We start from the raw sequence: 70,594 nt of genomic DNA on the forward strand, positions 1-70,594 counted from the left end.
GTGCCCAGTTCCCCAGGGCTACCCCCTCTGCCCTCCCTGGTGGCGTTCTACCAGGTGGCAAAAGCCACCCGCACCGCACCCGCTTCCTCTCGGCTCCATAGCCCACCGCTTCTCAGCAGGTCTAGGTATCGCTCACCCTCTTCCACGCCCCATACTGAGTTCACTGCTAAAATATTCTCACACCCTTTTCTCATCCTCAAGACCCCCATGCCAGGACCTTTCTCACACCGACCCTTCTTTTCCCAGCTCCTTACTCCCCTCCTGTCCTAGCTTTTCTCCCGAACCCGGGTCGCCCTTTGTGTGCACCCTCACTTCCTGACCTCCCTCGATTTCCCAAACCCGGTGCCCCCAGGGAACTGTCCCTTAGATACAAGAGATCCCTGGGAATCGCACAACTCTCTCCACCTCCCCCTTCCCCATCTTTGGATCCTTCTCTTGATAACCTTTCTTCCTTTGTCTGGAGAATCCTTACAGAAACACTGCTGTTTTTCTTGGCAGCACAGCCCTCTGCAAATAATCTACCCCCTTTCCAGCCTCTTTTTCTTTCATTTCCAGATGTTATTTCTCACCCTCCTGAAGGAAAACTCTTCTAGGCTTGAGAAAAGTTCTTTGGGATATGAACCCTAGGGAAAAATGTAACTTCCATTTGGGGATGATGCAGGAAGGGAGCTAACAGTTTACTAAGCACTGGTATGTGCCAGGCACTTAAATAAGTTATTTATTGTATACACCAATGCCACCATTATATTTTCATTTTACAATATAGCCCTTATTTTGAACCAAACACTACTTTAAGAGCTTTAGAAATATTAACTCATTTAATCTTTAAAGCAACCCCATGAGATGAATATTATTATCTTCACTTTACTTATGAGGGAACTGAGGTACAAAGAAACTCAGTTAATCACCCACAGTCGCCCTTCTAGTAAGTGGTAGAGGTGGGATTTAGATCCAGAACCATCGGCCTTTGTTAGTTATGCACTGCGTTTTGTGGAGAAAAAGGCTGGGCATGAGCCTGCCCTGAAAATTGCATCTTCCAGTCTTGCAGAATTCCTCAGTTTCTAGCAGAATAAAAGGTAGCATCTGAGTCAGCAAGATTCTTATTGTTCCCAGGGAATGTGGCCAGTCTTTCTCAGCACTTACTGGCAAAGTCCTTGAGTACTTGAGTGCCTCCTCCCCTCCCTTGTTAGTCCATGTTTTGCTAAGGATCCCTTCAGGCCCTGTGCTGAAATTCAAAGGGTGGCTAGAATGAAAAGCCAAAGACCATAGAAGGCATCTTATTTTATCCTGCCTGCTTCAAAGCTCAACGCACTTTTCTGGATATGAAGCTTTTATCTTCCTGGTGATTCTGTAATGATGGAGAAGACAGGGAATGAGGGAGGAGATAAGTACTGGCTTCTTATGACATACTATGTCAAAGAGGCAAAGCTGAAAGCAAGATCCAGAGGTCCTACCTCCACATCTTTTTTTTTTCCCTATCTACTTCGACCTTTTCCAAGGGCTAGCCACTGAAAGCCTTCAGAGGATGCTTCTAGGAGGGGAATGAGGACCAAAAGATGAAAAGGGGAGGGGAGTGCAGGAAAGCCTATTATTTGGGAGAAGAGAAGGAAAGTCACAGGCAGACACAGTAGGAAAACTCTTCAGTGCCGTATGAATTCCTACAGACTGAAAGAAAAGTCTAGGCTGTGAAGGTCAGGGTAAAAAAACTTGGCTAAAACTTGAAACACAACTACCAAATGATTCTTTCCTCCCATTTACAGGACACCCATATTCATTCAGCCTTGCAAAGGAAAGCACTAAACGTTTCCCACCCTTCTGCAATACCTTTAGAGCCAAGAAGAGTAGTCAACATGAATAGTCCTTCAGAAGTGGAAACGAGTCCCTCCAAGTAACCTGCAAAGTGTTTGTTTGCATGGAGCCATCCCAGTGCTCATCCCCTCCCCCTGGTGGCCAATGAAGGTCATTTTCATGCTGCCTAACCCGGCTTTGGTTGGCAGCCTATGCCTTGGAAGATCCCAAGATCAAATCCTGTACCAAAATGGAAGGAAAATCAGAGTTTTTTCACTGTCTTAACTCTCCTACTTGGGAAGGTGAATTGAATGTGTCTCGTGTCATGAAGAAAAATTGAAGATGGTATTTTCTATGTTTGCTACATATATTTGTACAACATAGTGTTCTTTTTTTAACTCCCCAAATCCCTTGGTCCACATTGCCTGCCCACCTACCTGGCATAATGGAAAGCTATGTAGAAGGGCAGGAAGCTGGGGCTTTGATCCTGGCTCTGCAGACTTCTCTCCGGCTTTGTGCATGTCCCCTCCAGTAGCTGGGAGGGGAGATTTCAAAACCTCTAAAAAGCAAACAGATTGAACTAGATACTCTCCAAGGTCCGTCCCAGCCATAATATTCAGGACTTCCACTAGAAAATGTTCTAATTACACTCCAAATAAGAGCCCTGGTACAGCATGGACACAGGTGAAAAGAAGGGAAAGAAACAGAGTGAAAATAAATACGAAGTAGAAACAATAGGGCTGGTCCCAGATTATGTCAAACCTGAGGCGACCTAGGCCCCTTGTTGGAAGTGGGAATTTAGAAGCACTTGGCTTTAAGGAAAACAATGTGGGACCAGCTGATTCTTAAGGGACTAAAGTCACCAAAACTGCTTCTGGGAGCTAAGAAGTCAGTTGCTTCTCTTTATGGTCACAATCATTTATAGGTGATCAACAGAGAGGAAAAGGCAGTGCGTGGAGTATAGAGGAGAGACAGGTGGTGGAGTCAGACAGACATGGCTTCTAATCCCAGCTCTGCCTCTTAACCTCTCCATGTTTCAGCCTTCTCATCTGTAATAGAGGGAAGATAGTACCTGTGATATGATATTATGAGGATGAGATGAGACAGTATGTATATAAAGTGCTTTAGTATAGTTAATACCTGTTACTTGGTAAGTAGGTTGTAAATTGTATTTACTATTATAAGTGAATGAAACTAAGTGTTTTAAGTGCCTGCTATATGAAAGGATGCAAGGTCGATGCTTTAGAAAGTGTTTTTTAATTTTTTTTTTTTAATGGTCACAGCAACATTTCTATTATATAAATGGGGACAAAGAACCTTAGTCAGGTGAAACTAGTTCATGCATTTATTCATCCTTCCAGCCCATTCATTCAAGAAGCATAGAAACCTCTGCTATGCGCCAGACACTGTGGTAGGAGCTGAGAATTTAGACATAGCCTCTTCCATCAGGGAGTTCACAGTCCAGGGCCACACAGCTGAGAATGATAGGTAGCAATTAGTGAGCACCTACTATGTGCCAAGCACTGTTCTAAGCACATTGTATTAACTCAAATGAATTACCTCATTTAATTCCCATGGCTGGGGCAGGCCATTTTACAGATGAGGAACTCAGGCAGAGTGCTGTTATGATAAGTAAATTGCCTGAGGTCACACAACTAGGAAGTGGCAGAGCAGGGATTTAAGTCCAGGCAGATAGATTCCAGAATCTTGAGTTCTTAGCCACTTCACTACAGCTGCCTCTTAGCAAGTGATTTAAAGCCACATCCCTGACTGCAGAGGCCCTTAAACTGGGATATAGATATAGTATCTCAGGATGCCAGCAGCAGCCTCCTTCCCTCTTTTGTATTCTCCTTAGCCTTGTCCTTTGAATCTGTGGCCCCACCTCTTTTGATTCCTCAAGGCTGCAAGACTGCTTTTGAACAAATTTTAAGGCAGGAGAGGAACCCCCCAGGTTAGCAGGGAGTAGTTGCTGGGACTGGGAAAGAGAAGTAGAGATGCGCAGGTGGAGGATGGGTAAATTCAGATGTCTGGGGTCAGGCGTGTAGCCTAAATGAGAGAGAAGTGATCTGAGACATATGAAAATGTTCCCTCTCTCTTAATGCTACTATATGGAAGGTAATAGCACAGGGGCAGCTGTCACTTGGCTCCTGAATCAGGGAGACAATAGGGAAAGATAGGGAATGGGACAGGCTGGAAAATGGCTAAAGAGGGAGCCATTGCTCGGCTCTAGTTGATTGCTGGCATGAAGGAATGGGGACCTGCTTTTCCAAAAAGGAATGGAGATCTAGATTTTTATGAGAAATATACATTTCCTAGTTATTGGCAGCTGTTTTTATGAGAAATCTACATTTCCTAGTTATTGGCAGCTGTTTTATGAGAAATCTACATTTCCTAGTTATTGGCAGCTGTTTTTATGAGAAATCTACATTTCCTAGTTATTGGCAGCTACTTCTATTTTACAGCTATAACAACTACCACCACCACCACCGTGGCCCAGTAAACATTTCTGTAGGCTAGATTCAGGACGCAAGCCCTGGTAGGCAACTTTTGAGTGAGCCGTTCTCTTTCAGGGGTTGGAGAGAAGCCAGAAGGATTTAGCCTTGGGGATGAAACAGGAAGGAGAGGGCTGGGAGAAGAGAAAGCCCCCAAAGAGAAAGCAAAAATAGTTACACGTGGCACTGACTGTTGTCTGCCGTCTTGCACCTGTCTTGGGTGCCTTCCAAGAGGCTCTCGTATCGTAGCTAGCCTAGTTTACAGGGGAAGGTGGGCAAGACTGCCATAATGAACCAGCTCCTGCAGAAGTATCAATACATGGGCTCCATCCCTTCCTTGCTTATGTGCCTGAGGCCCTCTCGTGCGAGAGTAAACAGAATTTGACTGTTTCTTTGTTCTTCTCTTTGAGGCAGACAAATATAAGCAGCCACGACTTGTTTTTACCACCTGGGCAAGGATTCGAAAAAGGGCAAAGACAACTCACAACTCCAGAGGCCGAATTCAGGGTCAGTTTTCTCTCCTCAAGTTAACATTAACCTTTAGGTAAACGGAGCCACTCCTCCTCGAGGGCTTGGTAAACAGGAGCTGTTGTGGAGGCCACGGGAGGGGAGCTGGCCGTTTACCTGGCAGGAAGGGAGCAGCCCAAGGTCAAGATTTCATGTACTGTAGTCCTCTTGAACTTTGCCAGGAATGTGCCTGTTCACTAAGAAAAACTGACTCACAAGGCCCAGGTTTCATCGTTAATTGTGCTGAGCACAACCCTTTCTCCCCCTGTTCCGGTGTCACCACAAAGGGCTTGGGTGTTAAGGGACAGCCCTCTTCAGCAAGAGAGAGAAACAAGTGGCAATCCCTGGCCATTTAATAACTCTGTTCTCCCTCTGAGAAGGGGCTACAAGCATTCAGTGAGATGGTATATGTGACAGTTCTTTGGAAAGCCTAAAGAATGATGCCCATGTAAGGGCTTATTATGAAATTATTCATAGGTAGCCTCTGAGTTAGAACCCCCTCCCCCATTTTGGTTTGAGAAAGAAGCAGAGAGAGGTGGCAGGGTGTATTAATGTTAAAAAAAACCTGGCTGTAAGGTATAAAAGTTGTCTGGAATTAGCATGGTTGGGTACAGAGGGGAGGTGATTCCCAAGAGGTCGTGTGACTCTGGTGAGCCTGCTATAATTGCACGTGCTGGTGGTAGTCGAAATTGTTGGAATCCCTCTGGGAAATAACATGGTGATATAAATAAATAAATAAAAATATCAGAGGCTACATAATTTTCATATTCATTAACTTAGTAATTCTAGTTCTGGATAAATATCTTAAGAATATAATGCTAAAGAAATACAAGCTCTTCTGTACATGAAAGTGTGCATTTTAGAGCTATTTATATAATAGCAAGGTTGAAAGCAACTTACATTGCCAATAATAGGGCAATGGTTGGTTAAATTCAGACACATTCCTTCAATGGGATATTATTACACAACCATTAAAAATTAAAACTATGTAAACTTTGCCACAACCAAAAGGACGGTTATGTTATGATAGTAAGTGGGCAAAAAGCAGATACAAAATTGTTTATCTATTATGGTTACAATTATATAAGAATAATCATGCTTAGAAATTTAGAATAAAAAAGAATACACAAAAAAAAAAAAAAAAAAAGAATACACAAAAGGGCCAAAGTTGCTATGTTAGCTATGGGTGATTTCCCACACTGCCCTTTTCTGAGTTTCCTTTAATGTTACAGTATTTCAATGATAATAATACATTAGAATAAATTATAATAAAGATATTATTAATATCTTTTCTAAAAGCTGAAGAGTTTGTGAGGAAAGAACAGGGTAAGTAGCAAGAGGAGAGAGGGACTGAAATAGTGAGGCAGTTGGCGGGCTTTGGGGAGGTGAGGAGAGGAGGGGAAAGCACCAGAAATTTGGCTTTATGGTCATAGAAGCCTCAGATGTGAAGAGGATATGAATCAGTTAATTGGGCCTGGGCAGTTCCGGGTACCCAAAGGCAGACTAAGCACATTCCTAAGGATTAGTGAAGCAGGGGCATTAAAAACCATGTCAAAAAATTTGATATTTGAAATTTCAAGCAAACATCACAGAAGTCATCATGGGGGCGGCAGGGGTGGGGGTGGAATGGGACCTTTGCCGGACTTCCTTGTAGGTATTTTACAATTTGGTCTTGCTTTTATTTTGAATTGGATGGTGAGGGAGACACTGTAGCCTCTTCTGTGGTTGAGGTCTCCGAAGGGCTGCATCTGGCCCCGGGCTTGAATCTTGTTCAACCAGCTACGAGTCAGTCCTGCACTCATGAGCGCCAGTTGTGTTCACTCTCAGGCCAGCGGATTGTGGGAGGGAGGTTTGGTGTGGAGCCCAAATAGTTAACAGACCTCCTCAGAGCACCTCATCTGCACCCACGGGGACTAACTCCCTCAGCTAGGGAGACTAAGGGCTTGGTTCTGAGGCTGTCTCCAGACACTCCCTCACTTTAATAATAAGATTGTTTATGGTGTGGTGCCATGCATAGCATCTCAGCTTACTTCTGAAAACCCCAGGAGGGAAAAACCAAGGCCAGTGTTGGCTGAATGAGTCCCCAAGGTCATAGTCATGGCAAAAGGTGGAATCAGCTCCCTGCTGGAGCACCAACTGTGGAGGTGGGGCGGCATTTTATAAACTGCCACCTGTTGTCTGGTCTCTGAGCGCTGGTCCACCGCCCACAAGAGCAAGGGAGGGGGTCCCCCTGCAGGTGGATCCGAGTAACTGCCACTCCATTTGCCCTCTCTCCAGGGGAGGACCAGTGTTTCCCCAGAGCTTCCTCCAGGCAGGGGAGATGCTCCAGTGCCTGCTTTTGGAAGGAGAGGAAGGGACAGACTCAGAAGAGAGAGAGGACAGTTCCATAGAAGATTCAAAGGAAATCGTCACCCTGGCTTTTGTGAGAGAGAACACTGGGACTCAAAATGGGCTTCAGAATGCCCAGCAGCAAGGCAAGAAGAAGAGGAAGAAAAAGAGGTTAGGACTGAAAGATGAGGAATGGGGATCCATGTTGGTAAGAGCAGGAGGGACCTGGAGGGGGGCGGGCCTCGGCTGCTAAGGAGTGGGTAAAGGAGAAACTGTGCGGAGTAAAAATCACACCACTTTTGGTTCGTATAAAAAGAACCCACTTTTGATCATCTGTTTTATAGAATCAAATAATGGTGTGTAATATAAAACCACTCCTGTCCTAATCTTCATTCTGTTTGTGTTTAGAATCCCTTTAAAAAATTGTGTGGGGAGAGACGATTGATTTCCTTGTTTTAAGAAAGTACTTATAGTCCTGGGGATTTAAATGTAACAGAATCAAGCTGACTTCTTAGGATCTGACTGCAGCTTCTGCATTCTAGTTCATATTTAATATTTTGCCATACCTTGCTCCATTCTGGAGGGGAATGAATTACTCCTCAGACTGATTGATGTCTGAAAGCTTGTCTGCTTTCTAACTCACAGCTTCCCTTAATGGGGGGGGCAAGAGGAGGGAGACCATGAAGTATTTTGGCCAAAAAGATGTTCACTTCCTGTGCCACTGGAGTAAAAGGATTGAGGAAGCGATGATGTTAATATGAAGCTTCAAGCAAAATCAGCTATAATCACAGTACAGAATTTCTAGCTCGTGGGCAGAGTAACAGTACTCTGAACCCATGTTTTCTGTCACTCTGCAACCCTCGGGATTTGTGTCCTCAGTAACAGGGATGGTCAAACCGGGCTTAGTGTGGCCACTTAGGTATCAGGCAGCTCCATGTGGGACACGATGTTTCTACGTGCAGTCACTTGTTCTGGCATGTGTGCTTGTCTCTGTCTTGGTGCTTTCCCCTTTCTCTTTTCCAGATGATTGGTGATCAATCTATCCAGCTGCCGATATGAGAGTGGTGAGCATCTGCATTCAAGACACCCACCACGGGGACCCACTGGATTCCCCCAAAGAGTTGGGAAGGCTCACTCATATATTCTTTTTTTTTTTTTTAGAAGTGTGATTTTTTAAAAAAAATTATTTATTTTATTTTTATGATTTATTTTTTGACTGTGTTGGGTCTTTGTTGCTGCCCAGGCTTTCTCTAGTTGCGGCGAGCGGGGGCTACTCTTTGTTGCAGTGCGCGGGCTTCTCACTGCGGTGGCTTCTCTTGTTGTGGAGCACGGCCTCTACGCTCATGGGTTCTAGAGCGCAGGCTCAGTAGTTGTGGTGCACGGGCTTAGTTGCTCCGCAGCATGTGGGATCTTCCCGGACCAGGGCTTGAACCCATGTCCCCTGCATTGGTAGGCTGATTCCTAACCACTGCACCACCAGGGAAGTCCACTATTTTCATTTCGAATTTGGGTGCTTTAGTTTGGTCCTGACTCTCCTGGTCACTGCAGGCACTTCTTCCTTTCCAGGCTCTTGAAGGCATTTGAGTTTGTGTTGGAGTCAGCTCCCAGTTATTAAGATTAATAGGGACCGGGGAAGAAGGACGTGATAGCATATATATGGTTTTGAAATACACTGCATAGTTTTTTCTGTCAATTTACCTTGCTAATTAAGCTTGGCTCTGGCCGACATTAAGGATTAGTTTATATCCCCTGAACATTCAGTGCTAGTGCTTGGAGGAAAGCCAGAGGCCTACTTCCTGGCAAGAGTGGGTGAAACATTCAACCCAGAAAACCTTCTGTGGAGATCACTGGGCACAAGCTGTGTTCTGCAGGAGCTTTCCACTCTCCGTGTTCCTTTCTCGGCAACGGTGTGTCCAGATGGGGCAAGATGGCTTCCAGTCCCAAGGAGTCCAGTTGTCTGGCTTCAGTGTACGGTCTGGGAGCACCTAGAAACATAACCTCCCCACCACGTGCTCCTCCCCCACTTCCTGGCTGACGGGCCTTTCTTTCTCCACCTGCCATGGCAGTGCGTAGGGCTGCCCAACAGTATGGCCTTCGAGAGGGAGGGGAAAACGACGACTGGACTCTCTACTGGACTGACTACTCGGTGTCACTGGAGCGGGTGATGGAAATCAAAAGTTACCAGGTATCTGGGTCAGAGCTGGTCCTCTGTGTAAGCGTGGCATCTACCCCGTGGTGCCCCAGTCTTATGACTGTCCCCAAGGGGAGCTCATGGGTACTCCCATGGGCCCCCTTGTTCACGACTTCCGGCTTCCTTTGCAGAAAATCAATCACTTCCCAGGGATGACTGAAATCTGCCGCAAGGACTTGCTGGCCAGGAATATGAGCCGCATGTTAAAGATATTCCCAAAAGATTTCCACTTTTTCCCTAGGACCTGGTGTCTTCCTGCTGAGTGAGTGCCCACCTGCGCCCCTTTCTCCACTCCCCACCCCCAGTTTACATTTTCCTCTTGCCCCCGATTCCCTGGTTGCTACTTTCCCTTCCCATAGGGTCTCCCATCTCTCTCTCCTCTTCAGGAAGAGAAGGAATAAAGGGTGTGTCCAAGGTTGAGAAAACACAAGGCTCTGCCTATAAAATCAGATGACATTTAGGGGCTGGGTGCCTTGGAGCCTGTGCCTGCAGTTGGGATGAGAATTTGTTCTGACCTTGAAAGCTGTTGATTTTGAACTTGTTCCAGCCTTTTCACTGTGCAGTTTCTGAATTTTTAAGGCCCTCGAGCATTTCTGGAGGGAGTGAGGTAATGGTTAGCACCCAGGTTAGGAGCAGGGAGGGACGCCTGACCTCTGACCCATGGCAGTGCCGTGGATGGCAGTCAGCCTTTTCCCATCTCTGGTCTCACTATATCCATCTGGAAAATGGACATCCATTCCTGGTACATAAAATACTCTGGACCACACCACGAGAAGCAGGAGGAATGTGAGATGACGTGAGCATGACCTGGGTACAGTCTGGTGTTTGGGATGAGGTGGGGGAGTAGAGAAGCATTGCCATCAGAATTATATTTACTCACAAAGGCCCCCCAGGAATCTCACTCTCCCATCTCCGCCCCCCCCCCTCGGTGCTTTCCCAAACCAAGAGCCCCAGGGTTCCCAGCCTTTCCTAGCTTGTCTAGAACAATTTGCAGAGCTCAGCAGCAACTTCAAAGAAAATGTGTTTGCCATCGGGTTGACAGGCGCCTCCAGATTTCATGGCCACTAAGGGACATTGCAGTCATGTGACTTCTCCAGTGGTAACAATGCTCCTTTGAGTTAAAATGCAAAACAAGAAGTATAGAAAGACGGAGATTTATGATCCTTTAAGTTGGTTTCTTTCTTCTGAATATACTTTCTTCAAACTACGTTCAAGATAGTATTTGCCCTCTCACACTCTAGCTGGAGTGGAGGTGTTACAGAGGAAAAGCTGAAGCCCAGAGCAGGGGAAGAGACTGATGGATCCAAGGTCACATCATTTGTCAGGGCCTGAGTCAGATTGAGCGCTTCACACCTCTTATCTGCAAACTCAGAAAGCCGAACTGCTTGGATCACGGTTACCTTTGTCGGGTGTGCGGCATGGACCAGCCCCTTGCCTGCATCATGTCATGTGTGAGATAGCTGTCATTGTCCTCATTGTGTAGATGACGGAATTGAGGCTTAGAGAGGTCAAGTCCTGGTAAAGGGCTACACCGCTGGTGAGTGCTGTTGCCGGGGTTTAAATCCAGGTCTGAATTCCCTCCAGAGCCCATCCTCTCTCTGCTGTGTGTGCTCGACTGTCTCTCCTGTAACCAGATCTCTGGGCATCTGTCTGTCAACTCCAGGGCTTTTGTCACTTTTTTCTTTTTTTTAAATAAAGAGCTAGCCTTCATTTTCACTGATCCCCCTGCTAAAGGTGTATCTCATTCTCTTCCTGCTCTGGTAGCTGGGGAGATTTGCAGAACTACAGCAGGTCAAGAAAAAATAAGACGTACATCTGTAAGCCGGATTCGGGCTGCCAGGGGAGAGGTATATTCATCACCCGGAGAGTGAAAGAAATCAAACCAGGGGAGGATATGATCTGTCAACTCTATATCTCAAAGGTACTTCCTCATCGTGATTATTTATGTATCGTCCATGGCAACCTCAGGCTGTAGCTCCACTGGACCGGTTGTGAAAAGAGGGAAGGGAGGGTGGGGTGGGGGTGGAGCCAAGTCCTGCCTTGGACTTGGTGGGACCAAGCCTTTTGAGCAGAGACGTGACATGTGCCTGGGCCAGAGCGCCCTTGCCCTTGCACTCTTGTCAATTGGTCTGGCGCTGCCAGGCTGGCCCCTTGCCTCTAACAGACGGCAGCTGGGAGAGCCCCTTGGGTCTGTGGAGGCCCCACTTCCTTTGGGAGAGGGGAGTAGCCCTGGAGAGATCATGGTAACCAGCTGTCCATGACTGGAGGTATAGCCCTTTACAGGGAGGGAGCCTTCTAGAAGGTGCATAGGAGACCTAGCTGGCATTGCAGTCAATACTGCAACTGCAGGGAGAACTCTGGCAGAAGTGCGACAGTAGCAAGCCCTGAGTGGTGACAACATGTCCTTCATCACAGGACTTTTTCATGTTATTTTGTCTTGTTGCCAGGAAAGCTCTTGGAGGTGGTTACTCATGCCATTTGACAGATGAGGAAACTGAGGCCTGGTGTGGTTAGTGACTTCCACAAGGTCACATGGCCTAAATCCCCTTGTCCCCCTCCCCAACCCTAGCCCAGCCTGGCCTCTGTAACGCAGGTTACACTGGAGCTGAAGCCACGAAAACAAGACAGGGTGCTAATGGGCTTCAAGTCTGGGTTCCTCCTCTGACGCCGTGTGGCTTCTGTTCTCTCCTCCCAGCCCTTTATCATCGACGGGTTCAAGTTTGACCTGCGGATTTACGTGCTCATGACATCCTGTGACCCTCTCAGGATTTTTGTGTACGACGAAGGACTGGCGCGCTTTGCCACCACCTCCTACTCCCACCCCTGCCCAGACAACCTGGTGAGTTCGGGGACACGCTGCCTCCCCCTCCTCTCTTAGCTGGTAAAAAATCCTAGTTACACCTACCTTCTCAAGGCATGGTGGACGTGGCTGTCACTTGCTGAACTGTGGTTTACTATGTGCCAGGCTGTATCTCTTCTTTCGTTTAACCCTCCCAAGAGCCCTCAGAGATAGGGATTATCATCTCCAGTTTACAGATAAGGAAATTAAAATCCAGTTATAAGGGACTTGTCCAAGGTCACAGAACTAGGAAGAGGTGAGGTGGGGACTCGTGGCCTGACTGCAAAGCCACAATTCCGTGGTGCTCAAGGAAAGAAGGATGTGGGCAAGCCCCAGCCCTCCCCCAACATCCCCAGGCCCTCAGGGCTCCTGAAGTCCCCCCTCAGCAGAGCGCCACCCAACCTCAGGAGGAGTGGGAGTTTCTTATGCTCCAGGCTGTAGGATACCCCTTCTTACTTCCTCTGTTTTGCCAGTGTAAGTAAGCCCTAAGACGCCCCCTTTCTCTTCCATCTCTTTAAGCCCCAGGGGCCATGGAAGGGCACAGAGAAAAAGTGGAAGGCTGCCCTTCCTCCTGACCCCACAGACTTGTGTCTCTTTCCCCAGGACGATATCTGCATGCACCTGACTAATTATTCCATTAATAAGCACAGTTCCAATTTCCTTCGAGATGCTCACTCTGGCAGCAAGAGGTAAGGAAGCGGCTTCCCTTCTCTTTTCTTTCCCTACTGGGCTCCGAGCTGCTCTCTGAGATTCTATCCAAACCCTGTCAGTCGCCATCAGTGTTTCCATCTTGGGTCACATGGTGTCAGAAGAGACTCCTTAGTCTCTGCCCTCTGGCTGTTAATCATTAAAAGAAGGCCACATCATAAACCCTAGGAGGTTGGGAGGAGGAGAGATAAACACGAACTGTTTCCTCAGCAGGATACACACACACACACCAAAACATACTCTTATTACAGTTGGCCCTTCTGACATTTCTAGACCAACAGATATCTCTCGACTGCTGGTCTGACACCGTAGAAGGACCCGCCAGGCCTGTGGTTCCTGGGGTGTTGCTCCAACAGAGGTTCTCAAGTGATGTGTCACGATGCCCCTGCTCTTTCTCTTGCATCAGACTTAAAGGACTGATAAACAGGCAGTCTGTTTGGCTTCAGAGCATCAGAGAAGCACAGGAAATGTCATGACTCCCTTGGTAGCAGAGTTCCAAAAAGCAAATGGAAAATCACTAGGTTAAGCCTGCTGGAAGGGGACGTGTTGGGCTGGCAGGAGGCGATCTCCCCCTTGTCGGAGGGCGCTGGCCACCCGACTTTGCCCACGGCTCCCCCACTTCCTCTTCGCCCACCTGGTCTGTGGGCACCCTCTGGCCTCCTGCACGGTTGCGTGTTGAACATCGGGGCTCGGTGAGGCCCGGCTTCCAGCCCCGCTCTGACCCTCGCCAGCTGAGTCAACTGGAGCAAGTCCCTTCACCTCTCTGAGCTTCCATTTCTTGGTCTGTAGGATAGGGCAATGAGACGCCCTGCCCTGCCCACCTCGTAGGGTCACTCTGAGACTCAAGTGACCCGTGACAGAGCACAGATATTGCTCGTAGTTACTGTGATTTCGCCTTCGTCTAAAGGCATGTCATCAAAGGGCCCTCAGCAGTCCAAGCTTCCCCCTCTCTCACTTCTAACCCGCAGGACTGGAGAGTTTGGTGTCATCTTAGATGTTTCCTTTTCCAGCACATCATTGAATTCTGAAGTTTCCTCCTTCAAAGGTCCCTCCGTCCCTTCCTTCCCACCAGACTTAGCTTCAGCCTCATCCTCGACAGCTGCGTGGCCTCCTCACTCTTCTTAGCTCCAGCCACCTCTGCTTAACCTTTCTGTACCTCCGATTTCTCCTCTCTAAAATGACGCAATGAGGAATTCCCTGGCGGTCCAGTGGTTAGGACTCTGCACTTCCACTGCAGGGGGCCCGGGTTTGATCCCTGGTCGGGGGAACTAAGATCCCGCAAGCCGCACGGCGCAGCCCAAAAATAAATAAATAAATAAAATGACGCAATAAACGTGAATCCCGGCTGGCCAGCCTCACAAATATGCCATAAGGACCTATTGAGATGATGTGTATGAATAGGCCTCAAAAACAATACCCCCTATGCAAGTGGGTGCTGTTATTATTACACATTCCGTATACTCATTACTTCTGCTCTCAGGTAACCAGTGTGGCTCCCAGGTGCCTAGAGCAATCCAATTCAAACTCCTCTGCTTGCTGTATGCTTTGACCAGACCCCATTTCCCACTATTATTATTACTACATTAATAGTTGCCATTTTATTTGTTGAGCGCTTCCTGTCTGCCAGGCACTGCTCTAAGAAATTTACATTCCTCAACCTATTTAATCCTCACAACAACACTATAAAGTTGGCGTGATTATTATCACCCCGATTTTGCATATTGGGGAACAGGCGTAAAAAGGTTAAGAAACTTGCCCAAGTTCCCACAACTAGGAAGTGGCGGAGCTGGAATTAACTCTGGAGTCTGTGCCCTTAACCACTAGCAGTGCTGCCAGTGCCATCCTCTCCACGGTGTTCTCCCAGGATACTCTTTTGCTCATTTTTGATACACAGGCCTTGCTCATTCCCACCTCTCTGCCTTTGCTCAGCTCCAACTGAAAACATGGGAGAACATCCTTGAAGGCCCTTTGGTCAAACTAAGCTTCCATGTTGCCTTCTCTGACCTGGTTCTAGGTGCTGGTTCAGCCATATAACCACTGCAGTGTGGGTGAAACCCATCTTCTCTGTGGGCCTCTGATTCCTCACCTGTCAGATGAGAGGACTGGCTTCCATCTCTAAGGATAAGCCTATGGAATCCGCGTCTAACCACCCCCAGTAACCTCTCTATCTCTGGACTCCCACCACCCTCACGGTCAGCATCAGCTGTAGCCCGTAACTTCTCTGTGCTTGGGGCACATGTTTTCCTTGTGTCCCCAATGGTACTTAAGTTCCTTGATGGTTAGAATGGTGCCCTGGCCTTCTAGGTGCCTCCCATGTTGCGGGGCAGAGTCCTTTCCTTTTCTCCCTCCTGTTTGCTTTCACCTTTCCTCATCTTCCTCTTCCCCACCTTTTGAGACAATCTGCTTCTCCTACGAGTCCCTCCCCTACCCCAAATTCCCCCCTCCCTAGCCTGAGGCCAGCTGTACCGGCAGTAAATCCCCGCCAGGCTGCAGACTCAGTAGGAGCAATGAAGAAGAAGAAAAACTGGAAACCTGGCAGGCGTCTGGGGCAGAGACCGGGTCCTCTTCATCTTTCAGGGTGCCTGGCACATAGCTGGTGTGTTAAATTGAATGGACTAGCCACTGGACATTATGAAATTGCACAATTATGTGTATTCATTGTGATGTGCCTGAGTCATCAAGAAGAGGTTATGTTATGATTCATAACATCTGTTATAAGAAGGTAGAGGAGTGTATAATCTACTTTGGGAAAATGTATTTCCCAGTTAGGCAAATTAAACAGTTTTGTGTTTTTTTTTGCACTTGAAAAGGTTGGTTTCAAGCGATCTGGAAAATTCATGTACACACAACACTCCATCCTTCACAATGGCAGGTAGAAAATGTGTGCCTCTGTATTGAGTGGCCTCTGTTTATCTGTCGTGATATAAATGCATCTTTGGTTGTCTCGTGTGTGCTGACTCCTCAAATGGTCCTTAGGCTTCCCACAAGAGAGGTGCTGGTTTCTTGGGATCCCCTCATTGCATGAGTTTTGCACACCCAGCAGGCCCTTAGCAAATGTGCATTGGCTCCATTGACGGGAGTCCATCTAGCTCTTTGGATGGCCTGGGTGAGCCGTGTTTCCTGTCTTCTCATTCTTCTCTTTGTTCTTCATTCCCCTGCATCGCCTGTATTTCCTCCTCCAATATTTCCACTTCCCACTTTGGCTCTCTGTGCACACATGTGTGCATGTGAGGGGGTGAGTGTCTGTCCCCGCCATTGCCTTTTGGACCGGTCAGATTCGCCCTGTCTCTGTACTGCCCAGCTCGGAGCTGACTGGAGCATTTCCTCAGATGTTTCCTCACAAACCTCTCCGCATGGGGTAGATATCCTCTGATTTCTGTGATAGGGTGACCAGCCATCTAGGTTTGCCTGTGACTGAGGGGTTTCCTGGGATGTGGGACTTTCAGCTCTAAAATCAGACTGTCTGGTTTGCCCTGGGACAGTTGGTAACCCTATCTGTGGAGATGCCCTGGGGTTTCCTTTTCCCTCTGGTCAGCCCTTTAGGGGGTTAACAATGAACAAAATTAACAAAATTTCTGTCTTTAGTGTCCTCAGAATATCCCCTCAGATAGCTGAGGTGGAACCCAGGTATGGGTGGCCTTTAAAGGCTCCTTAAGTGCTTCTAATGAACACCACAGGCTGAGAAACCATTACCACCAAAGCAAAGCCATGATGTAGGGTGTTTTTTAAAAAAATTTTTTATTCATCCATTCCGCTTTCCACCTGGGATACTGAATCCCTGCCCCAGCCCACAGGTGCTTCCTATGTTACAGTGAAAGTGCCCAGGCCAGGGCTTACATGTCAGTATACCTTTGCCCACTCCAGGACTGTGGAGGCTTGAGGAGTATGGCCCTGTGGCTCCTGCAAGGTCCTCCTGAGCCGACACAGCCCTGGTATCACCCTGGCTCCTGGGTGTCCCACCCCACTGGCTTTGGGGCCTTATCTTCTCCAGACGTTTCTGGTTTCCAGCGTGCCATGGCCTTAGATGACCAGAGGTGGGCTGCCCTGCCTCATGGCCCGTGGTTCCCTTCCAGGAAGCTCTCCACCTTCAACGTGTACATGGAGAGCCACGGCTACAACGTGGGGCAGATCTGGAGAGATATCGAGGACATCATCATCAAGACGCTCATCTCGGCTCACCCCATCATCAAGCATAACTACCACACCTGCTTCCCCAATCACACACTCAACAGCGCCTGCTTTGAAATCCTGGGCTTCGACATTTTGCTGGATCACAAACTCAAGCCCTGGCTGCTGGAGGTGCGGGCTTGGGGCGAGGGGTGAAACTGGCGCCTGTTACCAGGGTCAGCCAGCCGGACCCATCCTTCCACCCTCCTGCTCAGCCAGGAGGTTGTAATCCACTTCCCAAGCCACTGTCCCCTGAGGCGCTTGCTGCCTGGGGCTTCTCCCTTTGCTGAAAAGTGGCCACCAGAGGGAGGTAGACGGCCGGGAATTAGAGAATTCCTTGTGCCTTCTTGAGGTCCACCCAGACTTAGAAGCTCTGATCTCAGGCCCAGAGTGATTCTAAAGACAGCTCTACCTTTCATAACAGAGTCATCTCCCAGAAAGGGGTGGTTCTTCGCCAAAGCTGGGTGGAGGATGTTGAAGATCAGACAGGAGCCGCCAGGCTTGGTTCTCAGGGGCCTGGACCACTCAGTTCCAAGCACCAACGGAGAGCGGCCCGGTGTCTGTGGGCACGGGAATGGGTGGGGAGCCACTCAGTGAGTTTCTTGCCTCCCTCAGACCCATGGGGTGGTGGGAAGAGGAGGAAGAGAAGCTCCTGGGTGGCCTCTTCTCTTCCCGATTGGACCTGTGCAAGCAGCCCTCTCCCATGGCCATTCAGGGTGCACGCCGTGAGTGGGGGTGGGAGTGGGGCTGCGGTACAAGTCAGAGGTGATGGTGACAGCTGCCAGTGACACAGAGTCAGCCCTCAGAGCGCAAGACCCAGATTTACAGATCAGATTCCTGGGGCCTTACCTTTCCTCCATTCCCAGCCCTTATTCCCAAGTGTGGATGGGAAGGAGAATATGGCCGTTTGGAGCTCTCACCCGAAGAGCAGAATAAGCCACCAGGAGCAGGCCTTCAGAAACTGCTGGAAACCTTCAAATGTCACACAGTGCCTCTGAATAACATAGACTCTTCTGTGGGCAGAAATGAGTCCTCTCCGTCCTCCCACCAGTCTCCCCGTCAACCCCGGTCGGGATCCCGAATGCATCACTCCTTTCCCCTCCCCACCTCCCAGCCTGGCCCTTTGGACTGTCCCCTTCCATCGGCTCTCTGGGATGCACAGTGCACGGGACAGGGCACACGCACACCCGGTGGAGGGGAAACCAAAGGCAGCCCCCCCGCCCCCTGCCGTGCTTCTCAGGAAGACAGGACTAAAATGAAAGCTAGTTAAACTGGAGGGGGTTCTGCTTCCTCCTTTCTTCACTGTGGCTCCAGTCTAGACCCTCTCTCCCTCTCCTTTCCACTCATCTTGGTAGCCAGGGCCCCGACCCAGGTGGGCTCGGGTGGTTCCCTGGAGGGGCCGTTTCGCCTCACGCCCTGCTTGCACCCTGCCCAGCCTCCCCAGCTGCTGTCTTGCCCTCACAGGTCAACCACTCTCCGAGCTTCTCCACTGACTCCTGGTTGGATAAAGAGGTAAAGGACAGTCTGCTGTATGACACTTTGGTCCTGATCAACCTGAGAAGCTGTGACAAAAAGAAAGTCTTGGAGGAGGAGAGACAACGGGCGCGGTTCCTGCAGCAGTGTCGTTCTCGGGAGACCAGGTACAGTAATGGGTCAATTCTAACAAATGATAATCCTATTTGGAAAATTAATATATATTGGCAGGATGTGGCAGTTTGAACAGTTTTACTGTGGCTATTCCTTTGTTCCTAAAAATAGGAGATTAAATTATAGACATAAATACATGTGATGGATATGAGTTTATTAATATCATATGAACATCCAGGGATTACCAATTCAAAAGTAAAACCATTTATCTATACAAAAAAGAAGATTTGTCCATCCTCCCCTTGCCACTGTGTTGGCGGGAGCCTGTGTCGCCCTGCTCCCTGCTGGGTAACATTTGCCTTTTAACAGAGGCCTTCCTCTGTAGAGAGAGAAGGAAGACCCGGAGCCTGGTCAAGGAGATGGCTTTGTTGCTTTTCAGATCCCACGGTGGCCCGCTGTCCTCCTCATGAGCAGAGCCAGCCTGATCCTTCGGGACTGAGCTTCTGGAACCGGGGCATGGCATCTCTGTTTGGATGGCACTGTGTTTCTCAGAGCGTGTTCATGTGCACTGTCTTCCCTGGAAGGGGGATGGGTAGGTGGTAGCGTGGGGTGTTGTATGGTCCTGTTTTTGGAGCTAAGAAGACCAAGACTCTGGAAGGGGAACTGCCTTGTACAGGTCACCTCGCTGGTAAGTGGCAGGTCTGGACACAGAGCCTGGTGGGTGGGCTGCCTGGTATTCCAGGCTGCCTTCCATTAAACTCCTGGAGAAGGAGGCAGCGTCAGCTAAGGGGCGGCCAGGGCCCTCCTCTGGATCAGTCTCCTCGTCATGACTTGGCCCTGGGTGGCTCAGGGGCTCCTGGTTTCCCTGCTGTAAAAGGGGCTTATCGTTCCTCACTCCCTGACCTCCACCTCCCCGGGGGGCTGTGAGGAAGAATGAGATCATCACAGCTCATAAAAGCTCATCAAGCTCATCCATGAAGCCCTCAAATTTAGCAAAACACAAGCTGCCAGTTCGCCAGAGAAGGGTAGCAGGGGCTGTGATTGGGAAGATGGCGACAGTCTGCCTCGTCAGAACAAAGCCAAGAGGGAAATAGGCTCTACTTGTAATGGGAGAGAATTTGGTGAGCTGTCAGGAAGACCGTTCCAACCAGCTCTCAGTGCATTATGACACTTGCTGTCCCGGGAGGGCTAGAATCTCCTTTCAGGGAAACGTTCATGCGTTCATTTATTTAGGAAATGCTGACTGGCCGCTGTTGGCGTGCGAGGCCTCCGTCTGGCCCTAGATGACATCCATGTCCTTGGAAAGGCCATGTCCTCTCCAAGCTTGGTCCCAGGAAACCCCAACTGCAGCCCTGTGTTCTGCTTCCCAACAGGAAGGAGGAAGTCAAGGGCTTTCAGGCCATGCTTCTAGAGAAAACTGACAAGTATGAAAAGGAAAACTGTGGAGGTTTCCGCCTGATTTATCCCAGTGTGAATTCGGAGAAGTATGAGAAGTTTTTCCAGGACAACAACTCCCTCTTCCAGAATACAGTTGCCTCCAGGGCTCGGGAGGTGTATGCCCGGTAGGAAGGCTCCTGGGCCTAGGGGAGCAGGGTGTTGGGGGAAGAGGGGTTTGCTTGACCTGCGGGGTAACCTTGGAGCAGCCTTGAAGTTGCTTTGGTCTCCCAAGGACCAGGAATCGTAAGATTCTTTGGTGTGGGATGTTGTTAAGTGGATATGAGGCTGTTTCTAGAAACTCACCCGTGAGACAGGCACCCCCACCCCACTCCAGAATGCCCAGCCCCTCAGGGCTGCCTCCTGGATTCATGCAGGTGTCAAATCTAAGGACCGGAAGGGGCTCATCCCATCCGGTCCATTCCCCGCCCTCCACCTCATTTCATGGAGCAGAAAAAGGATCGTACAGCAGATAACCACAGAAGAGGCTCTAGAACCCCTGTCTCCTGAGTCATGTGACTGAGTTATTTCTGTCACATCATTGGCCAGAGAGGCCCAGCATATGAAGGGGTCCAAAGTTAGGAGCCCCTAACTTTAGCCTCCTACCCAGACCTTCTTCCCAGCACCTGCCAGTTGTGGGATCTGGCCTACTAGGAAGTGAGGAGAGAGGTGGGGTGTGGTGAGTGGGGTGCAGCCCGCCACTCCACCCTATGAGGTGGGCAGGGCAGGGCGTCGCATTGCCCTCAAGGAGAGTGTCCACATTCCCAGCCCATCCCTAACCTACATGACTGTTCCTCACTGGGCAGGCAGCTGATCCAGGAGCTGAGGCTGAAACAGGAGAAAATATCCTTCCAAACGAAAGATAAGAGGGTAGAAATGCAGGGGGAATCAGCAGGCGAGCGAGCGAGAGGCAAGAGCATGCAGAGCTGGCGACAGAAACAAAGGCAGAAGTGCAAGACCGCCACCAACCCGGCCTCCAAACAAGTAAACCTGGACGGGAGGGGAGCGCGCATGCCCAGCACCCTTCCCTGGCTGGGGCCAGTCCAGGGGGGGATGCTGAGGAGACCACTCCTGAGAGCTCAGGCACACTGAAGGAATGGGGCCGCATGGAGGGCTGGGCCCCGGGAGGGGAGCCCGGAAGTCACAAGGAGCCCGGAGGCCTTCAGAGGATCCCTCCATCCAGGCAGAGAGGACTCTTGCTGGTCTGCCCTTCTTCCTTCAGTTGGAGTAAAAGCAGCTGGGAGGCTGACCACCATCCCCATGTAGGGAGTAGGCTCTAAGACTACCTGTGGTCATGGTCCCCAACTCTAGTCTGGGTTGGAATGCTCCCCTCCAGCAGGCCAGGGGCACAGCTGAGAGAGGAGGCCCCAGGGCAGAGCTTCTGGGAGGCAGGACCTCAGAACACTACACGGGGTGACTGAACACAGCTGGTGCTTCCAGCCTGCTCTCTGCTCAAAGCGTGGACCAGCCTCTAGGCTGGGGCCAGCTATCCAGTTGTCCTATCATCTGAATCTCTGGATCCCCCCCTTCTCTGCCTAGCTCTCTCTTCTGGCTCACTGGAAAGATGCAGTTGACTTTTCAGTCTATCTCCTTCTCAAAGACTTACCTGAAGGGACAGGTTTAGAGCAGGTTTTTATTTTTATTTTTTATTTTTTAAAAAAATAACTTTGTTAGGGTCATAGACCCTTCGAGAATCTGATAAAAGCTATGGAATCTCTTGCCATAACGTATGCAAAGATACAATTTTAAAACTGCAGTTTTAAGTGGCTCAAAGGCCCCGTGAGACCATCCATGAGCCCTTTAGGGGTCCTTGAACCCCAGGTTAAGAGCCCCCGATTAGAGAGACTTTGATTCTGATTGCTTTCCTCTCCTCCTCATCTCCTTTGCACCTACCCTTGGGTGCAGATGATCCGGAAGTGGACAGAGCTGGGTTCCCATGGGCTGTATGTTTGGTTTCCTCCTTCCCAGTACCTCCAGCCATTGACATTAGTGTCCTGCACACCCGACTTGCTGTCGAGCATCAGAGACACAAAGAAAAAGGAGACAGACAGCAGCCTCGAGCAGGAGGCCCCCAGGGAGGAGGCTGGCCCTGCTCCCCATAAGCCTACATCTGTGAGGCCTTACAGCTCTATTACTGACTTGAGGAATTCAAGCCTTCTCAGCTACTCCAGGCCAGAGCTCAGTAAACCCGTCTCCAGAATCAGGGAAGCCAAGTCCACCTCTGCAGTGAACACAGTCACCAGCACTGTGGTAAGTAGAGCAGTCTGCCTTCCCTGAGGGCCAAACTGGTGGGGGGGTGGGGTGGGGGGTGAGGTAGGAGTCTGGCTTTCTGGTCCCTTCTCTGCACCTGACTTACTATGGCCCTTTGAGTAAGCCACTTACCCTCTCTGGGCCTCGATTTCCCCACTTGTGAAGCCCAAGTTGTGGAATGGCATACTGTTAGGAGTCTAGACCTATACCTTTAGGGCTTTTAGAAAGGCCGTCTTATGCATCCCCTCTTTTGGGCAGGTTACCACCTGTTGTGTTAGTTTCTGTAGGGCTGCTGTAACAAATTACCATAAACTCGGTGGCTTGAAACACGAATCTATCCTCTCACAGTTCTGGAGGCTAGAGATCTGAAAACAAGGTGTTGGCAGGGCCATGCTCCATGTGAGGGCTCTCTAGGGAGGATCCTTCCTTGCTTCTTGCTAGATTCTAGTGGTTGCTGGCAATCCTTGGCATTCCTTGGCTTGTGGCAGCGTAACTCCAATCTCTGCCCCTGTCATCACATGGACTTCTTCCAGTGCTTCTCCTCTGTGTTTCTTCACATGGCTTTATAAGGACACCAGTCATTGGATTTAGGGCTCACCCTAATCCAGTATGAGCTTATTTTAACTTGAGATCTGCAAAGATCCTATTTCCAAATAAGGTCACGTTCTGAGGCTGTGGGTGTACATGAATTTTGGGGAGGATATTGTTTTTTGTTTTGTTTTTTTTAAAGAGCATATTCTTTTTTTTAAATTTTATTTTATTTAATTAATTTATTTACTTATGGCTGTGTTGGGTCTTCGTTTCTGTGCGACGGCTTTCTCTAGTTGCGGCAAGCGGGGGCCACACTTCATCGCGATGCGCGGGCATTTCACTATCGCGGCCTCTCTTGTTGGGGATCACAGGCTCCAGATGCGCAGGCTCAGCAATTGTGGCTCACGGGCCTAGTCGCTCCGCGGCATGTGGGATCTTCCCAGACCAGGGCTCGAACCCGTGTCCCCTGCATTGGCAGGCAGATTCTCAACCACTGCGCCACCAGGGAAGCCCTGGGGGGGATATTGTTGAACCCAGTCCACGACCTAAACAGTGTTTTTCAAACTCCATTGTTGTACGGACACCTTTTGAAAGAAAGAAAGCTCTTTTAGATTCCAATTGTAAACTTAAATTATTTGTATAAATATATACAAGCATAAAACCAGATATAAAGTCTTTACACCGATATAGCTCTTATGCAACTGCAAAACAAAACAAGTAGCACCAATAAAATTTGCATAAAATATTAATTTAATATGACAGTTGATTTTCTATTTTTCTAGAAACTAAGTTGCCACATGAATGTAGTACCAGCAATGCTAACACAGGTTCTTTTGTGTTCATCATACTTAGGCCCACCAAGAGCTATGTGATGACTCTGCTATAACTACTGGAAAATCTTCCGCGTTGTTGGGTCTTTGCTTGGTCCAAGTGCAGTGTAGAGTAGGGGAATGTTTTTCAAATTTCTAACCGTAGCCCATAGTAGAAATTCATTTTATTTCATAGTCCGTCACATACACACACAGACAACTGGAGAAAAGTTTCTAAAACAGTGCTTAGCCACACTGCATATAGTGACTCATTCTATTCTTTTAAAAATACCCATTACAGTCCACTAAATTAATTTTCTGACCTACTGGTAGGTTTGCGACCGCGGTTTGATAAACACCTTTACGAGAGTATGCTTTGGAGCTTCATCACATCGGATTCGGCAATGATTTCTTGGCTATGACGCCAACCCCACAGGCAACAGAAGCAAAAGTAGATAAGTGGGACTACATCAGGCTTAAACAGTCAACAAAATGAAAAGGCAACCTGTGGAATGGGAGAAAACATTTGCCAACCATATATCTGATAAGGGATTAATATCCAGAATATGTAAAGAATTCTTACAACTCACAATGACAACAACAACAAAACAACCCGATTAAAAACTGGGTAGAGGCTTAAATAGACATTTCTCCAAAGTGAAATGAGCCAGTCACGAAAAGACAAATACTGCATGATTCCACCTATATGAGGTATCTAGAGTAGTCAAACTCTTAGAAACAAAAGGTAGAAGGGTGGTTGCCAGGGGCTGTGGAGAGGCAGAAACAAAAGGATGTTTAATGGGTATAAGTTTCAGTTTTGCAAGTTAAAAAGGTTCTAGAGATGTGTTGCACAACAGTGTGCATATAGTTAACACTACTATACTGTACGCTTAAAAATGGTTATGATGGTAAGTTTTACATTACGTGGGTTTATGTGAGCCACAACTACTGAAGCCTGCGTGCCTAGAGCCTGTGCTCCACAGCAAGAGAAGCCACTGCAAGGAGAAGCCCACACACCTCAACGAAGAGTAGCCCCCGCTTGCCACAACTAGGGAAGGCCCGCGTGCAGCACCGAAGACCCAACGCAGCCAAAAATAAATAAAATTTTAAAGCAATAATAATGAATAAAGAGTATACGTTGGGGAATCTGGCTGACACTGTTTAGATCCTGGGGTCTCCTTTATTATATATGTGACTCCCATCTAGTCACTCTAATCACCCTAAGCCTCAGTTTCCCCATTAAAAAAATGGTGTTTTCATAATAGTACCTACCAGCGGATCATTGTGAGGATTAAATGAAAGGATCCACGAAAGTGGATCCACGAGTGGTGTTTATCACACAGGAGTCAGTACGCATTAGCTATTATTTTAATACAACTACTTCTTAAGACTGCCCTTGTTCTTTTTGCATTAACCTAAGGCTTAAAGCAGTACTACATAACACTAAAGAGATTAAAAAAATAGGGCAGCTAACAACAATTGATTATTGTTTTTTCTTTTTTGGATTTCATGTTGATTTAATCAAAATCATTGGTTCGGGATGTTGTATCATACTTGGTTCATTCAAAGCCTTTGACTGTTTTGTTTATTTACTTGTCCCTTTATCCCTATGCTCACCTCCCATTCGTCTATCCACCATCTTTTGTTAGTTTGTTTCCTTGTAAAGAAGGGATTTCTAAATTTTTTTGTAATTTTTATTTAAAAAAAATTTTGGTCGTGCTGTGTGGCATGCAGGATCTTAGTTCCCCGAGCAGGGATCTAACCCGCGCCCCCTGCAGTGGAAACACGGGAATCTTAACCACTGGACTGCCAGGGAAGTTCCAAGAAGGGATTTTTTTTAAATACATGCATTTAAAATCTGTTTGAATGTGATTGGGTTATTTATCTCATTCTATGTCCTATTTTTTTTCTTATTGAGCCCCACTTTTTCTTTTTTTAAGATTAAAGTTACATGCATTCAAATGCTAAAATCTTAACTGTACAATTCTGACAAATAAATGCACCTGTGTAATCCATATCCCTATCACAATATAGAGCTTTCTGATATTTCCCCAAGGTTCCCTCCTGCCCATTCCTAGGCAATTACCGTCCTGCTCCCTGCATCCCTCCCCAAGGCATCCACTATCCTGACTCTGACTTTTTCCATCTTAGAGCAGTTTGTGCAAATGGAATAATATAGTATATATTCTTTTGAGTCTGACTTCTTTAGTTCAGTATTGTATCTGTGAGATTCATTCATGTTGTTGGGTATATCAGTTGTTTGTTCTTCTTTATTGCTGAATTGTGTTCCATTGTACAAATACACTGCAGGGTTTTTTTTTTATCATTCTCCTGTTGATGGATATTTGGGTTGTTCCCAGTTTTTATTCTTTTATTGCTATTGTGATTAAAGCTCTTATGAACATTCCTGTACAAGTCTTTTTGCAGACATAGTTTTCATTTCTCTTGGATAATTACCTAGAAGGATTACTAGGTCAAAGGGTAGATCTATGTATAACTTTATAAGAAACTCCAAAGTCTTTATTTAAAGTGATTGTATCTTTTGTACATTTAAGCCAACAATGAATGAAAGTACCAATTGCTCCACGTTTGTCAACATTTGGTGCTATCTGTCTTTTAAATTTTAGCCACTCTAATGACTATGTTGTGATTTCTTATTGCGGTTTTAATTTGCATTTCTCTGATGATTAAGCATGTCAAGCACTTTGTCAAATGCTTATTGGTCATTCTTGTATGTTTCTTTATGGAGAGTCTGTTCAAGTTTTTGCCTTCCTCCCGTTTAAGAAATGGGATTATTTATGTTTTTACTATTGTGTTGTAGGAATGCTTTATATAGTCTGGAAACTTGCCTATTCTTTTTCTTGATAGTGTTTTTTGATTAGTGAAAAAACTTAATTTTGATGAAGCTTATCAATTTTTCTTTTATGGTTTTTGCTTTCTGTGTCCTATATAAGAAATTTTCATGCACTCTCAGGTCACAAAGATATTCTCCTAAGTTTTTTCTAAAAGCTTTATAGCTTTAGCTTTGTGTATAGTTCCATGATCCGTTTCAAATTAACTTTTGAGTGTGCTACGTGATGGGCACTAGGTTTTTTTCCCCATATGCACATCTAGTTACTACACTATTTATTGAAAGACTTTCCTTTCTCATTGAATTGCTTGGGTGCCTTATAAATTCTAGTAAGGATTTTTGTTGTTGATTCTGTAGGATTTTCATCAAACAAGTATGTCATCTTCAAATAAAGATGGTTTTTACTTCCTTCTTTCCAATCTTTATGCCTTTTATTTCTTTTTCTTACCTTATGGCCTGGCTAGGATTTCTAGTACAGTGTTGAACAGGAGTGGAGAGAATAGATATCCTTGCCCTGTTTCCAGTCTTAAAGGGGAAACATTCCAGTCTTTTATCATTAAGTATGGTGTTAGCTGTAGGGTTTTTGTAGATATTCTTTACTAGGTTGAAGATGTTCACTTCTATTCCTAGTTTGCTGAGAGTTGTTTTTAATCATGAATGGATGTTGAACTTTGTCAAGTGCTTTTTTGGTATCAGTTGATAGTATCATATAGTTTTTCCACTTTAGACTGTTAATATGGTGGATTACATTGATTATTTTTATTTTTATTTTTATTTTTTGGCCACACCTCACGACGTGCAGGATCTTAGTTCCTGGACTGGGGATCAAACCCATGCCCCCTGCAGTGGAAGTGCAGAGGACTGCCAGGGAAGTCCCAACATTGATTAATTTTTTTATCTTGAGCCAGTCTTACATTCCTGGAATAAACCCCACTTAGCCATGATGTATTGTTGTTTTCATGCATTGCTGGATTCAACTTGCTAATGTGTTGTTGAGGATTTTTATGTCTGTGTTCATAAGAGATGTTAGTTTATAGGGTTTTTTTTCTTCTTTTACTTTTTTTTTTTTTTTTTTGGTCTGTTAGCTCCATAAAATAAATTGGGAAGTGTTCCCTCCTCTTCTGTTTTCTGGAAGAGATTGTGTAGAATTGTCATTATTTCTTATTTAAATATTTGGTTAGAGTTCTCCAGTAAAATTATCTTGGCCTGGAGATTTCTTTTCTGGAATATTTTAAACTACAGTTCAATTTCTTTAATGTTATGTATTTTATTTTGAGTGAGTTTTGGTGGTTTGTGGTTTTTGAGGTATCGGTCCATTTTATCTAAGTTGTTGGATTTATATGTGAAGAGTTGTTTATAGTAGCTCCCTATTATCCTTGTAATGTCTGCAGAGTTTGTAGTGATACCCTCTCTTTCATTCCTGATATGGGTAATTTGTTTGTTCTTTCACTCTCTTTTTTTTCTTGGTAAGTGTTGCTAGGAGTTTATCAGTTAATTCTTTTCAAAGAACTGGGTTTTTGTTTCATTTTTTTTCTATTATTTTCCAATTTTTTATTTCACTGATTTCTGCCCTTATTAATACTTATGTTCTGCTTGCTTTGGATTATTTTTCTTTTCTTTTTTCTAATTTCTTACGGGGGAAGCTTAGAATGTTGATTAAGACCTTCTTCCCTAATATAAACATTTAATGCTATAAATTTCTAAGAACAACTTTAGCTAGATACCACAAATTTTGATATGTTTTCATTTTCATTTAGTCCAAAATATTTTATAATTTCACTTGAGATTTTCTTTATGACCCATGGGTTATTTAGAAATGTAGGGGATTTTTTTTAATTTAAAAAATTTTATTTTTATTGAAGTATAGTTGCTGCACAATATTATATAAATTACAGGTATGCAATATAGTGATTCACAGTTTTTAAAGGTTATACTCCATTTATTGTTATTGTAAAATATTGGCTATATTCCCCATGTTGTGCAATACATCCTTGTAGCTTATTTTGTAACGAATAGTTTGTACTTCTTAATCCCCTACCCCTATATTGCCCCTCACCCCTTCCCTCTCCCCACTGGTAACCACTAGTTTATTCTCTATATCTGTGAATCTGCTTCTTTTTTTTTTTTTTTTTATCCACTAGTTTGTTGTATTTTTTAGAGTCTACATATAAGTGATATCGTACAGTATTTGTCTTTCCCTGTCTGACTTATTTCACTTAGCCGAATGTCCTCTAAGTCCATCCATGTTACTGCAAATGGCAAAATTTCATTTTTTTTATAGCTAAGTAATATTCCATTGTAAATATAGACCACATCTTCTTTATTCATTCGTCTGTTGATGGATACTTAGGTTGCTTCCATATCTTGGCAATTGAGAAATGTGTTGTTTAATTTTCAGTTGTTGGGAGATTTTCCTGGTGTTTTTCTGTTACTGATTTCTACTTTAATTCCATATCGTCAGAGAACATACTTTATATGATTTCAGTTCTTTTAAATTCGTTAAAGTTTATGTTATGACTCAGAATACGTTCTCTTTTGGAGAATGTTTCACGTGCACTTCAAAAGAATGTCTGTTTTGCTGCTGTTGGGTAGTGAGTCAATTAGATCTATTTGGTTGCTGATGTTGTTCAGTTCTTCTATATTCTTATTAATTTTCTGTGCACTAGTTCTGTTAATCACTGAGTTCTATTAATTACCGAAATCCACCTCAGGATTTCATCATGGACATGGGGGTACAGAGAGCGGAGAAAAGAAAAGAAGAAAAAAAGGTCTTTGAGCCACAGCTATAGGGCTTCTCGTAGAGCTTTCCCTGTCTACTCCCCAGTAGCCACTTTTGAGTTTTGAATTGCCTTGAGTTCAGGTCAGGGGATACTGGAGGGAAAACAGTAGACTCACTGCTCACTTGCTGGTACTTTGAATTCTCATCTTCCTCAATCTGCCTGCTACTGTTTATTTTTCAGAATTGTCGGATAGCTACTCTATGCATGCATTCTGTGCAGGTTTTATAGGAACAGTCAGTGAGAGAGACAGATGCAGTATGCTTAATCCATCTCAGCTAGAACCAAGACTACTGTCCCTTCTCATTGTTTTAAATTTCCTTATCCCTTTGATGTCTGCATGATCCGTAGTGATATCCCCTCTTTCATGGATGATAAAACCAATTTCTATTTCCCCTTTTTTTTATCTTGATCTTACTATGGGCTTATCCATTTTATTAAGTAAAGAACCAACTTTAGGCTTTGTTAATTTTCTCTATGGTTTATTTTCTATTTCATTGCTTTCCAGTATTATCTTTATTATTTCCTTTTTTTTCTACTAGCTTTTAGTTTAATTCGACCACCATTTTCCAGCCTTTTAAAGTAGAAAGTTGGATTATTTATTGTAAGCCTTTCTTCCTTTCTATGTGTTTAGCACTATAAATTTCCCTGTAAACACTAGTTTATCTGCATACCACAAATTTTGATATGCTACATTTTTATTATCATTGTTTGAAATATTTCCTAATTTCCTTGTGATTTCATTTTTGTTCCATGGGTGATCTAGAAGTATATTGTTTAATTTTTTAATATTTAGGAATTTTCTAAATATCTTATGGTTATTAATTTCTAATTTAATTCCTTTGCGATTCGTAGAAATGCTTTGTTAAAATTTATCAAGACTCATTTTACGGCCCAGCAAATGATTTATCTTGATGAATGTTTCATGTGCACTTGAAAAGAATGTGTGTTCTACAGTTGCTGAGTATAGTGTTCTATGAATCAATTAGATCACTCTGGTTGACAGCGTCACTCCGATTTTCCATATCTAGACTGATTTGGTTTCTACTTTTTATATCGGTTGCTGAGAGATGGATGTTAAAATCTCAACCCCAATTGTGGATTTGTTTATTTCTACCTTTTGTTCTGTCAGTTTTTGTTTCATGTGTTTTGAAGCTCTTTTATTAGGTACACATTTATAATTATTTTGTCTTTTTGATGTAGTGACCCTTTTATCATCATGAAATGATAAAATCTTCTTTATCCCAGGTAATACTCCTTGTCTTAGAATTTATTTTGTTTGCTATTAATATAACCACTCCAGCTGGTTATGGTTAGTGTTTGCGTGGTATATCTTTTTTAAAAAATTCTTTTAATTTCAACTCACTTTTCTCGTTATATTTAAAGGATTTCTCAAAAAAAAAAAAAAAAAAGGATTTCTCTTATACACAGACATAAGTGGGTCTTGCTTTCTTATCCAGTGTGACAACATCTGCCTTATAATTGGAGTGTTTACTCCATTTTCATTTAATGTAGTTATTAAAACGATTTAGGGCTGAAACTCTGTTTGTTTTCTATACATCTTTTCTGTTTCTGCTTTTTCCCCGTGTTCCTCCTTTTCTGCCTTCTTTTGGATTAATCAAAAAGTGAGTATTTGTTAGTTTTAATTTCTCCGTCATCTTTTTAGTTATAACTTTTTGCCTTTTTTGTGGGGTGTTACTCTATGGATTGCAGTATTCATCTTCAGCGTGTCAGAATCTACTTAGAGGTAACGTTGTACTTAATTTTAAATATGGGAAACTTATTCTCTCTTTTGTATTAACATACATTACTAGTATTTATTGTAGTGCACATCTGTATACTGGTGATGAATTTTCTGTTTTTGTTTATCTGAAAATGTCTTTATTTAAAAGCCTTCATTTTGAAGGAGATTTTTGTTGGACCTAGAATTCTGGGTTAACATTATTCTTGAAGCACTTTAAAAATGCCGTTCCAGTTCTTCTGATATTCTTCTTCTTTTTCTTTTTTAATGAGAAATTAACTGTATTCATATCATTGTCCCATGTATGTAATGTGTCATTTTTCTCTGGCTGCTCTCTTTATCTCTGAATTTCAGCAATTTGAAATGCAATATGATGTAGTTTTATTTGTATTTATCCTATTTAGAATTCTTGAGCTTATTGGTTTTGTAACTTGATGTCTTCCACCAAATTTGGGAAGTTTCTCTCCATTATTTCTTCAGATATCTTTCCTGCCTTATTTTGTTCCTCTCTGTTGTACTTTCTGTATCAGGACTCTAGGTAGCTCATATAAATAGAATCATACAATATTTGTACTTCTGTGTCTGGTTTATTTCACTTAGCATAATGTGTTCAAAGTTCATTTATGTTGTAGCGTGTATCAGAATTTCCTTCCTTTTTAAGGCTAAATAATATTCCATTGTGTGTATACACCACATTTTTTTTATCCATTCATTTGTTGGTGGACATTTGGGTTGTGTCCACTTTTGGCTATTGTGAATAATGTTGCTGGGAACCTTGGTGTACTTGTTTAAAAGGAGCAATCTAATAACTTATTTAGCATATATAGCTAGGAGCAGAATTGCTGGGTCACAGGGTATTTGCAATCTTATCTAACCAAGTATTTCTAGATGGTTCACCAGAATGGCTGGACCAGCCTACATTCTCATCAGCAGTGCATGAGACACCCACCCCACCCGCCTTCCCACCAACACTGATATCCAGCTTTCCAATTTTTGCCAGTCTAATAGCTGTGAAATAACACCTATTTCTCTGATTACCAGTCTCCAGGGTTTAAAATCTATCTCATGTTTAAAGACCTCCAGAGGAAGCTCTGTGGACACTCCCCACCATCTTCTGCCCTAGTGTTTAACCAGTTCATGGTTAAGAAGCTGTTCTAACCAAAATCTTTCTTGCTGCTCATGAACTCAGCTCTTCATCTGTTTGTTTTAATTAAAAATGGCCTTTTCTCGAGTTCACGTGGCCGGGGGGTCGGACTGCGGATCTCTCCTTTGTGGCGGCGGCGGCCAGAGAGCGAGAGTACGAAGTGCGGCAACCCGAGTCATGGCAGGACAGGCATTTAGAAAGTTTCTTCCCCTTTTGACCGAGTATTAGTTGAAAGAAGTGCAGCCGAAGTTGTAACCAAAGGAGGCATTGTGCTTCCAGAAAAATCACAAGGAAAAGTATTGCAAGCAACGGTAGTAGCTGTTGGATCAGGCTCTAAAGGAAAGGGTGGAGAGATTCAACCAGTTAGTGTGAAAGTTGGAGATAAAGTTCTTCTCCCAGAATATGGAGGCACCAAAGTAGTTCTAGATGACAAGGATTATTTCTTATTTAGAGATGGTGACATTCTTGGAAAATATGTCGACTAAAATAAGTCACTATTGAAATGGCATCACGTGAAGCTGCCCGTTCCCCCAATGGCATCACGTGAAGCTGCCACTGAAGTTCTGAAATCTTTCATCCTGTAAATAATTTCCGTGTTTCTTTTATAATAAAGTAATGATCTCCAAACTAAAAAAAAAATAAAAATAAAAAAAAATAAAAATGGCATAGGAGGGAGCCCTTTGCTTTCCACAATCTCATTTTGGACCATTTTCTTTTTCAGCCTCTAACCTCAGTAGAAACCTTCCCAGAATCCACCACCCAGGTCTCAGACACCCCCCAGTCTCTGCTAGGGGTGACCATGGGAACCAGCTCTGAGTGCAGTAGCTCAGAGATGGACAGGATGGCCTCCTTTAAATGCAAGCAGCAGCAGATGCCTTGGCACCTCATCCAGGAAAAATTATCAAACAATTCTCTGCCTACAAAATCCCAGAGCTTCTCAAGGAGTCTGAACCCAAGCTGGACTTTGCTAAAGAATGGCATGAAGAAGCAGCATCCCGTGTCAGAGCTGTTCGCCAAGGTTCCACTGAGGGAGAAGCTGTCCTTGTTCCCAGCTCACTACAACCCAGAGCTGGTGCTGAGTGACAAGTCACGTGAGTGCCAGTGTACAGGGATGTGCGAAGAGCTTAGGGGATGGAGAAACCAACAGAACCTGTCCTAATCTTGGGGAGTGCCCTGTCTGAGGGGGACTGTAGCCCCTGCCTTCAGGGAGACCCCAGTCTGATGGCGGAGACATAGTTTTTGTTCTTAGGGGGTCTCTAGTCTTATTGGGAAAGCAAAAAAATGATAAAAGTAGAGCTGTGTCTAAGTACCCTCTTCAATCTTTCCTGTTCTCATTCAGATGAGGCCCATTCAGCTGAGCCTGTACAAGTTGGGGGTGGTAAGTTTGAAAAAAAAAAACAGGGAAGAGAAACTGTTTGGAGGAAAGGCACAGTGGCTGATTCTGATTCAGCAGCTTCCGCCAGTTTTCAGTGGGAGACCCTAGTGGGAGGTGGCCTTCGCCAGGAATTTGTGCTGAGTCCAGCAGCACAGACTGATGATGCCAATGCCTTTGCCTTTCCAGAAAACCCCTCCCTGCCCCAGGAGTGCTACTTCTGCAGCCGAAGCTCTGGCGAGAAGAGGCAGCTGGATGTGCCCTCCCTCCTCCTCTTGCAGAATTCTCACAGCCATGCTGTTTCCCTGAATGACCTGCTGGTGGTTGCCACTGCAGCCCGACTGGATCCGAGGCCTGGCAGAAGCCATACAGGTGCTGTGCGAGACCGGTGTATACAGGATCAGGAAGCATACAGCCACTGCCTGACCTCTGGCCAAAGAGGATGTGAGAGGAACTAGGTAGGCCCATCCATATTCCCTTCATGTGTCTGATGCATTGGCAGGCACTATACATATACTTCTAGAATGTTGGGTAGGTAGGTGGACTGATGGATTCATAAATACATACAGGTTAAGTAGACAATTAAGACTTAACCTCAGTCAAAATGTGACCCCCTTGCAATGTATATTTCTGCTATGACTGATCCGGCCCCACTGCTTTAGGTACACTTAGCCTCGTCTTCCACTCATGGCTGAAATTGAGACAGTCGCTAATGCCGGTCCCGTAAGTAGAACCATGCCAACCGTGAGGGGTTGATTTCCACACCTTTCGTGCTCTGCCAGCCTGGCCTAGGTCCAGGTCACTTGCCCTGAGAGCTGGCCCTGTGATGGAGTGTACTGAGGGCACGGAACAACAGGATAGTGGCGCCTGAGAAGATCTGGAAACAAAGACCCTTAAGCTTTGATTCCACTGTGTAAAAGGACCAAAGAGATAGCAAAGGAGCCCTTTGTCAGAAAGTTAGTGCTTCTAAAAGAAGGTGATATGTAAAAACTTAGGAGAACTCTACAACGTAGTATTGCCTATGGTGGAGGGATCTGTGCTGCTTGGCTGCTTATGGAAGGAGATACATTTTAATCATCTCCCTCACTCCTGCCACCTAAAGCAGACTGTGACCAGACAGTCTGACCTGGCCCCCTCGTGACCTGTAGCTCACACTGCAGAAGGGCTGGCAAGTGAACATCAGCCCATAGGGATCACTTTGGGTGCTCATAAAAATGCATATTCCAAGGCCTGCTCCTGGAAATTCTGATTCAGTAGGTCCTACTGGGGGCCCAGGAATCGAATCTGCATTTTAAGGAACTCCTCTAGGTGATTCTGTTGGTCCTCTTACCACCATCAGAGAAAAACTGGGCCTGGTGTTTCCCAAACTTCCCAGATGATATGAATCATATGGGGCTCCTTATTAAGCCTGTAGTTTCCAAGGCCACACCTCTGGAAATCCTGACACAAGAGATTTGGGACAGGCCACTGAGAATTTGCCTTTCAAGGAAGTATCTCAGGTGTGGTAGTGAAGACTGTCCTGTGTTTAGACCCAGGCCTGGGCAGAGGAACCTGTGACGGCCAGGCCTGACCTGTGGGCCTGTTATAGGAACAAAACTCCCCAATCCTGATGGGGCTCAAACGTACCCCACTATCTTCGGTTCATAATTTTCCAGAATTTTAGGTTATTTATGCTCCTACTTTTAAAAAGAGGGATCATGTAGCAGATTACAATAAAAACTTGTATTTAATATGACTGTTAAAATGAAGTTTTAATGATCAGAAGCCACACAGGGAAAGGGAAGAGATAATTATATTGAAAGGATGTGATAAAGTGCTTCCTGTAATGACCATTGAATTTAGCTCTGGACAGAAAAAGCCAAACATAGCATTCTGTTTTGGACTTTGTTGTCTCCCCAGTCAGAATAGAGACTTCTTAAGGACATGGACTATGCCTCCACCATCACACTGGGGTCTCTCTAAAGGCAGGGGCTTATCCTCCCACCCCCACCCCACACTGAGCTCTTGGATGTCCCTGTACACACTGGCACTCACATGACCGGTCACTCAGCACCAGCTCTGGGTTGTAGTGAGCTGGGAACAAGGACAGCTTCCCCCTCAGTGGAACCTTGGCGAACAGCTCTGACACGGGATGCTGCTTCTTCATGCCATTCTTTAGCAAAGTCAGCTTGGGTTCAGATTCCATGCAAAGCTCTGGGATTTTGTAGGCAGAGAAGGTTTCGATATTTTCTCCTAAATGAGTAAAGATAAGTTTACTCATCTAGTAAATAGGTGATTCTTTAGGGGAGACTTCTTTCCCTGCCTCTAATTTCTAAGAGCAGTTCGTCATGTGGTCACTTGCTATTATAGACTTACTACCATCCATGGTGGTTAATGGCTGAAGGTATTGACATGTTTTCTAATGAATATTAATGATGGTAAAATTTACCCTTTTTTTGGTAGCGTACTCTCTAGGCGCCAGCACTCCTCTAAATATATATTTTTTTTATCTAATTTAATTCTAATCATAACTGTGCACTTTAGAAAAGAAAAAACTGGGGCTCAAAGAGCATAAGGCTTAACATTCCGGAGGTTCCACAGCTTTAAGTGGTGGAGAAAGGATTTGAGTCAGATGTTGCTGATTCCCAGCCCTCAAGCTCTTAAAGCTACACTATTGTTCTTTCAAATGGCATTTTTAATATTAGGCTTCAGTTAGAGCTGAGGGAATAATAAATGGCTCTTTAGTGAAGGTATTTCTGTAGGAAGCGGTGATGGCCAAGGCCAAGCAGGGCTTCCTAGAATACCATGTGGAGTCACCAGATCTCAGAGCTGGTCCTCTGCTTTTAGATCAAATAATGGCTTCTAAAAATTCCCAACTAGGCAGACCGCAAAGGACTGACACATACAAGTCTGATTATGTACAGCAGAATGCCTATCAACACATTGATTTACAAATGGAGCAGGATGTGGTGTGAGAATAGGGCTTCTGCATAATAAATAATGGTTGAATGAAAGAGGGAAAGAGCAGAGCAGAAGTCCAAATTATGGATCATGGGCTTTCTTGGTAGGTGTAATAATAAAACCTTCCACACATCAAGTTTATGTACCGTATCTCATATAATCCTCAGGTCAGTGCTGTGAGTTTGGCAAGGCAGACATTATTACTTTATCCTCAAATTGCAGATGAAGAGAATCAAGCTTCGGGGACATTCAATGATTTGCCCAAATTCACACGAGTGGTGGGCTCTGGACAACATAGCCTGGTATTTCTTCCTCTTTACCACTCTGCCATGAACTTAGATCCCATCCTGACCCATGTGAGGAATGGAGCCCTGACAATTTCCTCCATTTTTCTGCTTAAATCTCTATAATCTCATCATCCTTCCTTGGGATCCACTTTCATAGTGAGTGGGCCACTTATTTAGGGGATAAATAGGCCATTTTGTAGGATTTTAAGGATGAGTTAAAGCTTGCTAAAGCAGGGTGCCTGGCACCCTACTGAATAACTGGTAGCTGCAATGATGATGACGATGATGTTGATGGTGATGATGATACTGTGCTGATGGTATTGAGCCCAGCACTCTGGACACTTGCTTTTGGTGCACTAAAAGCTTTGCATACAGTATCTCAATCCTCAAAGCAACACTTTGTGGTAAGTACTGTTGTTATTCTCTTTTTTCAAATGAGGAAACCAAGGTTTAGAGAAGTTAAGTAACGTGCCCAAGGGCACATAGATACCAAGAGCTAAGTTTGTACTCTTAACTGCTACCACTTGTTATCTGTGGCCAGCTTTTAAATGATCCATATCAAATGTTTGGGGCTGTAAGGATGCAGGAAGATGAATGTTGTATAGGAGATCAGCTCGGTGCTTTGTGACCACCTAGAGGGGTGGGATAGGGAGGGTGGGAGGGAGGCTCAAGAGGGAGGTGATATGGGGATATATGTATACATATAGCTGATTCACTTTGTTATACATCAGAAACTAACACAACATTGTAAAACAATTATACTCCAATAAAGATGTTAAAAAAAAATAAAGTTTCTGGTTACTGTGGATGTGAATCACCTGAGTGCCTCCTGACCCATTAGATAGGAAAGGTGATGATGAGTTAATTGGCTTGAATATTCTAGAAGCCATTTTAAAGGAAAATCTAAGAAAAATCTTTTTTTTTTTTTTCTTTCCAGAATCAGACTGGATCTCTGCCATTGTGTCCCTTTCTGCCTCTTACTCCCAGGAAATGATTTGTTTCTTCCTACAGTGTCTACAATGCCCATAGAAGCAACTGAGTTTTATTTCCTCGTCTAGACATCCTGGTCTTATGACTACCTCCCATTAGCACCCTGAGGCTAATAGCCTTGCCTTTTGTGCCCCCCCCTCCCCAGTTAGCTTACAGTGCTGGAGGACCATGACTTCTGGGAGTTACTGGTGCTGCCCAGGACACACCCCAGTTGCCCCACTAGTGACATTCCTATGGGTCCCTCACATAGCACTGTCATCCAAAACACTCCCAAGGATAGAGCAACATGAAGGGAGGAGTGCTGCAGAGAAGGACTCACAATTTCCAGGAGTCCAAAGCCCTCAGGGCACCAACAGGCCAGTGTCAGTTTGTCTTCAACTCCAGAGAGAAAAGACAAAGGGCTAAGCTTGATGGAGAACTCTGACCCCTGAGTAAGGGAGTTGAGGCGGTTGTAGCTTCATCAGGTAAAGACCAGATCTCCTCCCATGCCAGGACCTCAGTGCGCAAACATCTTCTCGCTATCTCCCTTACCAGCCTAACTCAAATTGCTGATGAAGACAGAGGTGAGGTGAGAGTACCCTGTCTGCAGGTGTTTCTTCCATTGACCTGCAGAAATGATGCCTCTTCCCCTCAAGTGTGCGTTAATCAAATAAACTGCCATGCTCCATGCCAGGATGAGGAGCCTGATCCGGAGTGAGAATGGGAAGGGGCGGGTGGGAGAGAGAGTTCTGAGCACCTCTCATTAAGAGAGCTCCAAATGTGTCAGGAGGCTTTGAGGAATTTTTTTGGATGTGTGGTCTTCCATAAGCCTTGTCCTTCTTGCTGGGAGCCTGCAGCCTGAGGTGGCCCTTTTGGGGGCACCATGGCTGCCATGTCTCTGGCCAGCATAGGGCCTGGCTAGACTCCAGGTGTAACATCTCAGTTTGTCTGCCAGTTCATTCTCTACCCTCTCCAGGAATGTGAGCCAAGATTTTTGCCTCACTTGCTCTTCCTGAGTTAGATCTCTGGGATGAGCTTTAGAGGAGGAGTATGGAGCAGGAGAGGAGGAAGAAGGGTGAGGTCTGAAGTCAAGCATCTGCTTTGCAATGTTGACTCACTTTGCTTGATGTATTCCCAATGGGATGAATTTCTGGCCTCGAGGATGTCAGGGGATTCTGAGATACTTGAAGCCTACAGTACCCTTCAGGCAAAAGACTTTAATTATCCAAGATACTGAATGGAGAAGTTAGGCTCTAGCCATTTGTGCCCAGCTGTGAAACACACACAAAGACACACCACCTTTATCCCGACCTAAGCCTGATTATCAAGGACTCCTGGTAGAGGGTTCTTTTTAGTAGTAATTCAAGGCCCACCTGAATACCAGAAGAAGGAAGCCCTGGTTACCACTGGGCAGGCCAGTAAAAGCTTAATTGTCACCTCACCCCCTTTCACCAGCCCTTTCCTGATGCCATTGTCACTATCAGATTGCCATAGGTCATAGTCTGGCCCAGACAAAAGATGTAAGACTTGCTGAAATGGGGCTTCCTGGAAGCTCTGTATCTTTCCCCTTTTCTCCCTAGTCACCAGCCCCAGCCAGTCAAGGTTCCTGAGCTGATAAAAAGGAAGTCTCTTAATAAGGTGAAGTCAGAATTATTTGCCTTTCTAAGGGACAATTTTGATCCTAGAGACAGGGTCAGCTTCCTGGGCATGCAGTCTGTGCAGTCACACAGGGCTCCACACTAGGAAGGGCCTTGCGTTTGGTTTAATGCTCTGCTGTTACCATCTTGAAATTCTGAATAAGTTTTCAATGAGGAGTCCTGTATTTTCATTTTGCACTGGGCCCACCAAATTAGGTAGCTGGTCCTGCCTATAGAGACTGTAACGGCTCTGGGTTGTCCAATGAGAAGGCAAAATAGTAGGCTGCCTTTCTAGCCCCACCCGCCTCCTGCCTGTTCAGCCATGGGGCTATGCAGAGCAGCTGTCTACTGAATGCTCATGGGGGACAAAAAATGCTTGTGGTGGTCCTTGCCTCCATGGAGTGTGCAGTGGGGTAAGACAGGTCCACGGACAACTAGCCTGAGTTAAGTGCCACTGAAAAAGAGCATCGGTGGATGAGAAGGAAACGCTCTCACACCCAGCTGCGAGGATCAAGTCTGCTTCAATAGAAGAGGTGATATTTGAGGTGACAGAAAAAGATAAATGGACTTTTTTTATTAAAAAGATTTTTAATGTAAAAAAGTTTCCCATTTCAGTGATGATTTATTTGCCGTTGCAAGAAATTTTGTGTAAAAATTCAGGTTCAAAAAAATTTAGGTTCAAATCCCTTTCTTCTACAAAAATTTTTTTTAGGACTTAGGGGGCATGGGTTCAACCCCTGGTTGGGGAAGTTCTGCATGCCGTGCATGTGTGGCAAAAAACAAAGCAAAACAGTTTTAAAAAATTGATGTATATAGTTGACATACAATATTATATCAGTTTCAGGTGTACAACATAGTGGTTCAATGTTTACACACATTATGAATTGATCACCACCATAAATGTAGTAACCATCTGTCACCAGACAAAGTTATTACAATATTATTAACTACATACCCTATGCTGTACATTACATCCCTGTGATTTATTTATTTTATAACTGGAAGTTTGTGTCTCTTAATCCCCTTCACCTATTTAGCCCAACTTCCTCCCCTCTGGTGAACACCAGTATGAGTCTGTTTCTGTTTTATTTTGTTTGTTCATTTGTTTTGTTTTTTAGTCTACATGTAAGTGAAAAAATTTGGTATTTGTCTTTGCCTGACTTATTTCGCTTAGCATAATACTCTCTAGAACTATCCATGTTGCCACAAATGGCAAGATTTCATTCCTTTTTATGGGTAGGTAATATTCCATTGTGTATGTATACCACATCTTCTTCATCCATTTGTCTATCGATGGACACTTAGGTTGCTTCCATAACTGTTCTATTGTAAATAATGCTGCAATGAACATAGGGGTGCATATATCTTTTCTAATTAGTGTTTTCATTTTCTTTGTATAAATACCCAGAAGTGGAATTTCTGGATCATATGGTAGTTCTACTTTTAATTTTTTGAGTGACCTCTGCACTGTTCTCCATAGTTGCTGCACCAATTTATGTTCCCATCAACAGTGCACGAGGATTCCCTTTTCTCCACATCCTCACCAACACTTGTTATTTGTCCTCTTTTTTGATAGTAGGGATTCCGACAGGTGTGAGGTGATCTCTCATTGTGGTTTTTATTTGCACTTCCCTGATGATTAGTGATGTTGAGCATCTTTTCATTTGTTGGCCATCTGTATGTCTTTTTTGGAAAAATGGCTATTCAGGTCCTCTGCTCATTTTTTAAATTGGATTGTTTGGCTTTTAAAAAAAAATTTCCTATTGAGTTGTGTGCTATTTCTTTATATATTTTGGATATTAACCACTTACTGTATATATCATCTACATATATCTTCTCCCTATAAATAGGATTTTTAAAAGTGTATATGAGGTGTGGGACTGAGGTATAAAGCCCTGGAAGAAAATAAAAACAACCCTGAACATGATTAAGAAGTAGGGTCTAGTCCAATTTGGCTGGATCAGAAAGGAAAACTGGGAGATGACGATAGAAAGATAGTTTAAAAGAAGACATTGGAGACCCAGGTGCTCTTTGTTTATGTTGTCGTTATTGTACCCTTCATGATGGTGAACTTGTTTGTGTGGCTATCTCTCCACTGCACTGTACCATGTCTTTACTTCTTTGTATCCCCTGCTTTCAGCCTGGTGCTTAGGACATAATTGGATTCGGTAAATACTTGCTGAATGAACTGATATCATGAAGAGTCTAAAATGTTATCCTGGGAGGTGTTGACCTAATTCAGTGGGCAGTGGGAAATCACTGAAGGTTTTTGAATGGAAGAGAGACTTTATTAAGTGTTAGAAAGGTGAATCTCGTAGTAGATGGTAGAATGGATGATTGGCAAGGGAAGAGAACGAAGGTGGGAGAGAGATTAGGAGGCTCATATGATGACCCAGATTTCAAGCCCTTGCAGCCCCTATCAGGATGGCTGACTGTGGGAAAGAAAGGGAGACAGGTGAGAAAAACACTGTGGAGCTTGGACATAGCAGCTGAATGAATGGAGGGGAAAAGGAAAAGAGAACAAGAAAGATGGCTTCAAAAGAACTGAGTCCCTTGAAAGAAAATAGGAATTTTGGGAGAAGGAGCTTTGGGGGATGGAGATCAGGGTAATAGTTTCATAAAGCAGGTGGATGAGTTTCTGTCTCCAGATGGATTTAAAAGAGCAGCACTGAAGGAAACATTTCCAAACACAAAAGTGATTTCCTAAAGACAAAGTTGTTAAATGTAGCCATGTTGGACTGGGTAGGTTCTCCAGGCTCAGAACTGGGTAGGTTCTCCAGGCTCAGAACTGGGTAGGTTCTCCAGGCAGCTTAAAAGATCTTTGTGCCCCCACCCATCACACGAAATTAGTGAGTCTGGCTGGGGTGAGGGGGGTTGTTGATCTGGATTTAGAAAGCTCCCTCAGAGGGTCCAGAGGCACAGCCAAGTTTGGGAACCACTTACCTGGCTCATCCCACTGGACAGCCCCAGCCCACCTCAGACAGGCTGGATAGCGCTCCCTAGCCTAAAAAGAACCACTTCAGATTCCAGTTTTCCCCTCCACCCTGGCAGGGAGTGTGAGGCAGGCAGATTGGCAGCTGTTCCAGCGTCCTCCCCCACCCATACTGACTGATTACATGAGCCGAATGTAATCATTCACAACCCTTGTATTTACAGCTGGCATATCACTTAGCTTAATTACAGCACACAGTGGCATTTCAACTCAAGGAATCTAAAAAAGCAATAAAACGGGTTTTGCAAATTGTTAGGAAGGCAATGAAGACCTTGAAACTGCAATTTACTAAGCATTGCTTTCAATTATTTTGCATTCTCCAGCCATGACTCTTGTTATTAACCAGCAGCCTGGGAAAGCCGATCAGGCCATGTGTCCTGTGGAGGGTATTTCACGTCTCCTGAGAACATGCTGTGTGCTGGAGAGGTGGTGAGAAGCTCCAGGAGCTGCCTTGAGGTGGGAGGGGATTGTTCTGAGCATGTGTTTTTCCCGCCAGGCACCTACTAATCCTGCTTCCGCCATGACTCTCCCAAACCATGGGCCCTGACTGGTCTGGGGTGGCCTTCATCAAGCCCCCTCTTCTTCTTTACTCCTGAACATCTACTGTCCCCAAAAAGCATGAGGAAAGAAAGCAAAATCTAGGATTTAATTTTAAAAATCTAGATTTGGTGCTTGGTGTCTTCAGCTCTCTGTCTGATTTCTTTTGCTGGCTTATTTCCTGGCTCCTCTTAATTCTTGAGTATGTACTACCTGGGCAGCCATTTTATTTTATTTTTTGAATTTTTGAATTTTATTTTTTTATACAGTAGGTTCTTATTAGTTATCCGTTTTATACATATTAGTGTATACATGTCAATCCTAATCTCCCAGTTCATCCCAACACCACCACCCCCCCCTCCACTTTCCCCCCTTGGTGTCCATATGTTTGTTCTCTACATCTGTGTCTATATTTCTGCCCTGCAAACCGGTTCATCTGTACCATTTTTCTAGGTTCCACATATATGCGTTAATATACAATATTTGTTTTTCTCTTTCTGACTTACTTCACTCTGTATGACAGTCTCTAGATCCATCCACGTCTCTACAAATGACCCAATTTCATTCCCTGTTATGGCTGAGTAATATTCCATTGTATATATGTACCACATCTTCTTTATCCATTCATCAGCCATTTTAAAGGGAAAGACTATGGTGTCTCTCTAACACCCTGCTTCCCCAAGCCTAGAAGTCTTAGGAATGATAATAAAAAGGGACCCTGCCCATCTGAGAAAGGGGCGGAAGCAGCAGGAAGTCCAAGCAGGCACTGAGGTTCCCTTGCTGTGAGCGACATTGGTCAGCATGATAATTGGGAGCAGAATGCCCGCTGCCTCCTCAGTCATGCCAGGCGGGAGAGCAAACACCCAAATCCTGCTGGCAAACCAAGCAGGGCCATCACAACGTGGCCAAAGCAAACAGGAGTTGAGGCAGCCCGCTGTGACGGACTCTCACTTCCCCTTGGATCTGGTAGAGGGTGAGACTGAGCCAGCCAAACCCAGGTGTCAGGGCATCAAGTAGCCATGGGGACACTCATATCCATCCCCAGGCTGGGGCACAAGCTGGACCCTTGCTCTCCTTGCTATGATCCCCTTTGAATTTGGCACAGGCCAAGGAAAGTCTGATAATGATCAAGCATGTTCACATGTATTACTTTGTTTATTCTTCACAGCAATCTTGTAGATCAGTATTATCCCCATCTTGCAGATGAGAAAACTGAGGCTAGGGGACATCAAAGACAAAGAGCCTGGACTTTGTCTCAGGGCCTCTGACTCAGTGTCTGCTGCACTTCTCATCCCCTCTGCCTTTCCACCCCAAACTCTCCCATGTCAGTTCCCAGTTCCATCACTGGCAGAGCTCCCACACTCTAAACGGAACTTGAGTTCTTTCTTTCCATTTCTGAGAAAATGAGCAGCCGCTCAAAGGAGGGAGAGGGGATTCTTTTTGTTTTTATACCAGGAAACAGCTAGCTGACCTCCCTGATTCTGTCTGCCACACCCACCAACACAAACGGAGGCCCAGTGAGATGAAGTTGTTTACAGATATTTCAGTTATTTGGTTATTTCAATAGTGTTTCTGACCCCCACCCCTTATTTAAACAGGAAAGATCTGAATCAAGATCTCTGGTTTTCATGTTAAAATTTGGTTGTGTTTGGACATCGTCTGAATAGACCCTCTTCTGACTTGCAGCCTCTTGGTGTCTCTAGGGCCCAATGAAAATTCATATCCCTTGCCACCTGGTTGGGAAATTTATATTTCACGGAGGGTTGCACAGTAGCTATATTCATATCTAATGGAGGGACTGGGCTCCTATTGAGAAAAGAAAAGCCAGCTGTTGGGTTGGCTGTTCCCTTCTGGGTCCCCATTCCTCAGCAGATTTCCTGGTTATTTGAAATTTCCTGATTATTTTTCCAACATGACTGTTTGAGGGGAAGGATGGACAGGAGGAAGAAAGAGAAATCGTTCATTGGACTCGGACCCTATAACCAGTCCTTTCCCCCCTAACATTTTCATTTGCTCTTCTTCTGGGGACCCTGCAGGGAAAAGCCATTGTCAGAAGGGGCCCGGGAAAGTGGAGGTGGAGGGCGTGATTGGAGCAAGTCCTCCATCCCCTTCTCTGGAGAGAAGACTTAGAAGGCAGAGTGGGGCTGGCCGTCCCCAGGAGAGAGCGAGGTCTGTGCGGAGCTGGTTTGGAGCTTCTGTTGGAGAAGGTGCGGCCCCGGAAAGGCGCATCAGGGCGAATTTGCCGGTAACTGGAGATTAGGACACGCGGAGTAAAAACCTCGCTCCCCACCACCCAGACCCGAAGCGCGGTTCCAAGCAACCCAAGCAGTACGGCTGACTCGGGGCGCTGAGCCCCGCACTCCCCAGCGGGGAAAAATCGCGGGTGGACCATTACTCCCAGCCTGCTTCCGCGACACTGCGCCTCACGCGCGCTGTCCGGCCGAGCGCATCCCGTCCCCGGCGCCGGACCGGGCGGGCAAAAGCGCTCTCCGCAGAGAAGCCAGGCCTTCGCCCCAGCGGGGTCGGAGGAGGATCTGTCGGGGCTGGAAGTAGGACAGAGGTTGGGGGAGCTGTGCCTGAGCTCCCGCTGAAAAAGCTCATGGCAGGGCCGGAAAGCCGGTTACCAAGCGCTGCCCTCTCGCTCCTCTCCCGGCTTCGCCCCACAAAGCCGGAGAAGTAAAGTCGACTCCCCAGGGGCGTGAAATTGGCTTCCTCCGGTATGGACTTGAGAATCCGAATCAGTACGCATCGCTGCTGTTTATTTAACAAATATCATGTTCCAGACCGTGGGGCAAAGCACATAACGAGCTTTATTATCCCCCAAACCACCTGATAAGGGGGCTACTATCCTCATTTACAGATGAGAAAACTGAGCCTGAGAAGCGGAGTAAACCAATATGTGTCAGATTCAAGATTGAACAGTCCATGTCTCCAAAGCCAGGGGAGACCTTGGACTCCTGGACCACCATTGCTTGAACTTACACTTCATGCTTGGAATTAGTTTCTAGTGTTTAGATCTAGTGTTCCCACGCAGGGAACAGAGCTTGGCATTCCAGCGTGGTCACCTCCGTTCCGTTGCTGCTCCCATAAGGACTCCCATGACGACAGGGTGGGAATGGGCAACCTCAGCCTTACAGAACTGGGCTTAGTTACATCCAAGTTACAGATACTCTAGAGAAGTTTCAAGGAAGGTCTTCTGATGTCCTAAACCCAAGAAGAGCTTTCAGCCTGGCTGTTCTCCTGACTTATTTTCATCCTCGGAGTAAAACACAGGCTCTTAGGGGTGTCTCTGCCCATGGTAGCTGTGATTTACTAGCATCTGTCTCTTCCCAGAGCCATTGGTTCTCTTGGTGTGGTGGGCTACAGCCTGGACGCCAGAAGAAAGGGAACTGAGCTCTCTCCCTTTCCCTCCCTCCCTCCTTTCCTTCCTTCCTTGCTTTCTTCCTTCCTCCCTCCCTCCCTCCCTCCTCCCTTTTTCTTTCCTACCTTCCTTCCTTCCTTCCTTCCTTCCTTCCTTCCTTCCTTCCTTCCTCTCTGGGGGCTGTGGGGAAGAGTGGAGTTGGATGTTACTTTTCCTTTAATTCACTTCTCAGTCATTCTAGTCCCTCGGCTGGGACTGGACGGAGGGCAAGTGGCTGAGGGTTTTTCTGGGACTCATGTAATTGGGGCCTTAGCAAGGCCTGAGAGGAAGCTGAGGCTGGTGGCACATTTTTGCCGACACAAAGTCCTGGGCTACACCGAGTTGGTATGATTCCAGCATCAACACTGTAGCTGTTAGTATCATCCCTCTTTTACAGCCGAGAAGGAGAAGGCTATGCTCAGGGGGATGAAGACTCTTGCTGAAGCTGGTGGGGAGAGGGATCCCCGGGTCTACGCCGGATCTGTTTGACCTCACAGCTTCTCCCTACTCCGCCCATGGCCCAAGAATGACTTTGAATTGAGAGTCAAAACAGGCTCCCTCCACATCATCTTCAACATTAAAAATGATAGTCATAGTAACTATGTTCTTAAAGTTTAGTGACTAAGTCCCTCCCCAAAGAGTGAGGATTTCCTCTTGTTGTGTATGTGCCCTTAACCTTTCACAGATGCCCAGTGTCCCTTCAGAAGGATGTCCTTTGAGGGATGGGAATCCAGCTGGTACCTGCCAGCCCTTTCCTGCTCCCCCCATCCCCCAAGGCTGGAACCATTTTCAAAGTCCCGTTGCTGAGGCCCTAGAGAACCAATTCTTCATCTAGCTGGAGAGAAACAATGCCCCATGGGATGCTCCTTCTTCAGCCTCGAGCAGGCAGCAAGGCTACCCTCCAGAAAGGCCGCCACTGGATTCTTGGCAGGAGAAAGAGAGAGAGGATTTCAGAACCTTCCCTCCTCTCAGTCTCTCTCCTTTCCTCCCTCCCTCTCCCAGCCACCCCTTCGCTTTCTTGTCCCACCAGTTTTCAAAGTGGAGAGGATGTTTACCCTCTGGAGTGTGGCCGGGATGGCGCTGAGGTCAGAAGCCTGATTCACCGCAGGGAGGCACACGAGCCCGGCCCCCAGCCAACGGCCCCGAGCACGGCAGAGGGTGAGGAAATCCAGCCTTGGAAACCCCACACAGCCCTGCCAATAACTTGCCTCTGTGACTCCCCAGCCTCCCAGGGATCCCTCTAGCGACCCGGCCCTTCCTCCCAAGCCCGCCCGCTAGGCCCGGATGCTCGCTCAAGCGTGGGAGGACTCCGAGGGGCGCTCCCCAGCCCCAGTCGCTGTCAGAATTGAGGGCTCTGGAGAGGGGGTTCTCATAATCCGCCCCACCTCACCCCCAGTTTACTTTAAGACTTTCCTGGCTTGTCTGGTGCATCCCCGTCCAATGGCTAGAGATTTCTGCTCACCTCCCCCCACCCACCCACCCCCAACCTAGCTGAGCGACTCTTCTGTACCCTTGGGGAGAAGGAGCCAGGAGGCGGAGTAAACTCACAGACTTGCACAGTCCCAAAGGCCAGGGGTTGGGGATTCAAAGGGTTTGGAAGTGAACCTCAGGATGCGGGGAGGAAGGGGTAGCGGCCTCCCAGCTCTTCCAGGCCATGACCTCCGAGGAATGGCTTCCCCCCTTCAGAACCCAGAAGGGGTTGATATTTCACCAGCTACCCCGTTCCTCCCACCTGGAGGCTCCGGGGTGGACTGTCCCCTAGCCCAGCCAGCCGCCACGTCCCGGGTGGGGTCAGCCTCCTCACCTGTGCAGCTCCAATCCGGGCCCTGTCTGCCCGAGCATGTCGCCTCGGCCCCCGCCTGACCCCGACCCACTGATAAGTCCCCAGACGGCCAAACATCGTTAACTTCTTTGCCTTTCTAAACTTCTCCGCCTGTCCTTTCCACGAGCCCGGCTGAGGGGTCAGCCGGTGAGTCTGCACTTCCCCCAAGGGCTGGACTCCGGTGCACCACGCTTTTGGCCTTTCCCCCCACATCCCCTCCCCCATCCTCATGCTTCAGGACCCGGAGCCAGCTTTCTGTGAAACACGGTTGGTCTAAAATAGGGTTCCTTCACCCTCTGTCTCGCCACAACTCCCCTTGCCTGTGTAGATTCTGTCTCAGAAGAGCTCCAGGAGACAGTAAAAATTAAGACAAAGAAAGGAGAAATTGATTTCAGAGAGTGTCAATAATGATTTCAGAAACTGAAGCTTAAAACCCCTCTCAGCTCCACCTTGAATTTGGGGGTGGGGAGTGAAAAGGATTGGACTGTCCACTGGGACTACATAACCACCAAATAATGTTCTTGCTTTCTCAGTTTCCTTTGCTTTTTGAAATTTTGCTCACACACACACAAAAAGGGAATTACGCTAATAGGAGACCGTCTGCATCAAAACAACCAGTTGCTGGGAAACATCAGGATGCTGGTGGTCTCCCCCTGGTATCACAGGAGCATGGACAAAGCCCGTGTGGGTCATGGCCCCAGGTTCGCAGACCCTCTGTCCAGGGTGGAGGGAGCCACCGTTAGAAAGCTGGTTCTTCTCGCCGCAGCTGCGTGCTTCAAGCACCCCGACTGCCACCAGCGACACCGGTTCTGCCCTCAAATCCTTCCCTAGATCTCTTCTCTTCACTCCTCCAGAGGAAGAGACGGCTACTGGAAAAAGACCCCAGGAAGACAGGCTCTGGCCAAAGAGGAAGTGTGGGGTTGTGGGGAAGTGGCATCCACAGGGAGGGGCAGAAGGGTCCCGTGGGTGGGGATGGGGAGCTCTTCTTCCTGGAGCTGAGCACTTAAACCCAAGTATGTGGCTTACACTAATTCAAGCAAATATTTGGATAATTGGAACATTTCCTCACCTGAAATAATGCAATAAGGGGACCAAGAAGTTAAACGTCCTTTGATCAGAAATCAGGTAAGAAAGCCCCTCAGGCCTCTCCTGGGAAAGAGGTCTTTTGACTGAAAAAGAAATAGATAATGTCATTATCTAATTTAAAAAAAAAACCTTTAAAATTCGATTTACCAAATCCATACCTCAATTCTGACGGGATAAAACTTTATAACAAAATCTTGGGGAAGGCATATCTTGTTTTCAAATCTGAAGCACTGCCCCGAGGCATTTGACTACCTTGAAATTCCCCCAAATTCCAAGTTGTTAGTCTGGGTCACAAAGTGCTCAGTAAGTGTCAGCGCGCGTCCTCTCCTCCTTGGGTAGATCCGGCTCCTGACGATGGAACTCTGCAGGGCCCGAATTCTCTCTTGACCTTTTCTCTAAAGATCTGCCTAACGCTTTTTGCCCAGTTTATTTACACTGCCCAGGTAGGATAAAGACGCAAACCATTCTGCCTTCCAAAGAGTTCCTGAAAGTGGTGGGAATGCGCGGCTGAAGGTCCCCCCACCCCGCCCAGCAAAGCGCTGGCAAAGGCTCGTTGGTCCACCAGCGGAATATCCGGTGCGGTTGAAAGAGGCTCTGATTGCGACCTGGGATCGCGGAGCCCCGCCTGGAGTTTTGGGAGGCAGGATGCGGGGAGGTCGGCCCGTTGCCGGGATCCCGCGGTTGATGGGCGCCTCTGCGGAGAGCGAGACGCGGCCTCTGCAGCCCCTCCGATGCCTCCGACTCCTCTCTTGCCTCCCTCGTTCCCCAATTTCATCCCCGCCGACCCTCCCGACCCCAGGCAGTCCTGGCCGTCCCAGATGTCCTCTGGGGATAACTAAGCGCGTGGTGATCACTAAGTTCTGAGAGGGAGCAGCTTTCTCTCAGTTTCCCGAGAACTAGAGGCCAAGTCGACAGACAGTCCCCCCCACCCCATCCAGAGTGGAAGAGCCAAATCTCCAAAGGCCCATCTGCCAGGTGTCTGGAGGAGCCGTATCTTAGACCCTACCCCAAATTTCTAGTGCTTCGTAAGGTCTTGGGTGAGAGTCTGTGACCTGTCGAGGGGGTTGACCTGGGCTGAGGCTTCGAGGGAAGGAGACGGAGGGGGAGCCAGGCCTGAGGTCTTAGTTCTGTAGCGCTGAAGCCGTTTCCATCAGAGTCCAACCTGGGACTTTTCTGTGCCTTCTAATCTTAAGGAGAGTCAGAGAAGGTGAGGAAATGATTAAGAAAAAACAAATCTATCCCCACTTTCCAATAAAAATGGAATTCTGCAAGAGAAAATCCAAATGGGCAATAGTCTGAAATCTACACTCTATTCCCCCCAGGAAAAAAAAAAATTGTCAGGAAAACTCTAATACATATAAACTCCAAATCCTCAGTCACGAGTATAATCATAGGGACAAAAACCACAACCTCACATTTTAGTAAAATATCATAAAAAACAAATTAGTAAGAAAATAGATTAACAAAAAACAATAGAAAAATGGGAGGACAAGAAAAGACAGTTCTCTGAAAAAGGACATACAAATTGCTTTAACACTGTGAAGCAAGGTTCAACCTCTATGAATATTAAAAATTCACAAAGCCTCAAAGGTATCAAATACCTCCCATTTCTAAGAATATATCATACCGATACACTTGCATATATACACAGAGTAGTGTATTTTGGCGCAATAGCAGAAAAAAGAGAAAAGGAAGAGAAAATTGGGAACAATCTAAATATTTATCAATAGTAGCCTGGTTAAATAAATAGTGGCACATTCATACAATAAAATGGAACCATTAAAAAGACATTAGTAAAGACATAAAGCCATCATTAACACTTAAAAAAAAAAAGACAAAATGCAAAGCTATGTGTATGGTATGCTGCCTTTTGTGTTGAAGGTATTTGTAAGGATACAGAGGACTCTGAGAACAGTGGTTGCTTCTGGGAGGAACGGAGGTCAGAAGAGACCGAGAACTACTTTTCAATCTATGTCCTTTTGTAACCTTGGAATTCTACTTTTAGCATACATTACCTAATTTTTAAAAAGATAGATTAAAATCTGGTATTTATTATGTTAATAGTATTCATTTTTAATTTTATAGATAATAAAAATTATTATGGAAAAATTGAAAACAGAAAAATTAAAAACGAATTACATTTCTGCTTATGAGGTCTGATCTACACAATCTTTATAACAACTAAAATGTAGACTTCTCTCAGAATTAGAATAAAAATCAGGCCGTTGGCTTATTCGTTTTAAAAAATAAAAACAAAGGGTTTTTTTTGGTTGTTTTTGTCTTTTTTTTTTTTTTTCTGAAGCAAGTTTTCAGAGTTTAACTCGACGAGAACGATGCTAAAGCAGGCACTTAGCTGGTAGTCCGAGTAAAAAAAATTATTCGGCGGAGTGGGGGCGGGGGGAGTAGGAGTTAACTTTTAGCTCCCAGACCAGGTCTATACATCTGAGATGTCCGACCGAAGAGTGAAAAGGGGACATTATTTGCACCACTCAGAGCAAAAATTAAGCCAAACTCTAGCCGTTCATTTTCAAGTTGAAACATATGTACTGTTGCGGGACTTCCCGCCTTCTCCCTGTCGGCTCGGCTCTGTAGATCTTCCGACCATTTCGCCCAGGGACCGGCCGAGGCGCTCTTGGAGATGCTGTTTCGGCGGCCACTTGGCGGGGAGTCGGCGGGCGACTTGAGCTGGGGCTGCCCTGGGGCATCTGGGGATGGAGACCGAGCAGAGGTAGAGGCACCCTCCCCTGATGGGAGTAAATGCTCCTGGAGGGAAATGCCTCCCTCTGCGCCCCTCGCGGCCTCCCCAGCCCCTGGCTTCCCAACCCACCTTGACCGCCGGACAGCTTCGGGCAATCTCACCGGGTTGGGCCGGCTACCGCGCGTCGTTCAAAAGAAAGTCGGCCCTTTAGGCCAGGTATCCTAGGATACGGTGAGGAAGCCAGCGGACCTGAAGTTCTCCCGATCCCTGCATTGAGCTGGGGGCGGGGGGTGAGGTGGGGGACATGGGGCGAGAGCCAGGCGGCTTCTGGGGCGCCTATGGGTCCGCTGCTCCCACCCGCTTCGGTTGGGGTGGCTCTGGACACTTGCTCTCCGTGTCACTGGAGCGACCAGCGACCGACTCCAATCCGTGCAGGAGAAACATGAGTCTGTGGCCCAAATCCTCCCCTGCCTAGACCAGTGCCTCAGCTCTCTTCCCTGCCTCCCTCACTAAAAACATAGGGAAACTGAGGCACAGAAAGATTCAAGACATTTGCTGGAATTGGGTCAAGAAGGAGATCTTGGGGATGGTTTCTTGGCCAGCAGGATATCTGGCAAACCCAGAGGATGAATTGTGTGAGGCGGAACAGACAAGTAAGAGAGGTCCGAGTTGGGGGTCAGGAGAGGGGTTGCTGGAGGACATTGAGATCCCACACTCCCGGAGCCCCTCACTAAGAGCCCTGGGGAGGGACATTTTGATTTAAAAGACAGCAAGGCAACTCTGCAACCCACCCCCCCCCCACCCCGTGTCTCCTCAAAGAGCAGCTGCTTAGAGGCTGAAATGGTCCAAACATCATGGGAATTATAAACTGACTGGATTTACCCCCAAACCATTAATTTCCTCCATTTCCTCCCTTCCTGGGGATTCTGCTACCCATTTTCAGCCCTCTCCAAAGAAACTTCTGAATGAAGGAAAGATCAGCGTCAGCCCAGCAGGGCCCTTGGAATCTTGTTCCTCTGTCACATCCTCCCCCATCTGACTGACATGGCTAAAATGGGGGGGGGGGGGGTGGCTTGGAATCTGAGTATTTGCCTAAATGCTCCAGCCTTCTTTATGTAAATATGGCTGTGGCTCTGTCACACCAGGCAAGAGGAGATGATCAAGAATAAGAATAATAATAAAAATAAAATAAAAACTCATTGGCTTTTTGGGACTTGAAAATTATGGTTGGGCCTCTGGTCCTGCTTCTGGCCTATAACCTGATCAAGGAAATAAAATTGAAGTTGATAAAACTTCAAGATCATTCAAGGTGGTTTTGTTCATATGCAACAAACCAAAGCACTTCCTCTCCAATATTGAATCAGTAAAGGTGAGAGATTTTCCCGCATGGGAGTTGTGGGGGAGAGTCCAATCCTAGATTGGAGCAGAAGGGGCCTGACCACCTCCCTTCAGGAGTTAACAGCTCAGGGAAAGCTGTTTGGTTGAAGAAAAGACAAACAATGGCTCTGGCTGATTTCTCCTGGAATTGGCTGAGCTGCCTGGGCATTTTGGCATCTTAGAAGGCCAACCTAGCGGGTGCTGAACTAGGATATCTGTATCTGTGTCAACACAGGTTATGGAAGATCCCAGCCGCCGCTGCTTTCCTGTCCAGCTCACTAGGATTTCCCCTCTGTTCTGCATGCACTGAAATTTCCTAATGTTTTTGCTCCAATTTCGATCCCTATTCTTTTTTCTATATATGCTCCCATCCGGCTCTCTATCCGTCTCTCTGCCATAGACTGCATCCATTTTTCTAGGGGGCTTCCGCTTAATTCATTCACTCCTGGTGAAAAAATTAACAGGTCACTGGTTAATCGGCTCACATGTTCGGTCAGAGCATCTGTGTGATGGTGCAACTGCTGTCTGTGGTTCTGTCAGTCTGTCTTTTTGCAGGCGGAGCTTGTGGGTACTGTTTTGGATGTATTATGGACTGGACAAGTTGTCTTCGTGGGGAGGGTGACCCACCTACCTATGTTTATTAAATTCCCACACACTTTGAAATGATATCAAAATTTCTTTCCTCCTGAAACTGAAAATATGAGTAAGCCAGAGAGGGAAGGCAATTTTATTTTGTTTCAGTTTGGAGGCTCCTTGTCTTGGCTATGTCTGGAAAAAAAATTCCAGGCTGAGATTCCAGCTGAGACAGACTTTCCTCTCCATTTGGAAAGACCCCACTTCAGGGATCAGCCAGGACAGATTTCTGGGGTCCGGAGGGAGCTGAGGGGTGTTTGAAATCCAGCCTCCCTTTTCCTAAAAAAAAATAAATTCTGGCGTCCAAATCAAGGAAGGAAATTAAAGGAGGCAAAAGGGAAAAGAAAACAAGCTGGGGGAGGCCTCTCTTGGCTCCGATCTGGCTCAGTACAGGTCCCCTGGCAGAGCCTCCAAGCTCAACTCAGGGGCCAGACCAAGACTAAGAGAAAACACATCACCCTGCTCTTCTTTTTAAATCTCCCCCTCCTTTCTTCCCCCCCTAAAGACCCCCACTCTTCCCTAGGGCAGGAACCCAGACACAGTGCCAGAATCTCCCACCTCTTCTTGGTTGAACTCTGGGTGGGGGGGCTTTAAATCGACCTTGGACCCCTGTCCCTCTACTCCCCTCCCTGCCTCCCACTAGCACTGCCTTGATCTGGGGAAGGAGCCTAGCAAACACGTATCACTGCTCAGAGTAGCCAGACTGCTCCCCACACCCACTATACCTCCAGACTCTCTTTAAATGAACACGTTCAGCTCCCCAACCCCACTCAAAAAAGTCTAAAAAATGTAGCCTCCCTGATGCTATGGACCAGCCCTGCAGTGCTAATGGCTCTATGGGGATCCCACACTCGTTCTGGGAAGGAGCCTGTTTTGTAGGTGTGGGGCCTGGGGTAAAGGGCTTTTAAGTTAAACAGAAAGGAGTGTAAATCCTAGACAAGAGCAATTCTGTGCTTGCACAGCAGAGACCTCATGATAGGCGGCAAACGTGAATCTTGGATGATAAACACTGAATTTCAGAGGCCCCGGCAGTAGGAGGACCAGCAGATGCCAGGTTAGTTGAAGCAAAATTCAGCATACATTTCTATTCTGCAATGAGATGGCTTCCCGTGTCCTTTGCAGACATTGCAAAACAAGTGGCTAATATACATAAATGTGCATGTGTGCACGTGTACACAAAACACCAGATTTTCTAAGAAAGAAACCCTGTCAAATCAGCAGTTGGAAAAACAAGACTCAATCTCTTAGTACCGCTGTCCGGCTGAGGAAGCTCTCTTTAAGCTAAAGTCACACTTTTATTTCACCCCAAGACCTTCTAAGGATAAATATGAGTTTTGTGTAAGTCTCTGGAGAGGATCACAAGCAGCCTGTTACTCTGAATGGATTATGTGAGATTCAGTTTACGAGGGCAAATTGCATTTCACACATGAGTCACCTTGAATAACCCAATAATTAATTAAAACCATGTTCTGCAGGGGATAATTTATTACGTTCACCAGCTTTTTATGAGCTAAGCGTAGTTTGGAAATGAAAAATGTGAGGGCTCTTCAATGATGTTTGCACTGCATTCTGCACTGGCTCATGGAGATTCCCTCTCACCAGGTCCCAAAGAGCAAAGTCGGGGGGTGGGGGACTTCAGCTTGGAAGGGTAGAGCCCATTTATTGCAGCTGAGTTGGGCCCTCTTCAGCTCCTGTAACCAGGGCCCGGCCAGTGTTTCCTGGACTTCCTCTTGGAGATGAGTTGGGGCTTTGGGGTGGTTGAGGCACCAAAGCTGGGAGCCCTGGAAAGAGGGAAGTGGTGTGGGCAGTGGGGAAGGGGTTCAGGGATGAAACAAAATCCTAGCACCAGGCTCCTTGGCAGTTCCTGGGAAAGAGAAGTCGGCATCATGGTACTCTTCTCCATGCCAGGAGGTCACAGCTTCTCCGGCTGGGCACCACCAAGCCCAGATCTCTTCTTAGTTTAGAGGTGGGGGGGGGGCATTGCTGTATGTGTATGGAGGTGCTTCTCCATAGACGTGGGACCAGAACAAGCTTGTAGGTTGGTTCCTCTTCCCCTAGTAGAAATCCTCACATTCTCCTCGGACACCACCAAATATGAGAGAAACAATCTGTTGGTTATATGTATGTTGTAATCTTTATACAGAATCTCCACTTCCCTCATCTTTATTGTCTCCAAGATGCCCTGTGTGGAAGGCTGGGCAGAGACAATCACTCCCACTTTACAGATGAGGAGACTGAGGATTGGAGAGAGATGGCCAGCCCAAGGACACACAGCTGGCAACATGCGCCAGAGCAGGGAACGAAGTTCAAGCTCCCCATGTCAATAATGCCCTAGGGGCAGGAAAGAGTAAGATATGGCAAAGCAAGTCTGGCCACTGCACCTTGGAAACAGACCATGCTCTTTGGTTCCCCTGGGAAGCATGGAGGCCTCTGGGGGCACCCCCAAGGAAGGGACTGGACAGTCCTGCCACAGTGGCAGTAATCTTGCCTCTAGATCTGAAGCTGTGTATCAGTCTTTGACACTCCTCAAAACCTGGATAATCCAAAGACTCATCAGAGGATCCCATTCTTGGCTGCCTGGGAATGGGAGAGGGAGGGAGGTCCCCCATTCCAAGGACAATAAGGGAACCAAAGGGGTGCAGAATATGGCCTGTGGGGGAGGGGCATTGCCTGGCCCAGCTCCATTTTCTTTGGGAGGGGGTGCAGGAAACTGTGCAGCTCTCCTGTCCGCAGCCAGTTGCCCTAGACAGTGGAGCAGAAACCTGTAAGAATAAGTTGTTTGGTCTAACATAGAACAGTAATGTTTTTTGAAGATGACCAATACCTTTGGGAATATGGTTGACCTGGGTTTTTTTTTTAAATTTATTTATTTTAATTTATTTATTTTTGCCTGCGTTGCGTCTTCGTTGCTGAGCTCTGGCTTTCTCTAGTTGCGGTGAACAAGGGCTACTCTTCATTGCGGTGCGCGGGCTTCTCATTGTGGTGGCTTCTCTTGTTGCAGAGCACGGGCTCTAGGCGCTTGGGCTTCAGTAGTTGTGGTACTCGGGCACAGTAGTTGTGGCGCACGGGCTTAGTTGCTCTGCGGCATGTGGGATCTTCCCGGACCAGGGCTTGAACCCGTGTCCCCTGCATTGGCAGGCGGATTCTTAACCACTGCACCGCCAGGGAAGTCCCTGACCTAGGTTTTTAAATAAACAAATGGTATGAAAAAAAGGAGACCAGGAGACTGCCATAAGAAAGTTGAGACATATCAACCAAATGTAATGTGTGACTTTATTTAGATTATGATTTGAGTAAACTAATTGTAAATAGGCAAATTTTGAGACAACTGAGGAAACTGAAACATGGATTGTATTAAGAGATTATTGTTAATTTTGTTATGTGTGATAATCGCATGAAGGTTCTGTTAAAAAAAGAAAGAAAAGAAAAAGAAAGAAAGAAGTCCTTGTCTGTTAAGGATTCAAACCAAAGTATTTTTGGATGAAATGATGTCTGGGACATGCTTTAAAATACTCCAGAAAAAAACTGAAATAAGATTCGTTTTGAGTTGTTAATTGTTGACACTGAATGATGAGTTTAAGGGGTTATTATACTCTTCTGTATGTGTGAAATTTACTTTTTATTTTTACTGTTTACTTTTCTGTATATGTGAAATTTGCCACTAGAAAACAAATCAATAAGGCTGTGGATCCACATCCCAGAAAAACCACACACACACAAACACACACACCAACTTTCACCCTCAATTTCAAGGGGTGAGCCTTTGAGAACCCTCATGGAATCAAGTTCAGAATCTTCAGGCTCACCAAACACCCATTTTTCCCCAGGGAGAGAGCAGGATTGGAAAGCGTTTTAGCACCAGACTGGTCCCATCGTTTTTCTTCTCTGCAGTGTTATGGGTGTGGGCAATGGGGCCAACAGACCCTGAGGAGTTTGAGTCTCAGGGGATTTAGCTATAGGTGAATACTCCAGGCATAGCTCCCTCCTTGGTCTTATGGACTGAGCTCCGAAGTGAAACAGGGTGGTAGGAGAGGGGTAGGCATAAGCGGGCTGAGCTTAGTCCCTAACTTTGTAGTTTTAGAAGTCACGGGGAATACATAGAAAAATTACTGCGTGTTCCTGAAATTTGTATAATATTGTACATCAACTATGCCTCAATTTAAAAAAATGCGTGTGTGTTAAAGGATTCCTTTATTTTGGAGCCAGTATTTTATTTTTCCGCAATCCATTTATTTCCTCCTTTTTCCTTTAATAACTTCTCAAATATCTCAAGTCTACTTGTATCAGTTTGTACTTTTAAATGGGATTTATTTCCATTTTAAAAATTGGAAACGACTTGGTGCTTGAATAGGGAAGAGAAAGTGAAATGGTCAAAGCCTGGATTTGGTGCCATAAAGACCCATGTTGGAGTCCAGGCTTCATTATTTATTAGCCTCTTGAAGTTGGACAAATTAATCTCCTAAACCTCAGTTTTCTTATCTACAAAACGAGAGTAACAATTGCCCTCTACCCAGTTCTATTGCTGTGAGGATTAAATGAAAGGTACATACAGAGCGCTTACACTCCCTGGCACACCCGCACATGAGTGACGACGATGATGAGGATTCTGAAGGAGACGCCCCAAGAAGCCCGAGGGGCAACGCACAGGGAGGTAGGGGCGCGAGGTGCCGGCCAAAGCGGCGTCCAGGGAGGCTGCGTCGCAAACCCGGGTCGGGCAGGCGGCCGCGCGTTTCTCTCCGACGCTCTAAGCGGGTTTTGGTCCAGCGAGAACTTCCATCTTGAGGTAGAACCTCTGCCTGAGGGTGAGGGATCCCTGGAGGGCAAGGTGCACCTAAGTCTCTGGGTGGAAGGGCGGTCTGGCTCCCATGCTCTCCAGCTGTGCCTTTGAGGTTAGAGACCTCAGCCGCCAACGGGGCCGCTTTGCCAGGCGCGGGCGGGCGGACAAACCTCAGCTGGGTCCGCCGTATTACTGAAAAATCTGCCCGACCAAGTGTTTACACACAGGCACGGAAGGGAATTAAGGCTCTTGGACAAAAGCGGGAAAGTCCTTAGGCTGCCCCTCGTCTTGGTGGAGAGTTGTTGGGTTCCCTTGGGAGCCGCCTAGCCTGCCTAACACGCACGGGTCTCAGGCCATGAAGGGCCCCCCAGGGACGAGGTCCACGGTCCATCTGCACCTCCCCTGGTCCAAGGCTTGGCCTGCATCCCTGGGACTGGTGATTCCTGAGCTAGAAAAACCATGCAGATGGGGCGGGCGAGCAGGGGATAAATGCGGCAGAACCCAAAGGTAGGCTAGTGGAGGGGATTCCAATCCAAGGACGGAGAGCACCCCCAATCCCTGTCTGCATCACCTCCATACACACAATACACACAGGCAGCTGCAGATCTGGGTTGGGCCTGTGCTAGATCCTAGGGGATATTGAGGGACTGGAGGGGATGAAAAGATACGGTCTGCTTCCCATGGCTCTTCCTCAGGCCCCCATCTGGGCCTCTGGGGCTGCGGCTTGTTGCTCTGGAAAGTTTCCAGACTGACCTCAGGAATAAGAAACTGGAGCCCTGGCCTTGCCTAGAGGAGCTGGAACAGCCAGACCAGCAGCCCCTCAGCCTGGGACAGGCTGCCCTTGTGACCAAGCTTTGGCCCTGTAGGACCCGCTAGACAGGGAGCTGAGACTTGAAAACCACCCTGAACTTGTGAAGCTTCTACATACTCAAAAGTCCCCTGTCTGCCTGGGGGAGGCATGAGAGGGATAGTCAGGGCATCACTGGAAGTTCCAACATCACATCCAGCTGCCATAAGCATCTAATTTCAGTGTTCATCCCTCCTCCTGCTCCCACTGTGGCAGCACAGAGCTGCCTGGACCCACAGAACTGGCTATCAGTTTCCTGAGGTCAAGTCATTCTGACTTAGGCAAGACAGCTTCTTTTCCTCAGCATCTGTCACCCTGCTACTTGAGCACATAGCTGGCTAGAACTGAATGATCTCTAAGGATCCTCCAATTCCAAATGCCAACTGACTAGTTTGGGTAACTAGGGGATTTGAGGCTTCCTATTCTAAACTTCTAGATCCTTAGCTCCTGATTTGCCTTCTACACCTGGAGCTTCTATGATTGGAATCTCCTCTCAAGCCCTACCGTGGCCATATAAGCAATGTGAGGGGAGAGCAAAGATTTTCATGTCTCTGGGGAAAAATTTCTGGCATCTGGGGACAATAGCAGCCACAATCCCTTCCAATCATGGGTAAAGCTATGGACTCTATGGAGGCCAAATATTTAAAAAAAACTTTTAGTGGGTGATTTTCCCATTTAAAGTGAAAGACACTTTGTCTACCCTCTCAGAACTCTTAGAAAACCTCTGAAGGAGGCTAGAGGGGAAGAAGCACTAGTTTAAGCCCAAGTGACCTAGAGCTGAGCAGATTATGAGCCCAGAGCTCTGCACCAATCCCAAATCTCACTTTGATGGAGTTCCCTATGTGTGGCCCAATATCAGCTCTGGATGTTTAGGGTAACACTGTAGACAATTGGACAGATTCCTCCAGCCTCATAAGGTGTCAGGGTCTGGGATAAATAGCCAGTCCAGCACCTTGGGGGCGTGAATGAGATGGGCTTTCCTCCAGGTCAGAGTCCTCAGGTGGTAACAAGGAACTACCCAATGTTCATCTCAGGCTGAGGCTGGGATTCAGAAGGGCAGATGGCATGTGTGTGTATGTGTGTGTGTGTGTACAGCCAGACGCTCTTGGAGGCAGAAGGGTTATTTTCAAGGCTTTCTTGAATTCTAAGAAGGTAGTTTTTTGTGGCATCTTTCCCTCCCATCTTGGTTATGGTAACCCATGAGCACCATGGACAGGACATGCCTTAGAAGGCATGGATTATGGGCCATTTTCCTCTGCTCCATTGTGTGTGCGTGTGTGTGAAATGCTTGCCTTTCTCTTCTCCCAACTTTGTTTCTTGGAACAGATAACTCAGTGAGAGGAAAAGGGAAAAGCTTTTGCTATGGTGGTGGTGGAGGGAAGAGGGCCACAGGATGGTCTAGTCCTGGGCCATTGGAAGGGTCTCAGATCTCTCAGCAAGGGGAATGAGGGAATCAGAGCAAGAAATCAAATCTCTCAAACTGTACTTTCCCCTAAACCTCAAAACTACAGCTGCAGTTCAGGCCAAATAGGCAGGTTTGGGACTGGAGGGGCCAGGGCCTCGTTGCTGACATTCCTCTTGACTTCAGGAGTGAAAACTTAGCAGAGTCTATACATGAGTAGCCAGAATTTATCCTGATAATTATCACCTACATCCACATTCCCTGAGGGAAAAAACAAGGTGGAGATGAGGGGTGGGGGCGGGTTGTGACTCAGATTGCTTTCTTGAATTTGCAGGTAGGTTTGTTGATATATTCCCCATTCCTGAGCCCCATGCAGGATCCCAGGGGCTGGAACAAAGGAAGCTAGTCTCCCAGGACCCTGGAAGCTGCTGCAAACCCCAAAGACGTTGGCCGTGGGCTCTCACTTGAGGATCCCACCTTTATGAGTGGGATTTGAGGATCTGCTCCCAAGTGTGTGTAGGGGGTGAGGAGGCTGGAGGGCTCCGGGGAACTACAGTGTGAGGGTGGAGGAGGTGATCTCCTGCACCAATTTTGTCCCATTTAATGGGCTACTGCGGAGTTTACACCCTAGGGCTGATCGTCCCATAACGGTTGCCTCTCAGAGGCCGGGTCGAGGGGCTGGGTTCGTTCCCTCAAGGACCTAAAAACTGCGCCCCGCCCTCTAGACCTGCGCGGAATACGCAGCAGCAAGCCTAGAGGCCTCTTCCTGGCTCTCTCCATGGTTTTTCTCCACACTGAGGCCTTCAACCTCCAGGAGCGCTCCCTTCCCTGCTCCCGCCTGCCCTGCGCCACTCTTGCGCCCAAAGTGAACACTGATGCGGACTTAAAGAGCAGCTGGTCCAACGCTTCCCTTCTTACACACGGCAGATAGGAAAACGGAGGCGCAGAGAGGGGAGATGACTTTTGCCCACCACTCCGAGCTAGATCAAAACCTTGCCTGAACCTTGTGCCCCTCAGTGCGGCCCTCTAGGCCCAACATTCCTAACGGCTGGGACCGGATGCGCCTGGGCTTCTCTGGACTGGGGCTGCAGGCGCGTGATCGAGGTCGCCCTCCCAGTAAAGCGCACGGTCTGAAGGGGGGCTGGGGTCTCTGGGCCAGCAGACCTTCCAACCCGGCATGCACACATGTAGCAGGCCAGGAGCAGCCGGCTGTTCAGCGCCCACAGATTTACTCCCATCCCTTCGCACTCCCCGCCTCCCTCCCTCGGCTCTGGACCCCGCTCACGTTCCCCGGCTCACCGCTTCTCCGGTTTCTCGGCGCCATCAGGACGGTGGCGGCGGCCATGTGGCTGGCACTAGCTTCTCCCCTTAGCAGACCCTCTTCCATTGCTCCTCAGATCCACTTGCTGGGTGGTGGAGGCCACGATCGGCTCTAATTTATGGACTAATAGCTGGATCCCTCAGCCTCCGCCTCCGAAGCACTTAGGTTCGTCCTGAGAGGGTCCTAAGCCCAAGGATGTCGCAGGGCTGCCCGGGCAAGAGGGACGCGGAGGTGAGAGTGGCGTCCTCCTGACCAGTCAGGCCTCGACTCTCTGGTTCTCGTAGCTCCCAGACTCCGCCGGTCATTTTGTCCAAAAGGTTTTCCTCTGAGGCCCGTCCAGGCCCCACCTGACTTCGTTTCAGGGAGAAGGGCCCGGGTCGCCTGTCATCCCCAGTCGGGCCTGGTCGTTCTCGCTGCTGGCGGGCTCGGGCTGGCGACGCCGCTCTAGGAGCGCCCTGCAAGGCCGCCCCGCCAAGGGCAGGCTCCGGCCGCGGGGAGCTGTGGGCAGGCCCCGTGCAGACTTTGGAGAAGAACAATGGAAAATTGAGAGGGCCGGGAAAGGGGGTAGAGAAAAGTAAGAAGGGAAATAAGAGAGAAAAAACAGGAAAAAAATAAAGAACTAGATAAGAGGGAAAGACAGAAAAGGAGGAGGGAAGGAAAAAGGAGAAAACGAAAGAAAAGTGAGAGGATGAAGAAGCAAACAAAAGGAAAACAGTGTAAGTGACAGAGAGGGAGAAAGGAACCAAGCGGAAAATAAAGGTAAACGGGGGTGGGGGGGTCGGGAGAAAGTAAGCAGTAAAGACGAGAAGAAAGAAAGAAAACAAAACGGCCCCAAAGGCAAGATAATCAAAATTAAAGGAAAGAAAGGCAGAAAGAAAAACACAAATATAAAAAGAAAAGAAAGATTCCAAAAGACAAAAGACAGATGAGAGAACATACAGCCAAAAAGAAAAGGAACGCAAGAAAAGCCCAAAGAAAGGAGCGCACCGCATTAGGCCATTTTCCTGAAACCGAGAGAAGTGTGCGACCTCCTCAAGCAGTTCGGCCAGGCCCGCGCACTCTGGCAGGCCAGCGGAGCCCCAACCTTTCCAGAAAAAGAAGCGTTGCCGCTGCAAATAAATTCTCATTTTTCATCACGACCTCCCTGAAGGCCGCGGTCGTCGCGACCACGTACATTCTTCCAGGTGGGAGGACGAAGGCACCGGGCGCTCGCTTTGCTTTACAAAAAATAAACCATAATTTAACAAATGCCCCAAGTGGGGCTGGTGGGCTTCTCTCGCCCCCTCCCCCTCGTCGGCGGTCCCGAGCCCGGGAGGGGCGGGAGCTGACAAGGAGGTGCCAAGTCCCCGTGGCCGGAACCCCCGGGGGCGAGGCGGCCGCGCTCAAAGGCCTGGCTGTAAAGGTCACAGGCGGTCTGTGGGGCCGCGCTGAATGGGCTCCCGGAGGTAAACAGACTCTTAACTTTCAACTTGGCCTTGACCTTCCTGGAGGTGTCTGGCCGGTATGTAAAGGAGCAGCTGAGGCTTTCAACGCGTTTGGCTGGATCAGTAAAGGGGGTTGGGATTCGAGGGAGGCTCAGGGGTCCTGAGGGTCTGCCTGGAGGCTCCCAGCAGGACACAAAGGAGTCTGTGGGGCTGGGGGAAGGGCTGGCTCAGCCCAGGCCGGCGGGGAGGTCAGGACGCCTGGGTTGTCCTAAACTTCAGCACTGAACTCTTGTAGAGCCCAGGGAGGATATGGAGGCACTGAGCCCCAGGTTCTCTATGTGCGAACCGCAGGCTTACTCAAGGCTGAAAGAGGCAAGTGAGAAGTGACCAATACTCTTTAGAGAAACTGCCCTTTTCTTTTCAAATAAAAACAGGTGCCTTGTAGTTCATTAGAAACAGATACACATACAGAAACAGAAATAGAACTCATTTATTCAGTTTAGAAAATGTTTTCATGTGCAAAATCTCATTTAATCTTCACAGCATTCCCGTGAGGTAGAAATTATTGTGCCTTTGAGGAGACAGATAATTTTTACAGATAAGGAGGCAACTTTACCTTAGCTGACTCCAGCTGAGGTATATGATAGGTCATAGATTGTTGCAAATACATAAACATGTACAGAAAATGGGAGCACATGCTCATATGTTAATAATATGATATCCAGAACTGTTCCCTGGTATCTACTGGATGCTAAATAAATTGGGGAGTAGGGCTCCCCCAGTGGCACAGTGGTTAAGTATCCGCCTGCCAATGCAGGGGTCACGGGTTCAAGCCCTGGTCCGGGAAGATCCCACATGCTGCAGAACAACTAAGCCCGAGCGCCACAACTACTGAGCCTGTGCTCTAGAGCCCGCGCCACAACTACTGAGCCCACGTGCCTAGAGCCGGTGCTCTGCAACAAGAGAAGCCACCTCGATAAGACCGCGCACCGCAACGAAGAGTAGCCCCCAGCTCACTGCAACTAGAGGAAAGCCCGTGCGCAGCAACGAAGACCCAACGCAGCCAAAAATAAATAAATTTATTTTAAAAAGTGCCTTAAAGATATTTAAAAAATAAATAAATTGTAGAGTAAAACATAAACAACACCCCCATAGTATTTGCTTGTATTGAAATATATCTGTTTACATAGGGGTCTCCAGCACAGCTGGTGAGCTTCTCCAGGGCAAAGCTTGAGTTGGTCATCTCTGCATTCCACAATGATGCAGAGTTACATGCATTTAGCTGCTTATTTCCATGGACACAGATAAGAACACTAATATCCAAAAAGAACAGTTGCAGACAGTGTTGCTATGAATCTTTAATTTTTTAAAAAAATAAAATTTATTTATTTTTGGCTGTGCTGCGTCTTTGTTTCTGCGCGCAGGCTTTCTTCATTGCGGTGCGCAGGCTTCTCACTGCGGTGGCTTCTCACTGCGGTGGCTTCTCTTGTTGTGGAGCACGGGCTCTAGGCACGTGGGCTTCAGTAGTTGTGGCTCGTGGGCTCCAGAGCACAGGCTCAATAGCTGTGGCGCACGGGCTTAGTTGCTCCGTGGCATGTGGGATCTTCCCGGACCAGGGATCGAACCCGTGTCCCCTGCATTGGCAGGAAGATTCTTAACCACTGCGCCACCAGGGAAGCCCTCTTTAAATTTTTGTATTCAATTATTTTTCCTTCTAAAAAATAGATAGGCTGATGTAAAGTGAAGAAATAGCCAGTGTACATCTTGAATTTTTTCACAGTGAACACACCCATGTAAGTGGCATATAGATTGAGATTGAGAACATTTCCAGCCCCCAAGAAGGCTTCCTTACATCACCTCCCTGTCAGGAGCTCCCCTCCGCAGGGTAATCTCTTCTGACCTCTATCACCATAGATTGATTTTGGCTATTCTTGAACTGCATAGAAATAGAATCATACAAAAGTTACTCTTTTGTGTCTGGCTTCTTTCACCCACCTATCTGTGCAATTTATGTTGTGTGTAGCAGTCTTTTTTTTTTAAATTGATGTTTAGTACTCCATTCTTTAATTATAGTACAAGTTATTTGCCCATTCTACTATTGACGGACATTTGGGTTGTTTCTATTTTTGAGCTATAATAAATAAAGCTGTTTTGGACACTTTAGTACATGCCTATTGATGAACATAAACATTCATTTCTGTTGGGTATATTCCCAGAAATGGAATTGATTGGTCTATTTTTAAAATTTAGGGATCTATTCATGCCTGTGCTGTCATCTACCAAGCAAAAACCAGTAAAAAAAAATTCTTAGTCTTTAGGTAAAAATCCTGGTATTTCTGCCTTTCATAATCAGACAAACAAGAGGCTGTAATAAGAAACCGGAAAGCATCAAAGAGACATCTCCCTTTTCTCTCACGTTGTTTTCAAATACAACAAAATCCATTGAGGATTTCATGCTTGGCGTCTTCATTTATTAGCAGTGTTCATTGAGGGTGATCTATCATCTTCACTACAGCCCTACAACGTGGGGCAACTCCAGTTTGCATGGGCCCTTTCCCAAAAAATGGCTCAAGTTCAGACTCAGGTTGGTGAGGGGGCACGGCTGAGCCCACCTAGAGTGCAGGGTGGTCTGTTCTATATAATTGCCTTGACCCTGGTGTAGAACGCAAAAGTTCCTGTCTTCTCCAGAAAAACTGTGAGTTCTAGAAAAAGTGAACCCAGAAGGATTTGATTTGGGAGGGGTAGTGGTGGAAACAGAAAACCTCTGAAGACAGATCTGTGAAACAAATTGGTTTGGGTCTTCTGCCTTGCACTGCACAATAGGCCCCAACAGAGAGGCCTCAGGCAATTCCTCCAGTGGTTGGGGCTCCCTCTCCCATCTCCTTTTCCTTCTAAGAAAATGTAAAGCCTGGAGGAAGCAGATAGGGGAAATGGAAATCCAGACCCCCGTTTACAGCCAGGTCCAGAAGCTCCATTTCCACTTTAGGTCTGAACGTTTAGCGTCTCCAGTTCTCAAGTCTCCTTCTTTGGAGCACGTGTCCCGCTCCCTCTCCCTCCCACCCCTCTCCGAATCCGGAGCTTTCTGGGCAGAAACTGGAGTCCCTGGGGAAGAGAAGTCCCAGGCACTTCCCCGGGCCCGGGAGCAGCTTATTACTGCGCATCCAGGATGGAAAGGGCACCTGGAGTGAACTGGGATGCTAGTACCTAGGACTCAAAGCAAAGGGCCTCCAGAAATAACCCTTAATCCCCATTTTCCAGCCTCCTCTGACTCAGGCACATTCCCGGGTTCCCCTTTTCAGGCCCAGAGCGGCCTCCCGGCCCCACCCCCGACTCCCCTTCCCCCCACGAGATGGACACTTTATAGGGAGAGCTTTTTATTCTCTCGTTAAACCTGCCAAAGCACAGGAGACAGAGAGCCAGGGAGGGAGAGGAGGCGACCGAGGTGGGGCGGGCTCCGCGTCCCCTCTCCCGCCTTCCACTACTCCCGCCCCCCCCCGGCCCCCGCCCCCGACGTAGCTGGGTTTCTCCAAACTGGAAAGCAGCGAAAGGACACCTCCTCTCTTTTCTCTCGTTTTCAAATGCAATAAAAAACCGAGAGAGGGAGGGAGGGAGGGAGAGAAGGAGAAAGGGGGGGAGGGAGGAAGAGAGAGAGAGGGAGAGGAAGAGAGAGAGGGAGAGAGGGAGGGAGAGAGAGAGGGAGGGAGAGAGGGAGGGAGGGAGAGAGGGAGAGAGAGAGGGAGAGAGGGAGAAAGAGAGAGAGAGAAAGAGAAAGCGGGGGTAAAGTATTTTCGCAATTTCTGCCATGAAGATTTTATTAGCTTCTCTCCGCCAGGCCGCAGCCAATCAGCGCGCGTGCCCGGGCACCTGCGTCTCCTGCGTCAAGACGGCCGGGCTGAGCGAATGCAGGCGCCGAGCGAGCTGGGAGCGATTTAAAACGCTTTGGATTCCCGGGGCCTGGGTGGGGAGAGCGAGCTGGGTGCCCCCTGTATCCCCCACCCCCAGCACCCCATGAGCCGACCCTCGGCCCCATGGAGCCCGGCAATTATGCCACCTTGGACGGGGCCAAGGAAATCGAAGGCTTGCTGGGAGCCGGAGGGAGTCGGAATCTGGTCGCCCACTCCCCACTGACCAGCCACCCAGCGGCGGCGCCTACGCTTATGCCCGCTGTCAACTACGCCCCCCTGGATCTGCCAGGCTCTGCGGAACCACCAAAGCAGTGCCACCCATGCCCCGGGGTGCCCCAGGGGGCGTCCCCAGCTCCGGTGCCTTACGGCTACTTTGGAGGCGGGTACTACTCCTGCCGAGTGTCCCGGAGCTCGCTGAAACCCTGTGCCCAGGCGGCCACCCTGGCCGCCTACCCTGCGGAGACTCCCGCGGCCGGGGAGGAGTACCCCAGCCGCCCCACCGAGTTTGCCTTCTACCCGGGGTACCCGGGACCCTACCAGCCTATGGCCAGTTACCTGGATGTGTCGGTGGTGCAGACCTTGGGCGCCCCTGGGGAGCCTCGCCATGACTCCCTGCTGCCTGTGGACAGTTACCAGCCCTGGGCCCTCACCGGTGGCTGGAACAGCCAGATGTGTTGCCAGGGAGAACAAAACCCACCGGGTCCCTTCTGGAAGGCGGCATTTGCAGGTAAACTGCCCACTACTCTGGATCCCCTTGGCGCTGAGTGTGGGGTTGTAGGCCCTGCTGGCACTTGCCTGGGAGGAGGTGGAGGGAGACTTGGGGCTGGTGAGGAGGAGCTTGGTTCTCCTTGGTTGGCTATTAGGACTCTGAAGGAGGGTCCAGGCAGTTAGAGAGCCTGGGTAGAGGCCCCAGAGGGTCTGTGTGAGGGCCTGAGCTGCGGGCTATCTGAAGCCTGAGGACCACCAAGCCCCTGACCTCCCCAGGAGGCCTTGGGACCAGCCTTTCAATATGTTGGTGTGTTTGGCTCTCTTTGCTGTTGTTTGGGGCTCAGGGTATCTCTGCCCAGCAGGATCCCAGTTTAATTCTTCAAAAGGGCCAAATAACTCTCAATTCATTGAGTATCGGGGTACAGTGGGGTGAGTGGGAACAGAGAAATTGGATGTTCTGTAAAGAATACAACCCCTCACTTTCTCTCAGATGAGTTTTTCAGTTTCCAAAGGGAAGTTTAGATTTCCTGCAGCCATGGCTTAGGTGTGTGCATTAGTGCGTGTGTGTGTGTTGGGAGTGGGGGTAGAAATGTGTTCCGCCCGTACAGAAGTTGCTTGTAGTATCTATAAGGATGGCCAAGAGTTGGAAAATGCATGTGAGGGTGGACATATGTAGACGGTGGGCAAAGGTCTGGCCGTGTGTGATGGGTGTGTTTGCAGACTTGCAGGTGTGAGGGCAGTGAAGAGTGAGGGTGGCCTGCAGAAACCGCTTTCCAAGGCTGGGCGGTGATCAGAGCTGGAAGCCGAGGTGTCCTCTTGTGCTTTGGGGGAACAGGAGTGCACGAATGCCTGTAGGGTTACCTGAGTGCTCCTGCAGGATGACTTAGCTTGTGGGGCCTGGGTCTGCGCCTGAGCTTGCGCCAGGCGGTGGTGTGAGCAAGTCTTTCTCTCCCTCCCTCTCCTGCCGCGCAGACTCGAGCGCGCAGCACCCTCCAGACGGCTGCGCCTTCCGCCGTGGCCGCAAGAAACGCATTCCCTACAGCAAGGGGCAGCTGCGGGAGCTGGAGCGCGAGTATTCGGCAAACAAGTTCATCACAAAAGACAAGAGGCGCAAGATCTCGGCGGCCACCAGCCTCTCAGAGCGCCAGATCACCATCTGGTTTCAGAATCGCCGGGTCAAGGAGAAGAAGGTCCTCGCCAAGGTCAAAACCAGCGCTATTCCTTGAGGGAGCTCCCTGGCTGTGCTTGGGGAGGGGGGGGAGGAGGAAGTCGGAGTATCCTGGGGAGACCAGGAGCCTGCCACAGCCAGGCTGGGGCCCAGGACTCTGCTGAGAGGCCCCCAGAGGTGACACTCTTCCCAGACCAATGCTCCTGGGCTGTTCCTCAGGGACAGCTTGGGTACCCCATTGGTCCCAGAGAGCCAGCGAGGCCCAGAGTTACAGCCCAGTCCACCAGGTAACACCACCCAAAGGACCTTGTCCCAGTCATAATCATTCATCCTGGCAGTGGCAATAATCACCATAACCAGTACTAGTTGCCATGATAATTAGTATCATATTTTCTATCTAGAGCTCTGTAGAGCACTTTAGAAACTGCTTTCATGGATTGAGCTGATTACAAATAAACTTGGAAGGAGACCGGTGGCAGGAGAGCTTCCTCTGGAACCCCTTCCATTTCCAAAGCCCATCCCCATCCCAGTGAAGGCAGAGGAGACAAGAAATGGCAGATTCACCCCTGTGACTATGTTGCCCCTTTAGCATTTTTCTAAGATGACAGCTAGGCAGGATGGACAACACTGGAGGGTGCATCTCCCTCCCTCCGTGCCCATCCCCTAGGTTGTACCCACTGGTCTCAGAAGTCCGCATCCCCAACTCTTCAATTTTGTCCGTGTGTGAAAAACAAGCCAGCGAGCTGCCCTCCCGGGTCTGTTCTCCTTCCTTCCAGAGAAATGGGGTTTGAGAAAGTGCCTGGATAATTCCTCTCCAAAACTTTCCAAACCCTCCCTTAATGTTCCTGGTGGTTCTGACCCAAGGAGGTCATGGTTCATTGGGCATTTGGGAGCCGCATGAAATAGATATTTGTGGCCTTGTAGACGGAGCCCCTCCCAGGCACAAACGGTTACGGAATGAGGGAATAGTAGCCTATCCATGGTAGGCACGTCCCAAACACACTGGTATAGCCCAGCAGGAGAAAAACAAAACAACAAAAAACAGAAAATGGCTCCTTCGCTACCCATTCCTCCTCTGCTTGCCTGCCGGTGACACCGAGGAGCTTGCGGGTCTCAGGCCTGGGAGTCGCGGAAGGCTCTTTTTCGAG

At 47.3% G+C, this 70,594-nt stretch overlaps 2 protein-coding genes and 1 pseudogene across 2 annotated transcripts; all 3 read left to right on the plus strand.

Annotated features, from left to right (window-relative positions):
- The first annotated feature begins 9,157 nt into the window (after positions 1 to 9,157).
- TTLL6 (tubulin tyrosine ligase like 6) lies at positions 9,158 to 37,745 on the plus strand. The gene is made up of 13 exons (XM_068530973.1): positions 9,158 to 9,300; positions 9,438 to 9,568; positions 11,071 to 11,227; positions 12,002 to 12,145; positions 12,749 to 12,834; positions 16,927 to 17,152; positions 18,485 to 18,660; positions 19,981 to 20,169; positions 20,848 to 21,025; positions 22,010 to 22,291; positions 32,866 to 33,235; positions 33,706 to 33,974; positions 37,681 to 37,745. Exons 1-12 carry the CDS (start codon positions 9,175 to 9,177, stop codon positions 33,972 to 33,974), a joined length of 2,334 nt encoding a protein of 777 aa, XP_068387074.1. The 5' UTR covers positions 9,158 to 9,174; the 3' UTR covers positions 37,681 to 37,745.
- Positions 32,258 to 32,760, plus strand: LOC137754913 (10 kDa heat shock protein, mitochondrial pseudogene; annotated as a pseudogene).
- Positions 37,746 to 67,693: 29,948 nt separating the features above from the next.
- Positions 67,694 to 69,504, plus strand: HOXB13 (homeobox B13). The gene is made up of 2 exons (XM_068531300.1): positions 67,694 to 68,297; positions 69,251 to 69,504. Exons 1-2 carry the CDS (start codon positions 67,694 to 67,696, stop codon positions 69,502 to 69,504), a joined length of 858 nt encoding a protein of 285 aa, XP_068387401.1.
- Positions 69,505 to 70,594: the final 1,090 nt, after the last annotated feature.

This window comes from Eschrichtius robustus, chromosome 20, assembly GCF_028021215.1.
Source record: "Eschrichtius robustus isolate mEscRob2 chromosome 20, mEscRob2.pri, whole genome shotgun sequence".
NCBI lineage: Eukaryota > Metazoa > Chordata > Mammalia > Artiodactyla > Eschrichtiidae > Eschrichtius > Eschrichtius robustus.

Coding starts and splice junctions, on each gene's coding strand:
- TTLL6 (XM_068530973.1), top strand. CDS start 9,175: ATGGCAGTGCGTAGGGCTGCCCAACAGTATGGCCTTCGAGAGGGAGGG. Junction 22,292..32,865: donor ACACAGTCACCAGCACTGTG/GTAAGTAGAGCA, acceptor TTTCTTTTTCAG/CCTCTAACCTCAGTAGAAAC. Junction 33,236..33,705: donor GGTGCTGAGTGACAAGTCAC/GTGAGTGCCAGT, acceptor TTGCCTTTCCAG/AAAACCCCTCCCTGCCCCAG.
- HOXB13 (XM_068531300.1), top strand. CDS start 67,694: ATGGAGCCCGGCAATTATGCCACCTTGGACGGGGCCAAGGAAATCGAA. Junction 68,298..69,250: donor CTGGAAGGCGGCATTTGCAG/GTAAACTGCCCA, acceptor CCTGCCGCGCAG/ACTCGAGCGCGCAGCACCCT.